Raw genomic sequence first — 72,089 nt, 5'->3', positions numbered from 1 at the left:
AAATGCCCCCATCCTTAATTAGAAAAATTTCAGTTGGCCCTCTTGTTGGCCCCCAAAGACCATGCTCACTTGAACTTTGGCTAAATTTTTACCTTCCCAATTGGTCGGCTTAATTCGTCCAGGAACTGATTCCATATCTAAAAAATCTCGTGTGTCCAGCTTGAGGTCCTAAATGGCCAAGAAGTTGTCTTAATTTGGTCCGACACTCGAAAAAATTATGAAAAACATGCAATCACTACAAAGGTTGAAATTGCATTTCTGTCTTCCATGGTCACTTAAAATCACCAAATCCGTGTCTTTTGCTTTCGTCAGGCTTTAAATTCCACTTTAAATTTGCATCATTCCACTCTTTTCCATAATGTCTTAGAGATTTAAGTCCTTCTTTAGATAGAATCATAAAGCTCTTTGATGCGATCACAAGGGTTCAAACAAATCCAAACTTTGAGCTCTATATCAAAATTTATGGCCATTTTAAGTTCTACCCAATGTGTAGAAATTTTTATGCATGAGCTACATGTGAATACAAAAGGATTGCATTTTCACCTTTTTTTAAAACTTCTAAATTTGTAAAAACATGGATACTTTCAATTTTAGGTAAAATTTTGAAAAACACTCAAATTAGGTAACTTTTGCATTGGTCATTGATTATGTAAGCCACAAATGCTAAAAGCAACCCCCCTCCCTCTTCCCTCCCCCTTTCCCAAACTAGTATATAAAGGGTTGAAGGGTACTACATAGAGACACAACTCTCTTGGAGGAGACATCATCTTGTGGGTGCAAGTAAAGTTAAAGGGAAGATCTCTCTCTTAACTTCTCCCTCTCTCTCTCCTACAATTATGTGGGAGCTTCCTAGAAATCTACCAAGCTTCTCCCCTCTTCTCCATGTGTGCACGGAAGCTCTACTGATATCCATCGAGATTTTTTTTCATTTTCCACAATTTTGTGGAAGCTCTATTGAATTTACTTTAAACAATGGCCCCTAAGAGACATCATGAAGAAATGCAATAATTTGAGAAGGCACTTCTCGAGAACTTGAGAAAGATATCCTAGCGAAAAAGATCATAGATGGATTCAATCATATAGACCATACCACATAAGTCATGATAATCGGGTTTAAGTTATTTACTTTATATTTTTTTACTTTTACTTGGATTAAAATATTTTCTTTAATTGAGCTTATTTATTAATGGGAAAATATTGTATTCCTTACTTTGGTATGTTTGTTTTATGATTTTTCTTATGAAGTAATAAAAAGATTTAAGATAATATGTGGCTATTAGATTAGTGGGACCAACAAAGCCATCGATAGTAGTTGGATTATCCCCAAGTTCTAACAAGAATATTAGAGTAATTGAGATAAACCCAAAAGGGCCCTGCTTGGTATCAAAGGCCAAGAGCTAAGTGGTGAAAATGGCCAAGCGCATTGTTACTACATCTCCTTAGGTGGAGGAGCTCAAAGGGTCTCTGAGACAATAAATCCCTTAGTAGCCTATAATAGACATGTAGAGCCTCATTTTCTCAGTCTTGGTTTCAGGGGTGGATGACCTCGAATATGATTCAAGAATTGGAATGGCCTTGACAGGTCAAGAGTCCTCGTAGGGGCTGAGATGGCTTCATGAAGGTCAGGATCCTCATAGGGGATCGTATTAAAGGAATTGAACCCTAAATAAAAGGAACTACTTTTCTTATTGATTGTTTATGTCTTATTCCTAAATTATGTGCAATAAATATTGGTTCATTATTTATGTCTTATGCCTAAATTATATGTAATGAGATAACAAAAAGGAAGTTTCTTTTATATATTCTCATAGTGTGGCAACATGCTTTACTAAATAGATAACTAAAACAAACCCATCAAGGAAAGTGGGAGGCCTTAGTCTTGACAACTCATAGTCTATGGTTGGGTGGAACAATCAGTTGTGTAACTTTCCTAAACACTAGATAGAGCTATTAGAATGTGGCCCTCCAATTTGGTAGGATAGTTAATCAACTTAATACCATTTTAGGGGATCAGAATGAGGTTGAATATAGGTCCTAAGGGCTATGGAAGTACAAAAGATAGGTCCACTCTCTTTGAACCAAGTGTGGTATTAGCCCACTCTCACCTTTGATTAGTTAAAAAGTGACCCTTCTGAGGTGGACATCAGACTATTATTTAGGAGATCTTTGTAGTTTAGAAACCCTCAAGTCGATCCTTCAGGTTGAGGCCTTAATATTTTGTTGCAGCACAGACTTGAAGATTACCTAACCATCTAAGTCTGTAGTGTTTCCAAAACGGGTCTAGATGGTGCTATTCATGGAGAGGTATCTAAGTAACTACTAAGCAATGCTTCCCCTCCCCTAGGGCCGATATGTCGCACACGGTATTAGAGTAAAAGTTTATTGAAGTATAGGGTTTTATGAAAATAATATTTTGAGAATATTAGAGATAATTGTCTTGTTCTTAACTTATTAAAGTCATGAAATATATTTTCAAATTACTTGGAGAAACTTAGTCCAAGTCATTTCCAAGAGGGTTTGATTGAGAAAGTGATATTGATACTATGAGGAAGGGATTTCCCAGATTAAGAGAAGAAAAGTGATAGATTGTTTGAAAATGAGTTGATATAGTAAATCCAAGTGTTTGGATTGAGAGGGTTGTGGATAACTAAATTACTTACTAATTTTGATGGCATAGTATCTTGAGGATCTAAGAGAAAATATTTTAATGACCTCACAAACATTCAAATATAACTATAGCTGAATTGCAAGAGAAGAAATTCCTTCTCAATTAAATAAAAGCTCTAAACTTCAATGATGAGGGTGCCAAAGTTGAGGTAGATGCAGAAGTTTGGATTGATCGTATGGATGATTATTCTTGGCTTTTAGAACCAATGAAACAAACATATCTATGGTGGCATGTTTACACCTTATTGGTGAAGCCACCCTTTTACCATATTTTAAAACCTTGAAGATGAATGCGTTTTTTGCCTTCAACAACTTGACCTAACCCTGAAAGCAATATTACTCAAATTTTTGTTACCTATTGAAATTATGCTCCACAAATGTCTATTACCCAACAGATTGTAAGGTTTTGCCAAGGCTTAAACTTTTTATCTCAATTATCATCTTGAATTGATGAGGCCAACCACTTTAGAAGATACCCTAATGTGAAACTAAGCCCTTCATTAAAGAGATTAGTAAAGATCGTGGAAAAACTTACATTCCAAGAGGAAAGGAAAATAATTACGATGCAATGTCTACCTCAGAATATAGCCATATTTGTCAAGATTGTGGGAGAGAAGGAAGGAGTCTCGCTTGAAGCTTTCTTGCTTGCACAATGGGGGAAGACACACAAGGGTGGAGGCTGAAAACAGTTTTCCTCTTCTTAGTTGTGTAAGCCAAAAGAACTCAAGTACAAAGAAATAGAAGAACCCTCTTTATGGGTCTCAAACCAAACTCAACTAACTAAGGTGGCATACTAACTGAGGCACGAACTAGAGTAGATAAGGATAGCTATCATGTAGCTATTATTCATGGGCGGTATACCAACCGCATCTGCAACTGACACGTCGGTGACATAAATGCACAACGGTCACCCTGGCGTATCACGAGTGGAGCTCGATATCTCAACACTCCCCCTCGAGCTCAATCCCAATTCCTGCACACCAAGCAGGTCTCTGAACTTGCGCAGCTTCTCTGCGCCCAATGCCTTCGTGAATATGTCAGCTACCTGATCCTCTGTGCTGACATAAACTAGATCAATAAGACCTAGTAAAACCCTCTCTCGCACATAGTGATAATGCACCTCAATGTGCTTTGTTCTAGCATGATAGACTGGGTTATTTGCCAAGTGTATACTACTCATGTTGTCACAATAAATGACAACTGGTCCATCTGTAGACTGATGCATATCATAAAGTAGCTTATGCAACCAAGCTACCTCACATGCAGCCATTGCTGCACCCCTGTACTCAGCCTCTGTGCTCGACAAGGCAACTGTAGGCTGTTTCTTGCTGCTCCAAGTGACTGCAGCACTCCCAAAAGAGAACACATATCCACTGGTAGATCGTCTATCAGAAATACTACCAGCCCAATCAGCATCAGTGTATCCATGCAGCTGTATCTGAACCCCAGTCTCATAAAATAGTCCATACTGCAATGTGGACTTCACATACCTGAGTATGCGTCTAGCCGCATCCAAATGTGGTTTCCTTGGAGCCTGCATAAACTGACTTACCAATCCAACAGCATAGCTCAAATCTGGCCTGGTAATAGTCATATAAATCAAACTTCCTACTATGCGTCTGTACATAGTAGGGTCTTCCAGAAGCTCACCTGCATCTGCGCTCAGCTTCACATTCTGCTCCAAAGGAACTGAAATAGGCTTGCAGCTTGTCATCCCATATTTGGACAGCATGTCCAATCCATACTGCCTCTGCAAGAGCTGTATCCCACTTGGTGATCTAATCACCTCAATGCCCAAGAAATAACGCAGCTCTCCCAAATCCTTCATCTCAAACTTCTGCTTCAATAGCATTTTCACATGAAGGATATCTTCATCACTGTCACCTGTCATAATCAAATCATCAACATAAATGACAAGTAGCATAATACCTTTCTCTGTTTTTCTCACATAAAGTGAGAAATCTGCCTTGGAAATCTGAAAGCCAATAGTGACAAGATACTGTCCTATCTTGTCAGACCATGCTCTAGGTGCTTGCTTCAAGCCATACAAGGCTTTCTTCAACCTGCAAACAAACTCAGGATGAACAGCATGCACATAACCTGGTGGCTGCTCCATATAGACCTCTTCTTGCAAATCACCATGCAAGAAGGCATTCTTTACATCCATCTGATGTAAAGACCATCCCTTTGATGCAGCCATAGCAATGACTGCTCTTACGGTTGCCATCCTTGCAACCGGACTGAATGTTTCTTCATAGTCAATGCCATATGTTTGTGCATACCCCTTGACTACTAATCTTGCCTTGTATCTGTTCACAGAACCATCAGCATTGTGCTTCACCTTATAAACCCACTTACAGCCAATTGCATTCTTACCTTTAGGCAAAGGTACCAATTCCCATGTAGCATTTGCTTCCAAGGCATCCATTTCTTCATCCATGGCTTTCTCCCATTTTTCTTTTCCCATGGCTTGCTCAAAAGAAGTGGGTTCTGGTTCCTGTATCACCTTGACCATATATGCATAGTGAATGGCTGTAAATCCATCATATTTCAGCCTATCCACAGGATACCTAGCTCTCGTAGACCTGCGCAAAGTAGGTTCACTCCCAGGTGCTCTCAAAACATCCCTCGTCTTCCTTACTCCAGGTGTAACAATAGAAGGAATACCCAACTCATCATCAATGCTCTGTTCTGAGCCACTGGATTCACCATCCACATAAGAGTGACCTGCATTCACATCAAACATGGGCTGATCAACCTTCTCTTTTCCTTTTCGTGATACCTGCATACCACTATCTGCATTGCTTTGAGAAGATTCTCCTGATCTCAATCTGCCTGTCCATGGCGAAGAATGTGAACCACTGCTAGAGGGGTCTCCAGGTCCACTAATATTTTGTGACTGCTGCTGTGAATTCTGTGCAGCATTACCATTTTGTGCATCTACATCATCAATCACATTTACTGGTTTATACCAGCTACTCATCTCATCAAAAACAACATCTCTGCTCACTGTAAACTTACGAGTAGAAGGGTTATAGCATCTATACCCTTTTTGCTGCAGAGAGTAACCAATAAAGATGCACTTCTCAGCTTTTGGATCCAACTTGGATCTCAACTCATCTGGCACATGTACATAGGCAATGCAACCAAAAATTTTCAAATGAGAAATATCTGGTTTCCTACCAGTATACCTCTCCTCTGGAGTCATTCCATGTATTGCTGCAGTGGGAGTCCTGTTCATTATGTAGACTGCTGTAGCAACTGCTTCAGCCCAATAAAAATCTGGCAGGTCTTTTTCATTGAGCATGGCACGAGACACCTCTCCAATATGTCTGTTTTTTCTTTCTGCAATTCCATTTTGTTGTGGGGTATGACTGCATGAATATTGCTGCTTTATGCCATGCTCCTGCAAGAACCTTGCAAACTCATTTGAGAGGTACTCTCCCCCTCCATCTGACCTTAGGCATTTTATCTGCAAGCCTGTTTCTTTTTCAACCATAGCTTTAAGAGTTTTGAAATGCCCAAAAACTTCACTTTTCTTTTTCATAAAATACACCCAAACTTTTCTGCTATAGTCATCAATAAAACTGACAAAATAATGACAGCCTCCAAGAGATGCAGCTTTAGTAGTCCACACATCAGAGTGGATTAATTCCAATGGCTTCTTACTCTCTTGAACATGTCTAGGAAATGGTTTCCTTGCCTGTTTTCCAAACTGACAGGCTTCACATACCTTATGCATTTCTGCAACCTTGAATTTCGGCAAACCTGCAACAATATTTTGGGCCTGCATTGATTTAAGTCGCTGTACATTAACATGACCAATGCGTTTATGCCAGATATCAATATCTGCAACTACACCAGTCCCATGTGCAAACATTGCTGCACTCAATTCAGACATGTCTGCATCCAATGTAAACATTCTGCCCTTCTTCTTTCCTTTTGCTATCAAGCGACCTTTATTTTTCATATCCTCAACAAAGCATCCATGAGGATTAAATCTGACCTGCAAGCCCTGCTCAACCATTTGACCAACTGAAACCAGATTCTTGGTGATATTCGGGACATGAAATACATCGGACAGGTATTTCTTTTTCCCATCCTGCATAGACAAGGGAATTTTTCCAATCTGCACAATAGGATGTGCAGTATCATCACCAGTCTCCACAAATCCTTGTTTTTCCATTTTCCTTGCATCCTCCATCCATTCTGCATGACCTGTCATGTGGTTTGATGCACCTGAGTCAACATACCATACATCATTGCTTTCTTCTGCACTTGTCACAGAATTGTTCATGTGCTGCACCATGAACAAATGCTCATTTCTGTCATCACCCTGTCTGCTAGAAGATGCATAATTCCCTTGTTGCAGTTTTCCATTCATGATGTCATTCTGCTTTTTATAGCAGTCTTTAGCCATATGACCCATTTTACCACAGTAGTAGCATTCAACATTACTGTTTGCATTTTGACCTCTTTGCCATCCACCACGACCTCTTTGGCTCCCCCTGCCTCTAGAGTTACCACGTCCTCCTCCATAGGACTGGTTTTCTTGAGTTTGCTGCATATTCTGATTTCTACCACGGCCTCCAAATCGGCCTCCTCTACCTCTGCCTCTACCTCTTCCAGCATTTGAGTAGAAGACAGCTTCTTTTGAAGTTCCTCCTGAAGAAGATGCACCACCATTTCTCTGTTCCTCAGAAATTAGAAGAGCAATCAACTCCTCAAAATCAGGAAATCTTTCACGGACAGAAATGGATGTCCGAAACTGTGCATAATCCTTTCCTAGACCATTCAAGGTCACAGAAACTAAATCATCATCTTCCACTGGCGACCCAATGGAAGCAAGTGCATCTGCAATCTTCTTCACCTTCATGTGGTAGTCATTGATGCTCATACTTTCTCTTTGCACATTATGCAACTCTTGCTTGAGCTGCATTTTCCTGGCTTGAGTATTTGTGCTATACATTTTTGACAAAGTATCCCATGCCTCCTTTGGCGTACTTGCATCCTGAATATGCACAATCATAGAGTCTGAAATACTGATAGACAGCCAATACATAACTTTCCTGGCTCTCTCATGCCATGCTTTAAATGCCTGCATTTGCTGTTGATTGGGAACATCAGGAAGAACTGGTTCTTCTTCATTTCCTGCAACAAATTCCCAATATCCTTTTCCCATAAGGAAATTCGTCATTCTAAACTTCCATGCTTGGAAGTTGTTCTTGTCAAGCTTTTCAGTGACAATCTGTGAGAGAGAATCAGACGCCATTACAGAACACTGCAAAAAGTTCTGTCACTGCAAAGAACACAGCTTCAGCCTCACAAGGGCTAATCTGCAAAACTGACGAAAGTGGTATTTGACCACACAGTCACTTCCTAGTGACGATTTTGCATCAACAGGCAACAGGGATGATTCTGTAACTCCCAATGTCTCTACGCACAAGCATACAATGCAATTTTTACAGTAACTATTCACCGACCTGTAGAACAGTGGCTGCACAGCATAAAACTGGGCCTTTTCCTGAGTGCGTGCAGAAATTTTCCGCCTCCAAAACAGGCCCCGAAATGGCCTCAAATCAAAAAAATAAGGTCGCCGAGAGCTAAAGCTCTCGCCCGCAGCATATACTGCCCTCTTGCTTCACCGCGAAGGGCGTCTCAACCTGAGACAATGCACTCCTGCACTTCCGGCTGTGCTACCTGCAGAGATCTGCTCCCAAAACAGAAAATGAAAGCAACACTGCTCCTCTTACCAGAACACCGCGATCTTGGCTTGCTTTCTTGAGCTCCTTACCACGAACAAGGCTCTGATACCATGTCAAGATTGTGGGAGAGAAGGAAGGAGTCTCGCTTGAAGCTTTCTTGCTTGCACAATGGGGGAAGACACACAAGGGTGGAGGCTGAAAACAGTTTTCCTCTTCTTAGTTGTGTAAGCCAAAAGAACTCAAGTACAAAGAAATAGAAGAACCCTCTTTATGGGTCTCAAACCAAACTCAACTAACTAAGGTGGCATACTAACTGAGGCACGAACTAGAGTAGATAAGGATAGCTATCATGTAGCTATTATTCATGGGCGGTATACCAACCGCATCTGCAACTGACACGTCGGTGACATAAATGCACAACGGTCACCCTGGCGTATCACGAGTGGAGCTCGATATCTCAACAATATTTGTATGGTAACAAAAACTCAAGGAAATTGCCAATGCTTCACTTGTGACCAAGTGGGTCATTTCAAGGCAGCATGCCCAAAAAGAAAGTGTTATAAACTGCAATAAGCTCTATCACTTATTGTTTGAATGTCTGAATCCCATCATTGGAAAGCCACAGACTTTGGCTAAACCTTGAAAATAAAGTAATGGAAAAATTTTGAATTCTAACTATATCCTTAATAATGGATCCATTATATTACCCTATTGGTATGTATCAAATATTATCTTTTAAATATCCTAGTGATAGAGTTACAAGTATAGTAGACTACTTTTGAGAATGTACCACTAGTTTTGCCAAGATAAGGACATCTCGATTTTTTCAAGGGGGGCTTGATATAATGTACCCACCTTCATACCTTACATATTATGTAATATTTAGTGATAAAAGCAATCAAAGATGTTGCATATTTTGTTGGACATTAGTAACTTCAAGAGTAGTAACATTTGAAAGTATTAAAGGCCTTACCTTTATTGATTTTTTTCAAGATATTAGTAGGGATTGTTGATAGAAAATCATGAAGATTGAATTTGACATTTTTAAATTTCTCAAAAATATGAAATGAAATGATAGAATCATAGAGATCATCACCTAATTTTACATCTAAACATATTTGAATTCCAAGTCTTAGATCAAATGTTATGGCCATTTTAAGTTCCATCTAGTGTGCATGAATTTTTATGCATGAGTTGTGTACGAGTATAAGTGTTTTTTCTTTTTTTGGACTCCTAAATTTGTAAATATATAAATACTTTCAAATCTAAGTAAAATTCTTAAAAATACTCAAATTAGGTAGATTTTACATCGGTCATCGATGATCTAAGCTGCAAACACAAAAAGTAAAATCCCCTGTCCCCCCACACAACTCTTTTGGAGGAGACACATGATATTTCCTAAAATCCTCAAGATTCTAGTCGAAAGAAACTAGGCTACCACCAATATAATACCATCTATTGTAATAAAAGATAAGGATGAAACTTTGAGTACCAAGCATGTGTTTGCAAGCAATAGAGGCTTGATCTATCTTATGAATTAGATTGCCTTCTATCTCGGTATCCCAATCCTATTTGATAAATTGTAAGACATGATCATATGTCAACATCTTAACTGATAGCATGGCCTTTGATCTTCTTAGCTTAGCATTGAAAAAGAAATCAAAAAACATATTAATAGATATAAACAATGTAATTTTTCTTGGCCTACTTGAGATATTAGGTTTTAATGCTCTCTATATCTCAAAAATATTTTGTATCTATAGCTCTCACTAGTGGTTGGACTTGGGGTGGCAAAGACTACTCAAGGCTTGTAAAATTAGGCGAAGGAAGAAGGGATATTACTTTCCGTTGGCCATGTTGCATAGGGATAATATAAGAATGGTCATTAAAAATAATTCCATTCTCTCTACGAGTTGTGTTTTTCTTCTACCTTTGTACATTTCTTCTCCAATCAAACCATGTACAATATCAATAAAATCAATTATAGACTCGATTGACTGTCATTCCTCAATATTAGAAAGATAGATATCTACAAATCAAAATAATATTTACTATAATAAAACCTAATATCAAGTTTAATATAAAAAATAATTGAGAATGAAATACTTATAATTTGATCTATACAATAGAAGATTTAAAGTTCCAAGTTCCAAATGCAACTCTCAATGCATAAATATATGTTTTATTAACATCTCTTTTATGCTATTCTTGTTTGCTCCAAGTCTAAAATATTTGACCTTCCACTTCCAAGCAAAGAGAAAGAACTCTTACATCTCTTATCTTCTCCTACATTTTTCTTATTGCATGGTAATCCAACTACCTTTGCTAATAATAGTAAGAATCCATTTTTCATTTATTTAGAATGAATAAAATACAAATATAGATGTGATTTTAGAGCTTGGACACCTTGTTAAAAGGTCAAAAATTTTATGTCTCCATGGCAAACAAAGAGGAGAGAAAGAAACAGACTACCACCAAGGAAGAAAAAAGACAAGAAGAACAAAACAAGGAAGGGAAAAAGGAAGAACATTAAGCTTTTTGGTAATTTGAATTTAGATTCAATTGTAATTACTATACAATCCCAAATAAGTCATTAATATAAAGTGGTTGAGACCCTATATTATTAATGTAAAAGATGTCATAATCACAATTACAATATGTTGAAAATAGATATTTATGATTTAAAAAAATTGTAATATTGTATCCATATCTTTTTATTTCTTTATTTTAAATAAAACTTATTTTATGGAGTCTTTGCTCCCTTTGGTCTCTAGAGCACACTCTCTCTACACATAAAAAGCATTTTGAGATCTCAAAACTCCCCGAATGTGTCGATGTCATCCAAATTTTGACATCTAACTAGGTGAGATCCATTTTGATAGTCTTTCCAATCTCTGAGCAACATAAAGGAAGAGAGCATGCATCAAGGGAATATTGAAAGGGAGTCAACCTGTCCAGGATACCGAGGGCGTGTACCTCGAACTAGGTGGATATTTATGCATAGCAAGATGAGGTATCTCCCTCTCCAATAAGTTGTCAAGAGGACTCAAGGGCCAACCATGCATATTTGTGTCTCAATAGATCCCATGAATTGTGTATAAATGATATTGGTAGCCCCTAACTCAGCTCAAATGATCTCATGTGAAATCAATGCCTTACACCTAATAAGCTAAGAAATTGTGGATACAAGAGGCTTCTCCATTGATCTCCACGTGTCATAAGTGCAAACATATCTACTATGGTGATCAATACTAGGGCCCCATATTTGCACTTTGTATAGCAATGTGGATGTGAACAATGTATCAAAAATCCATAGCTTAATGCAAGGTTCTACGAACTACACATGTGCACACATTGTCTCCAAGGCTCCGAGTGATATATACCCCATGCTAGTCTAGTATATGTTTTCCCTCTCATAAAGAAAATGGAACATGCTAATAGGACACCAAAAAGGGACTTATTAATGGGACACCTAGATATATATAGGGGTCCACATACTCAATCTCATCCTATCCACAAGTGAAGTATGATGTTAAATACCATAACCTTAGTTTTACTAAGGTTCAGTATAGTGAGAATCCACTATCTAATGTATACTGATGCAATGCCTCCAAATGTCTTTGTAGCCCATGGAGAATTAGCTTTATCAGTACTACAAAATCATTTGCATGTATAGGAGATGTATCCTAGTGCTAGCAAAAGTGGAGCTCCTATTTCTCCTCCTTTTAAGAGATGTAATCAACAATACTATCAATGTGCAAGCCAAATAATGTGGGAGAGAGAGGACATCCCTATTTCACACCAATAGTGTAATGAACAAGCATGCTAAAAGGCCTATGGGTATCCATATTTTTCCAACCACTCTCATAAAGTACCAAAATCACCTATATGAGACCCTTAAGGACTCCCATATCATTAAGTTTGTGTAGTAGCTTGTCTTGTGGTATTGTATCAAAATACTTGCGAAAGTCCACAAAGCAATAGTAGATTTGTTAGTCATGGGATTTTTCCTCCTAAATGATCACTCTAAGTGGTAAATGTGGTCTAGGAAGAGAAGCCCCTCCTAAACTCGGTCGTCCTTATGCTCTACAAACCCACCTCTGTACCCAACCACTCAACTCCTACTCAAGAATGGAAGCATATAACTTGGGCCAATGTATGGTTGATTCATGATAGTCAAGGGTAGGGTAGGGTCCCCTAACTTGAGGATAGGCACAATAGTGTTTGTGCTTTGGCTCTCTATGAAGTCTTCACATGTGGCTCTATTAGACATCTCTACTAGTAGTCCTACCACCAACTCTCTAGCATGTATAAGGTGCTCTACTACCAAATCATCATAATCCTATGCCTTACCTAAATTGTGTCTATCAATGGTATCTTTACCAAGTCACTATCTTAGATGGGCATTAAGTTACTTCTAGGATGACCATCTCATGTTTAAATAAGTCTATTGGATTGGTACATGGTGCAAAAGATAAGGTAATCATGCCATGGTTCACCTTGGATGTATATATAACAAGGTAAGTTAATTTAATCACATTTCTTTGCAAAATAAGATTGCTTTAAAAAAGAAAGAAAACCCAACTATATTAATTCATTATTCATATACAAAGGCATTACTCAAAAGCCAGGGGTGAGAATGGAGAAACACTTTACCTATCAATGGGTCATCTGAGGAGTCTATCCCTAGATAAAACTAGAGATCTATCGTAAAACGATAAGCATGCATGGTCAACTGCAACTCCGATGTGGCGTGATGAGACTACATTGTAAGATATAAGCAGGGAAGGGGCAAATATATAATCCACTGTATTGGCATCATGTTAATAGGGATAGCATGTGAAGACCCCTAATTAAGGATAATGGGATAGTCCATTAAGTATGACTAGTCCATGTGATGTATCTATCTCCACTAGGTCTCTTCCATACTCTAACTTTTCCCCTATCCTAGGAGCTCCTCTCCATCTCCTCCACCTTCTACTTTTGGAGCATCTCATTAGACATATCAATGAATTATATCTAAGAGTCAACTATCCTAGCATTAAAATCACTTGGTAGGATAGTATCACCTTCCCAGGAGAAAGTCTGCCATATATCCTCATCTATATTCATGTAGGGTAATTGCACCTTCGACAGGGCATATCTAGAAAGCACATGAGGGAAGTAGCATACAGCAATGTATAGAGTATGTCCATCTCATATTGTCAACCACATATGCCTAGCATGCTCATCCCTACAAACTACCTAGATCATGTGATGTAGCTCCTCCTGAAATAGCATTGTCGTTGTGTAATGTGCCTGCCTATCACTGTCCAGGCACGTTTTTAGTAGTCCATCGAGAGATGAATCTAAGCGATGCTACTTGGCACTCCCATGGAATGTTACGGGGTTTGTCGCCTAGGGTTTCTCTAGTCCGCCTCACAACGAAACGTTTACGGTCGGAACCCACTGGGATCGACCTGAAATTCAGGTCCCTAGTGGTCAAGGTCTCCTGACAGCATTCTAGCGTTGGGTCTTGGATATCCTAACTTATGCAGAGATACCCAAGCCGAAGCAGATCCATGCTACACTTGGTTCAAAGAGAATGGGAAACGAGAGGGATGTGTCGCTCAACCTCTCTACCCGCAGGGCATAGTCCCATTCTGTTCCCCTAAAATGGCATGAATTTGGGTTCTAACCTAACAATTTCTAAGGATCGAACATCGGTTAAACCTTGTGAGAAGCCTCCCAGTTCTCTGGGACCACCTTGGCGTAAGGCAGACCCATCGGGGGCTCTGCCCACCTGCTTACCTCAATAGACATTCTTTAGTTATTTAATTAGGTCCTACCAAGATTATGTGTGACATTTAAAATCAGATTCCTTAATTAAGTCTTTTAGGGAACAAGGTTCATTCGCATAATTTATAGCACAGACACGAATACAGAGCAAGCAGTCCTTTTGACAAACAAGTTCCTTAAATTATCTTCAAGTTGTTAAAATACTGAGAATGCATGCTATGGAGGATCGTTGATGAGCAAATAGACAATCATAATGAGGCAGACGCATTGATAAAGAAGAACAACTAATATTATCCAAGCATAATGCAATCACAACTGACTAATAACAACTGACGGAATGAGTGTGGGGATGAGTGTCTTTTATAGGCTTACAGTAGATGGTATTGTGGAGATAGGTGGAAAGGGACCATGGTATTCAACAATCGTGGTTTTAATAAACCGTGCATACATGACCTAGTCTAAGGCTTTGTTTGTTGTATGTTTCTTTGCCTTATTTGTCCCATACAAAGAGGCTATGGTGGATGTGATTGCACATTTCTCAACACCCCTCCTCAATCACAACCGTGAAAGCTGCTGAGTATACAAAGGCTGCCGTGAGTAGAACCTTGCTAAGGGTAGACATGGAAGAAACAAAAAAAAAACTATACAAAGCTAGATGTTGTTACAAGGCCTCACTAAGTGTGTAGAGGTTGTAGTGTGCAGAGTCTACATGAGGAGTTTTAGGAGCTTATGATGAGAACATAAGGCAAGTCCAAATGTTAAACTAAAAAAGTCTATCATCAAAAAATGAGCTACAAAAGAGGGACTAGTGAGCCTTATCCTTTTGTTCTTGGGGTTCTTCTTCTCCTTCTTCTTCTATGTTGTCCACATCATCTTTGACTGTAGCAAGATATGCTTTTTGAGATTTTTTCTTAGCATAGCAAAATTTCTCAATATGCTCAGATTTCTTACAAAAGTCACAGACTATGCTCTTCTTTTCTTTCACATAGAGAAGTTGTTGAGATGCTTGTTTCTCCTTTGTTCTTGATCTTCTTTTCCTCTTCCAGGAGAGAGGCTTTGATGTCCACAAGTTTCGGCTTTGGCATGTTGATTAATGTGGTAGACACGTTATCAAATTCAAGTGGAAGACTTTTGAGAAGCACTCCAATGCAAATGTCTTCATCCATCTTCAAGTTGATTCCTACAAGTTGTGTCAACAAGATTTCCATATAATTCAAATGAGTTGCAAGTGAGGTATTACTTTGCATGTCGAGCCTAAAAAATTCAATTAGTAAACCATATTTTGAGGATTTGGAATGAGCTCCAAATAAGGTTTCTAATCGATCCCATGTTGCGTAAGAGGTTTCACAATCATCAACATGATGAATGTAGCTGTCATCAAGTTTGAGCTTGATAATAGCTTGAGCCTTATCATCATTTTTATCCCATACAACTGAAAGTGTAGCTTCCCTTGGTTTCTTCTCTTGACCACTTGTGATTGACCACAAGCCTTTCTTCATTAGGATTAGTTTGATCCTAGTTTGCCATGTATGGAATCCAATTCCATTGAATCAAGATGTCGGTGAGTCCTTTGTCAAGGTTGTGGGAGAGAAGAAATGAGTCTCACTTGAAGCTTTCTTACTTGCACAATGGGGAAATACACACAAGGGTGGAGGCTGAAAACAGTTTTCCTCTTCTTAGTTGTGTAAGCCAAAAGAACTTCAGTACAAAGAAATAGAAGAACCCTATATATGGGTCTCAAACCAAACTCAACTAACTAAGGTGGCATACTAACTGAGCCACGAACTAGAGTAGATAAGGATAGCTATCATGTAGCTATCATTCATGGGCGGTGTACCAACCGCGTCTGCAACTGACAAGTCGGTGACATAAATACACAACGGTCACCCTGGCATATCACAAGTGGAGCTCGATATCTCAACACTCCCCCTCGAGCTCAATCCCAATTCCTGCACACCAAGCAGGTCTCTGAACTTGCGCAGCTTCTCTGCGCCCAATGCCTTCGTGAATATGTCAGCTACCTGATCCTCTGTGCTGACATAAACTAGATCAATAAGACCTAGTAAAACCCTCTCTCGCACATAGTGATAATGCACCTCAATGTGCTTTGTTCTAGCATGATAGTCTGGGTTATTTGCCAAGTGTATACTACTCATGTTGTCACAATAAATGACAACTGGCCCATCTGTAGACTGATGCATATCATAAAGTAGCTTATGCAACCAAGCTACCTCACATGCAGCCATTGTTGCACCCTTGTACTCGGCCTCTGTGCTTGACAAGGCAACTGTAGGCTGTTTCTTGCTGCTCCAAGTGACTGCAGCACTCCCAAAAGAGAACACATATCCACTGGTAGATCGTCTATCAGAAATACTACCAGCCCAATCAGCATCAGTGTATCCATGCAACTGTATCTGAACCCCAGTCTCATAAAATAGTCCATACTACAATGTGGACTTCACATACCTGAGTATGCGTCTAGCCGCATCCAAATGTGGTTTCCTTGGAGCCTGCATAAACTGACTTACCAATCCAACAGCATAGCTCAAATCTGGCCTGGTAATAGTCATATAAATCAAACTTCCTACTATGCGTCTGTACATAGTAGGGTCTTCTAGAAGCTCACCTGCATCTGTGCTCAGCTTCACATTCTTCTCCAAAGGAACTGAAATAGGCTTACAGCCTGTCATCCCATATTTGGACAGCATGTCCAATCCATACTGCCTCTGCAAGAGGTGTATCCCACTTGGTGATCTAATCACCTCAATGCCCAAGAAATAATGCAGCTCTCCCAAATCCTTCATCTCAAACTTCTGCTTCAATAGCATTTTCACATGAAGGATATCTTCATCACTGTTACCTGTCACAATCAAATCATCAACATAAATGACAAGTAGCATAATACCTTTCTCTGTTTTTCTCACATACAGTGAGAAATCTGCCTTGGAAATCTGAAAGCCAATAGTGACAAGATATTGTCCTATCTTGTCAGACCATGCTCTAGGTGCTTGCTTCAAGCCATACAAGGCTTTCTTCAACCTGCAAACAAACTCAAGATGAACAGCATGCACATAACCTGGTGGCTGCTCCATATAGACCTCTTCTTGCAAATCACCATGCAAGAAGGCATTCTTTACATCCATCTGATGTAAAGACCATCCCTTTGATGCAACCATAGCAATGACTGCTCTTACGGTTGCCATCCTTGCAACCGGACTGAATGTTTCTTCATAGTCAATGCCATATGTTTGTGCATACCCCTTGACTACTAATCTTGCCTTGTATCTGTTCACAGAACCATCTGCATTGTGCTTCACCTTATAAACCCACTTACAACCAATTGCATTTTTACCTTTAGGCAAAGGTACCAATTCCCATATAGCATTTTCTTCCAAGGCATCCATTTCTTCATCCATGGCTTTCTCCCATTTTTCTTTTCCCATGGCTTACTCAAAAGAAGTGGGTTTTGGTTCATGTATCACTTTGACCATATATGCATAGTGAATGGCTGTAAATCCATCATATTTCAGCCTATCCACAGGATACCTAGCTCTCGTAGACCTGCACAAAGTAGGTTCACTCCTAGGTGCTCTCAAAACATCCCTGGTCTTCCTTACTCCAGGTGTAACAATAGAAGGAATACCCAACTCATCATCAATGCTCTGTTCTGAGCCACTGGATTCACCATCCACATAAGAGTGACCTGCATTCACATCAAACATGGGCTGATCAACCTTCTCTTTTCCTTTTCGTGATACCTGCATACCACTATCTGCATTACTTTGAGAAGATTCTCCTGATCTCAATCTGCCTGTCCATGGCGAAGAATGTGAACCACTGCTAGAGGACGCTCCACGTCCACTAATATTTTGTGACTGCTGCTGTGAATTCTGTGGAGCATTACCATTTTGTGCATCTACATCATCAATCACATTTACTGGTTTATACCAGCTACTCATCTCATCAAAAACAACATCTCTGCTCACTGTAAACTTACGAGTAGAAGGGTTATAGCATCTTTACCCTTTTTGCTGCAGAGAGTAACCAATAAAGATGCACTTCTCAGCTTTTGGATCCAACTTGGATCTCAACTCATCTGGCACATGTACATAGGCAATGCAACCAAAAATTTTCAAATGAGAAATATCTGGTTTTCTACCAGTATACCTCTCCTCTGGAGTCATTCCATGTATTGCTACAGTGGGAGTCCTGTTCATTATGTAGACTGCTGTAGCAACTGCTTCAGCCCAATAAAAATCTGGCAAGTCTTTTTCATTGAGCATGGCACGAGATACCTCTCCAATATGCGTGTTTTTCCTTTCTGCAATTCCATTTTGTTGTGGGGTATGACTGCATGAATATTGCTGCTTTATGCCATGCTCCTGCAGGAACCTTGCAAACTCATTTGAGAGGTACTCTCCCCCTCCATCTGACCTTAGGCATTTTATTTGCAGGCCTGTTTCTTTTTCAACCATAGCTTTAAGGGTTTTGAAATGCCCAAAAACTTCACTTTTCTTTTTCATAAAATACACCCAAACTTTTCTGTTATAGTCATCAATAAAAGTGACAAAATAATGACAGCCTCCAAGAGATGCAGCTTTACTAGTCCACACATCAGAGTGGATTAATTCCAATGGCTTCTCACTCTCTTGAACATGTCTAGGAAATGGTTTCCTTGCCTGTCTTCCAAATTGACAGGCTTCACATACCTTATGCATTTTTGCAACCTTGAATTTAGGCAAACCTGCAACAATATTTTGGGCCTGCATTGATTTAAGTCGTTGTACATTAACATGACCAATGCATTTATGCCAGATATCAATATCTGCAACTACACCGGTCCCATGTGCAAACATTGCTGCACTCAATTCAAACATGTCTGCATCCAATGTAAACATTCTGCCCTTCTTCTTTCCTTTTGCTATCAAGCGACCTTTATTTTTCATATCCTCAACAAAGCATCCATGAGGATTAAATCTGACCTGCAAGCCCTGCTCAACCATTTGACCAACAGAAACCAGATTCTTGGTGATATTCGGGACATGAAATACATCGTACAAGTATTTCTTTTTCCCATCCTGCATAGACAAAGGAATTTTTCCAATCTACACAATAGGATGTGCAGTATCATCACCAGTCTCCACAAATCCTGGTTTTTCCATTTTTCTTGCATCCTCCATCCATTCTGCATGACCTATCATGTGGTTTGATGCACCTGAGTCAACATATCATACATCATTGCTTTCTTCTGCACTTGTCACAGAATTGTTCATGTGCTGCACCATAAACAAGTGCTCATTTCTGTCATCACCCTATCTACTAGAAGATGCATAATTCCCTTGTTGCAGTTTTCCATTCATGATGTCATTCTGCTTTTTATAGCAGTCTTTAGCCATATGACCCATTTTACCACAGTAGTAGCATTCAACATTACTGTTTGCATTTTGGCCTCTTTGCCATCCACCACGACCTCTTTGGCTCCCCTTGCCTCTAGAGTTACCACGTCCTCCTCCATAGGACTGGTTTTCTTGAGTTTGCTGCATATTTTGATTTCTACCACGGCCGCCATATCGGCCTCCTCTACCTCTACCTCTACCTCTTCCAGCATTTGAGTAGAAGACAGCTTCTTTTGAAGTTCCTCCTGAAGAAGATGCACCATCATTTCTCTGCTCCTCAGAAATTAGAAGAGCAATCAACTCCTCAAAATCAGGAAATCTTTCACGGACGGAAATGGATGTTCGGAACTGTGCATAATCCTTTCCTAGACCATTCAAGGTCACAGAAACTAAATCATCATCTTCCACTGGCGACCCAATGGAAGCAAGTGCATTTGCAATCTTCTTCACCTTCATGTGGTAGTCATTGATGCTCATATTTTCTCTTTGCACATTATGCAACACTTGCTTGAGCTGCATTTTCCTGGCTTGCGTATTTGTGCTATACATTTTTGACAAAGTATCCCATGCCTCCTTTGGCGTACTTGCATCTTGAATATGCACAATCATAGAGTCTGAAATACTGATATACAGCCAGTACATAACTTTCCTGGCTCTCTCATGCCATGCTTTAAATGCCTGCATTTGCTGTTGATTGGGAACATCAGAAAGAACTGGTTCTTCTTCATTTCCTACAACAAATTCCCAATATCCTTTTCCTATAAGGAAATTCGTCATTCTAAACTTCCATGCTTGGAAGTTGTTCTTGTCAAGCTTTTCAGTGACAATCTGTGAGAGAGAATCAGACGCCATTACAGAACACTGCAAAAAATTCTTTCACTGCAAAGAACACAGCTTCAGCCTCACAAAGGCAAATCTGCAAAACTCATGAAAGTGGTAGTTGACCACACAGTCACTTTCTAGTGACGATTTTGCATCAACAGGCAACAGGGATGATTCTGTAACTCCCAATGTCTCTGCACACAAGCATACGATGCAATTTCTACAATAACTTTTCACCAACCTGTAGAACAATGGCTGCACAGCATAAAACTGGGCCTTTTCCTGAGTGCGTGCAGAAAACTTCCGCCTCCAAAACAGGCCCCGAAATGGAAAAAGCACAGCATATACTGCCCTCTTGCTTCACCGCGAAGGGTGTCTCAACCTGAGAAAATGCACTCCTGCACTTTTCGGCTGTGCTACCTGTAGAGATCTGCTCCCAAAACAGAAAATGAAAGCAACACTGCTCCTCTTACCAGAACACCGCGAGCTTGGCTTGCTTTCTTGAGCTCCTTACCACGAACAAGGCTCTGATACCATGTCAAGATTGTGGGAGAGAAGGAAGGAGTCTCACTTGAAGCTTTCTTACTTGCACAATGGGAGAATACACACAAGGGTGGAGGCTAAAAATAGTTTTCCTCTTCTTAGTTGTGTAAGCCAAAAGAACTTCAGTACAAAGAAATAGAAGAACCCTATATATGGGTCTCAAACCAAAATCAACTAACTAAGGTGGCATACTAACTGAGCCACGAACTAGAGTAGATAAGGATAGCTATCATGTAGCTATTATTCATGGGCGGTGTACCAACCGCGTCTGCAACTGACAAGTCGGTGACATAAATACACAACGGTCACCCTGGCATATCACGAGTGGAGCTCGATATCTCAACATCCTTGCCCATTTTGAGATTGCAAGATCAACAGCAAACCAGCTCCAAACAATTCAAATTTTAGTTGAGCACAAGTGCTAAGAAGCATTAGGTGGTTAGTACTAATCACCTAGTGTTAAGAAGCACTAGGTGATTAGTACCAAGTGATGTTAGATAATTCGGTGACTATAATGCCCTTGAAGTTGGAATCTTCAAGATCTTGCAAATCTAAGTCTTCACCTCCTTGCTTTGATGCTGGAGTTGCAAAAAAAAAAAAGTTTTGATCAGAGGCAAAGTTGATTAGGTTAAATGACATAAGTGCTAAAAGCACTAGATGGGTGTCAATGGACACTATTGCTTGAAATGCTTGAGAATCTTATCAAGATCTCCCCTCCTTGCTAGTAAATAACTTGAATGCTTGCTGAAGACTGAGTGTTGGAGAAGATTAGAGAGTCAGTGACTTGATTTGAGCCACAGAAGTGAGAGAAGGAAATGAAGCAAGAGCTTGAAGCTTGATAGCTATGGCTGCCCTCTTTAGGGTTTTGACAGGCGACTGGTTTTCTTCTTATTGTAGCACGTAGTCTCAATCATTTTACAAACCCTCTGAGATGGAGATAGAGTGGTTGTGAGGCTTCAATTGCCCTATGGTTGTGGGAAGCATTGATGCACATGCAGATAGAATCGAACGTATGAATAGCAGATGGCTCAGAAATAGTAGGAACTGAGTGATGGCGCAATGCTGGAGTGTGGAGTCAGCAATGTTGAGGTTTGACGCGATGAGCAGGAGCATCCTGAGTCAGGGAGTATTTCCCTAGAAGAAACCACGAGCTGAGATGGCCTGAATTGGAAGCTTCAAGTCCTCCACTGAAGGTGGGTAGCTATGGAGGTAGGTAAGAGATCCAAGAAAAAGTGGAGGGAGCTAGAAATTCAAACTGGAATGACTCAATTAGTGGCCTGATGACTCACTAACTTAAAACCCGCTCCGATACCATGTTAAAATACTGAGAATGCATGCTATGGAGGATCACTAATGAGCAAATAGACAATCATAATCAGGTAGAAGCATTGATAAAGAAGAATAACTAATATTATCCAAGTATAATGTAAATACAACTGGCTGATAATAACTAATGGAATGAGTGTGGGGATGAGTGCCTTTTATAGGCTTACAGTAGGTGGTATTGGTAGGTGGAGATAGGTGAAAAGGGACCATGGTATTCAACAATCGTGGTTTTAATAAATCGTGCATACATGACCTAGTCTAAGGCTTTATTTGCTGTATGTTTCTTTGGCTTATTTGTCCCATACAAAGAGGCTATGGTGGATGTGATTGCAACAGAATTTTGTCTCTTGCCCATACAGGAGGAATTATATGTCCCTTCTTCCCCCTGCAGAAGTTACTGATCCAAATCTCATGGCACCACAATTTCCATTCTTTTTCTAGAATAGGATCTTCCAACGCCACAGACATTGGGGCCACGAAGGTCTTCAACTCCATTTCGGACTTGGCAAGGGGTGTCCAGAGCTCCCCTAACCTACAAGCTACCTAGGAGTGAAACATTATTCCCATGGTTAGCCTTTCATCACCTGACCTTTGGCCCATGAATCGAGCAATGTCCTTTCAGGTTGATTCGGGGTGCGATCATGGAGGTGATCCACCCTTACAAAATATCCTTCCTTAATTAATCCAGTTAAGAATCAAGCACAATCAAGGCATTCAGCCCTAATATCTTCTTTCAAGAAAAGCATCCTTTTATTCCCATGGTAAATTTGTCATCACAGACCCCCCCATCCCCCCTCCCCCCCCAAATGAATTTACCATCAATCATAAGCATTTAGAATAATCATCCGAACAACAATCCAATAATCAGATGAATCTAAAAGCATTTAGAATGTTGTTTGATCAACCAACAAAATTGATTGCATTTTTTTCAAACAATACAAGAATAGGCGCGATAACATTTTATATGCATGTTCACTCTCCCCCCTGGGATCTAAGAGCGAGTTTTGCTTAACACTCCCTTCTTTTGCCTAGGGTGCATGTCACGGCTTTATACAAGCATTACCTTGTAAGATGCAATCAAGCCAGTACTAGAGGATACTTGTCCTTATTTTTCGATTGAGCATCCATACTATTGAGCTTAGGTTCAAATTTCAACATCTACCAAAAGTTTACTGTCTCCCAAATTTAAGTTTTGTACAAAGCTTAGGTAAGACAATCTAAGTTTCTAATTGGTCGTTCATGTCTTGATCCAAATCTACCAAGTTTCTCTAAGTAACTTTCTAGAATTTCTTGTCTCCTGATTTCATGGCGGAATTCATTATGCAATCCTCTTGCCCAACAAGAGTAACTCTATCGGAGATTAGATAAATGCAAAGAATCCTGACTTGCACAATATTGGACATCCATTTCCTATAGGTAATTGCATGTTTTTCTATGAAGCGATTTTGGAGGTCGTGATCTCGACGACCTTTTTAATTTATCATGAAGGTAAAATCCAATGTTCTTATGGAAATTTATCATAGATAATATTTTGATTATCTTGATAGCGATTTTACAACTATTGTCCAAGGTTTATTGTGCCACTTGAGGATGCTTACGATAACCTAGGTGAAATAACCCCTTTAACTTAAATTAACCTATCCATCCTATCGGGTACACATGATTCTAATTAATCACAGCCAATTATAAATTTTGCATCGCTAATTATACTTAGGTGTAGATGCGTTTATCATACATGGATGAGTGCAATTTTCTTTAATAAGCTCGTGGGGTAGAAGTAAATGGAAGGTGTGTGTGGTCTCCCTCTAAGGAGGGGGGAAAAAAAGGAATCTCTCTCTCTCTCTCTCTCTCTCTCTCTCTCTCTCTCTCTCTCTCTCTCTCTCTCTCTCTCTCTCTCTCTCTCTCTCTCTCTCTCTCTCTCTCTCTCTCTCTCTCTCTCTCAGCAACATACTGAGGCATCCTTCTCCCTTACGATGGGGGGAGGGAGGAGATTTTATAAGGGGGGAGGTGGTATGGGGTGGTGGTGGTGGTGTCTCACCCCACCCACCACCCGTCAGTATGTGCATGGCGGCGGGGGAGTCCTTAGCCCCCCAGGTGGCCCACGAACTGGATGAGATAGCAAGGGGGGTGGTAGGTCACGTGGCCTCCCCCCCTCATCATCATTATCTTTATTATCTTCTCTTTTCCCCCCGCCACCTGTTCAGCATCGAGAGGGGGGAGGAGTTTTTTTTTTCATTCTTTAACTTTGAACTTATTAACATAAATTTTTTTATCCCCACCTTAACATAAAATGTTAAATGGCCTATAGAGTGGGTTCATGCATAGGAAGAAAAAAGAGTACTTTCCACTTGATGTTGGGGTGCGTACGCGGGGAAGATGAAGACACAATTGATCATTAGTGCAGATATAATATACCTTCATGATTGCTTGAGTCCAATTGCAAACTAGTAAAGGCGTGTGCAACCGTAGTGGGGTGACAATTAATGTTTAATATTGGAGACATTGCATCCTCTCCCCCTTCGAGAACTCGAGATGTCCTCATCTCGAAAGGAAACTAGGGAAGACAAGCATTAATGGGGCTTAAGGCCTGTGGGTTAGGACCCACCATGCGTCCACTACTCTACTCTTAATGACTCAAGTAGTGCAACTTATATTATTGCAATTAACCATAGGTACAAGGGTAGGATTTATTTCCAATATAAGTTGTATTACATGTCAATAAAATTTTCTAGGATTTCTAATCATCTTGAAGAGGCATAGTGGATTTTAGGTCTTCGTCTTCATCTGATTCCTCTATATATCCAAAGACTGCACCTGTGTAGTTTCATTTTCTTGGAGGTTCAATATCTTCTGGACTTAAGTCAGGGCAGTCTGCTTGGATGTGCCCTAGCTCATTGCAATGGGAGCGTCGATGGTAGGGACAACTCTTATGAATGTGCCCTATCTCTCCACACGTGTGGCAGCTCTTGTCCTGATCTCAGAAATCATCTTTGTCACTATTTTCTGATTTAAGTTCTTGGATGATTGGCTTTGCTCGAAGTAATGCATCTTGCAAGTCTATTGGACGCATTGCTTCAAGACAGTGGTTCAGAGGAGTGTTTAGGCCATGGCAAAACTTGGATACTTGCTTCACAATATCCATCGGTGATGCGCATTTTAGTAGGGATACAAACTTTGAGTAGTAATCTTCCAAGGTTAATTCCAACTACTTTAACTTGAAGAATCCATTCATCTTCAAAGTCGGGTAGGTTGGCGGAAGGTAACCTTCGCATACAACATCTTTCAACTGAACCCAAGTGACAACGGCTTCAAAAACACCTTGATCTTTGCACCATTGCTCCCATCACATCTGAGTCTAGCTAACTAACTTAAGTTTGACTATCATTGCTTGATTGGCAAAAGCAGTTCCCGCAACAGAGAAATAATCATTCATCAACTCAATCTATATTTTCACCTCCATTGTAACGTCTATTCCTTTTCCGCCAAACTCAGGTTCCTTAATCTGCTTGAGGAGGAATTTCTTCTCTTGCATGTCAACAGACGTGGGTGCAAAAGGTGCCTAACAATCAAGTCATGCGACTTAGGTTATTCTGTTTAGGATATATCTATGAACTATACTCTATGAAGCATACATTAATCAATCACATATCATTACAAAGTTTTGCTTTGATACCAATTGTAACGTGTTTTCCTAACGTTCGTGGCCGAACCCACTCGGATTGACCTAAAATTTGGGTCCCTAGTGGTCAAGGTCTCCTAACAGCATTCTAGCGTTGGGTCTTGGATATCCTAATTAACGCAGAGATATCTAAGCCAAAGCAGATCCATGCCGCACTTGGTTTAAAGAGAATGGGAAATGAGAGGGATGCATCGCTCAACCTCTCTACCCATCGGGCATAGTCCCATTCCGATCCCCTAAAACGGCATGAATCGGGGTTCTAACCTAAAAATTTCTAAGTGTCAAACATCGGTAAAACCTTGTGAGAAGCCTCCCAATTCTCTGGGACCACCCTACCGTAAGGCGGACCCATCGGGGGTTCTACCCACCCGCTTCTCTCAATAGGCGTTCTTTAGTTATTTAATTAGGTCCTACTAGGATTATGTCTGACATTTAAAATCAGCTTCCTTAATTAAGCCTTTTAGGGAACAGGGTTCGTTCATGTAATTTATAGCACAGACACGAATACTGTCCTTTTGACAAACAAGTTCAAACAAGTTCCTTAACTTATCTTCAAGTTTATCTCCTGCCCATACAGGAGGAATTATGTTCCTTCTGCCCTCTGCACAAATTACTGGTCCAAATATCATGGCACCACAATTTTCATCCTTTATCTATAATAGGATCTTCCAACACCACAGACGTTGGGGCCATTAAGGTCTTCAACTCCATTGTGTATTGGCAAGGGGTGTCCAGAGCTCTCCTGATCCGCAAGCTACCTAGGAGTGAAACATTATTCCTGTCGTTGGTCTTTTCACCACTCAACCTTCAGCCCATGAATCAAACAATACCATTTTTGGGTTGATCCATGGTGCAATCATGGAGGTGATCCACCTGCGCAAAATATCATTTCTTAGTTAATCTAGTTAAGAATCAAACACAATCAAGGCATTCATCCCTAATATCTTCTTTTAGGAAAAGCATCCTTTTATCCCCATGGAAAATTTGTCATCACAAACCCCCCCTCCCCCAAATGAATTTGCCATCAATCACAAGCACTTGGAATAATCATCCAAACGACAATCCAATAATCAGATGAATGTAAAAGCATTTAGGGTGTTGTTTGATCAACCAACAAAACAAATTGCATTTTTTCCAAACAATGCAAGAATAGACACAATTACATTTTATCCACATGTTCGCTCTTCCCCCTGTGATCTAAGAGCGAGTTTTGCTTAACGCTCCCTTCTTTTGCCTAGGGTGCATGTCACGGCTTTATACAAGCATTACCTTGTAAGATGCAATCAAGACAGTACTAGAGGATACTTATCCTTATTTTTCGATTGAGTATCCACACTATTGAACTTAGGTTCAAATTTCAACATCTACCAAAAGTTTAGTTAGTCTCCCAAATTTAAGTTTTGTGCGAAGCTTAGATAAGACAATCTAAGTTTCTAATTGGTCATTCATGTCTTAATCCAAATCTATCAAGTCTTTAAGTAACTTTCTAGAATTTCTTGTCTCCTGATTTCATGATGGAATTCATTATGCAATCCTCTTGCCCAACAAGAGTAACTCTATCGGAGATTAGATAAATGCAAAGATTCCTGACTTGTGCAATATTGGACATCCATTTCCTATAGGTAATTGCATGTTTTTCTATGAAGCGATTTTGGAGGTCGTGATCTCGGTGACTTTTTTAATTTATCATGAAGGTAAAAACCAATGTTCTCATGGAAATTGAACATAAATAATATTTGATTATCTTGATAGCAATTTTACGACTATCGTCCAGGGTTTATTGTGCCACTTGAGGATGCTTACGATAACCTAGGTGAAATAACCCCTTTAACTTAAATTAACCTATCCATCCCATCGAGTACACATGATTCTAATTAATCACAACCGAGTAAAAATTTTGCATCGCTAATTACACTAGGTGTAAATGCGTTTATCATACATGGATGAGTGCAATTTTCTTTTTCATAGTTTTCACTCTTGCACTTGAATATGCATTCTACAATTATAAAGATGAAATTTATCCATTCCAATGACTTATTCTCATGCGGCATAGTATGGGACCTAATGTATCTCATGTGGGAATCAAAGCAAGCATCTAACAATTTGGAAATGTATTACTTATATCCGGTACCATAGTTGTATTAACAGTGATACCCTCGCCCAAAGCTTCATTGTTGGTTGTGGGATTGCCACCCGCACGTGATATTCTTCTCTTGGAGGCCATTCTCGATCTTCTTCTCGTTTAGGTGCAACCCTCACTGGAACTTCAGCAGCCTTTTGCTCAAATAGAGGGGCAAATGGGGGCAAATAAGCTCGTGGGGTAGAAGCAAATGAAAGGTGTGTGTGGTCTCCCTCTAAGGAGGGGGAAAAAAGGAAACCTTCTAGAACCCTCTCTCTCTCTCTCTCTCTCTCTCTCTCTCTCTCTCTCTCTCTCTCTCTCTCTCTCTCTCTCTTTGTGCAGTGTGTCGAGGCATCCTCCTCCCTTGCGATGGGGGGAGGGAGGAGGTTTTATAATGGGGGGAGGTGGTATGGGGTGGTGGAGGTCATGTCTCACCCCGCCCACCACCCATCAACGTGTGCATGGCGGCGGGGGAGTCCTTAGTCCCCCCAAGTGGCCCACAGATTGCACGAGATGGCCAGTGGGGTGGTAGGTCATGTGGCCTCCCCCCCTCATCATGATCATCTTGATTATCTTCTCTTCCCCCCCCCCCCGGCACCTATTTGACATCAACAAGGGAAGGAGTTTTTTTTTTTCCTTCTTTAAAATTGAACTTATTAACATTAAAAAATTTATCCCCACCTTAACATAAAATGTTAAATGGCCTATAGAGTGGGTTCATGCGTATGAAGAGAAAAGAGTACTTTCCTCTTGATTTTGGGGTGCGTACACGGGGAAGATGAAGACACAATTGATCATAAGTGCAGAGATATACCTTCATGTTTGTTTGAGTCCAATTGCAAACTAGTAAAGACGTGTGGAACCGTAGCAAGGTGACAATTAATGTTTAATATCAGAGACATTACACATTCCTCTTGAGCCCTAACTACTATGATCAATGTATGGCTCCTCTTATATGATGTCTCCCATCTGTAGCTTGCTACTCGTAGGTGTAATGTGTGACCCTTGGTATGTCTATGAGTAAAAGATTATATGATCACAGCTCCCCCACCTCTATAGAAGGCCATCTTTTCTTTCTCTATGGATCTCTTAATCCTAGGCATACATTCTTGCATGTGGGCTAGCTAAGTGGATGCAAGAACATCTCCCAAAAATATACATTGTGCCTTTAAATATTCAATGTTGGGTTAGGAATTCTTTCTTAGTCTCCATGGTGGGAAAGTGGAGTATGAGAGCATACTCTTGTGAGCTTTCACCTTTATTGTCATGGATAATCTTTTTACCTACCCTGTATGATGTTGTATGCATGGTGCCCTTGATGCTCATCATGGTATAAAGCTTCTTAATACCTTCTTCCATGCTCTCATATATTTTCAGCTTGGTTAACCGAACATGAACTACTCTCACTTTCCTTTTTGTTCTTCTTCCATAGTATCATTAATGATAGTTGTGGTATATATATGCGAAAGTTGCTTCCCTTTCTTAACCATTTCAATCCATTGTTTCATGTCTTCAACTTGCTTTTGAGTTTTCTTGAGTATGGCAACCCAATAAGTGGTTTCCCTTGTCATCTCTCTCTCTTTCTTTTGGAGCTATTGGACCCCTTCCTTGATATGAAAAACTTCCTCTGCTACATCAGTTTGGATTTCTCCCCCTCTTAACCTTGAGTTGAACTACATATCCTCCAACTCTTAAGGGATGCAATTTCCTCATTTTGGGCATTGGTTCTTTGTTCAAGTTTCTTGATTCTATCATTTAGCTACCTATTAATTGTATATAGCGCATTGTCTAATTCCTTATTGGCTTTATTTATTGCAACCAACAATGACTAGCTCTTCAATTTCAACCCATCCATTTGTGGTAGAAATAATGCTGATGGAGCTTATTTGAGGATATAGTTTAGCAAAAAAAAGGCAAGGTGTTGAAGGATCAAACATGTTGATGGCAATGACAGTCGTGGAGGGAGATAAAGCAATGGTGAGAGACTATAGTAATGGCAAGCAAAAGGGATTGACGAGAGAGACAAAGAAAGAAAGAAAGAAGAAAGAACGTGATATTAACGTCCTCTAAGATGCCTCAAAGTTGCATAGGACAAAACCACAAACTCAAGATCCATATACAATCCACTTTAGGATTGCCAATAGCACGAAAAAACATGAGCTACTAAGGCTACAAGAGTTACTATATAAGGTAATGACCTCTTAAAGTAGCCTAACGCTTAGGCTTTTTAAACTCTTCTATGATGGCTGTACCACCTCAATAAATTGCTCATTTTCCCTCTTTTCTAGCTACTTTCGTCTTAGAAATCTCACCTTGTCGTGCTTTGAGTTGATTGATTGAGAGAGAGAGAGAGAGAGAGAGAGAAAGAGAGAAGATACACTTGGATGCAACCTAAAATTGACCCAAACTTAACATTTGGAAAATTTCCATATTCACTAAGGTCTCCATATATGGACTTTGAGTTGCATAGCTATCTAGCTTACCCTAATTAATGTAACATCAAGTGTTGTTGAACCTCAAATTTTAAATCCCTAACCCCTATGAACATGAAAGTATTGAAACTTTTCATAAACCTTAGTTTAAGGCATCAAATTATTTAGATCTCTAACCCTTATGACAATCCAAGGGAAAATTTAATGCCCCTAACCAAGATCTAACATTAGGCATCAATTAGCGCTTATCCACAATAACATTTGCCAATGTCCCCCATCGGCAAAGCTAGGATTATTTGTCATTGCGACGTATATTCAACTTAATCTCACGTGTGCACCTCTCACACGTGTACAACTTGAGTATCCAAAGTGCATTAAGTTAAAAAATTCACATCCTCAAGGGATTGGGTTTTGGAAAATCTAGCGGCACAAAGACCAAGAGTCAACCAAGACCTAGCAAATCATAAGGCTTGTCAAAAATTGGCACATATGGTAATCTATAGAAATGCCAAGCTCTTTAAAAAAACCCCTAGGTCTAGTACTCTCAATGACTCCTTTGAGACCTATATGGCAGCTATGATCTATGCCTTTAAAGGTCCCACGAGCGAGGCACAAGTCCAAAAAGTTTTTGGCAAGGCTGGAATTTAGAAGTGCAGGCTGATGTAAATACAAGAAGTCTTGTAAATCTTGGAAAACGAATTCAGATTATCTGTGCCTTTCAAGGTGCCTGAGGCCGCTAGCCAAGGCACCAGTCCAAAAAGGTTCTGGCAAGAACTGCAGAAGGAATTCAGGAGAAGGAATCCTGGAGAAGGAATTCAGGTCCATTGACGGCTTATATAAGGACCTAGTTATATTAACATAAAACCAATCTTTGGCATCATTATTTTGAATTATTTCTGCTGTCCACTACAAGATTTGGCTTTCTGCTCTCTTGCCTCTTGTCAGACAGACCAGAAAGCAGTCGCATATTCACTCATTCACTTGATTAGAGCATACAGAACATATTCTCTGTTAACCCACATTTCACCGGACGCACCATCTGATTCAGAAGGTACATGCATGAATGGAGGTACTTGCAGCATCGACTGTTGTTATTTGATTGCAGTGCAGCTCATTCTGAAACACTTTCCGGCATGAAAATTTTACGCTTCCAACTGGTCCAACTTGCTTCAGGCTTGAAATGGACAAAACGTAACCATTGCCCATTTCATCATGCTTCGACAATATAACCCAAAGAGATGAACTAGCCTCAGTAAAGCAATTTCCTTCCCCTAAGGATACTGGATGTACTCTGCAAAAAAACCACAAAAGCAAGAAGCTTCCTGTGATATCTGGATTAGACAAGGGCCTCCACGTCTTTTGTGAGCTTTCGTCGTGAGTGCAGATCCAAAATTAACCCAAAGAGATGAACTAGCTTCAATAAAGCAATTTCCTTCCCATAAAGATACAGAATATACTCTACAAATCACAAAAGCAAGAAGCTTCCTGTGATATCTGGACTAGACAAGGACCTCAACGACTTTTATGAGCTTTCATCTTGAATGCAGAAGATAGCACCCCAAGATAACATTGGGGACTCCTATATTACAAATTACATCGTGTGGGACTGAACAAAGAGGTAAATACAGAGATCTTTCTGCTTTCTCGATTAACAGGCATGGATCCACATGGACTCTGCTTTGGCAACAAGATCAAAGCTCTCAAATCCCACTTATTTTGAAATCTTGTGGTCAAACTGCATGACATCCTTGCTCACGATGTAACTTGTACCTTTTTCATTGGAGCTGAGGTTCTGCTAATCAAGTTGAATGGATAGAAATGTGCAAGATCCAAGAGTAGAACTTCACAATGCACGGTTCTGTCATCAGGATGAGGTCTAACTCTTGGTTTCTGCACAAGCTCTCTCTCTACCTGCCACACTCAAACTTTTAGATAGGAGATGAGTGCCGTTACAAGTACTAGTTAAACATAGTGTCCTTTACAATAAGTAGTGTAGGCACACCATCAAGTTGTGCATAGGGTGTGTTTCAAGAAAGGCACACACCCTCACCAACTCTTTGTTTCGGTCATTGGGTCATAATCGTAAGCTTCTCCAGCCTTGACAAATCGACCCTTGACACGCTTCCTTGTATCTGCACGAGCTTTCCGAGATTCATAGCGGATTTTCTTTTCATATCTGTCAAATCAATCATTGATCATGTAAATTCAAACCAGTGACTTGCTAAGATCATCCGCTCAATATTTACATGCCCATAATATTTAAGAAACTCATATAACTGAGCATTAATGTATATTCAAACCACAATACAGTGAATACTTACTTCCGATTCTTTTTCTTCTCCTTGTACCTAAGCATAGCATGATCCCGCGCTTGAACAAAGCCCGCACTAGTAGGACTTGTCGGCAACCATGGGGGATCCCCTTTAAAAACCATAGATGATGCCCCACAGTCATGATACTCAGCACCACTGCTGTCTCCACTCAATCCTGACAAGGATAGAGAAACGCATGGTCTAGGCAGTAGCACAGTCATGGATTGCGTAAGACTCTGAGCAGTCTTGGAACCAGCTTCTTTTTGGTGGCCAGTTCCAGCATTGGTATTTTCTTCGAGTTGAGATTGGCGACTATTTGTACAAAAAGGGTTTTGAGCTTTTGATGATATAGATCCCATATCTCCTGCCATATAAACCTGCACAGCTATCCTCAGTCTAGTAAGTTTTCACCACCCCTATTCCCCATTCTTTATGAGATGAAAGCTTCTTATATGTAAGCTTTCCTGAATCAGATTCGTTGCACTGAAATCCCAATGCTGATGCAACATTTGAACAAATAATTGAACACTCTTAACAGTTCATGACAATCTAATACCGACTGCCACACTTGAAATAACCATCACCATGATGTTCTAATATAGGAAACTACATGGCTGTAGTGTTGTAGTGGTCTATTTAGCCTGAAGAAAATAGTAAAAATTGCATATTTATAGAACATGTTACTAAAAAAGAGGAATATGATGACGCACATTTTCAGAAACCAGTGGTTCACTCTCAGGAATGCTCTGCATGTGGGACGTGCACTCCACATAAGGCCCATTCTTTTCCATTGATGAACATGCTGAAACCATGTCTTCAAACGTTGATTGGTGCATATTAGGACCTGAAAATATGTCTTCATAGTTGTCAAACGCAAGATCAACATCAGACATATTGAAGGCACCACCACCTACACCATCTTCACAAGTCCCCAATTCTTCGATTTGAGATCCCCATAGCTGTTCAAAAGAATGAAGAGAATGTAAGTATAAATATTTCAAATACGATCTGAAATGTACAAAATGTAGCCTGCATTACAAGCATTTAAACATTTTTCAACAAGAAGCAGCTACAAACTTTTTGAAGCTGCTTCAACCTTTTAAGACGGTGACGAATCACTGAGGACGGTCAGAGATGCAAACAAATACATCAAAATTGTCACGGCCACGTGTGCAAACACCAGCGGCTCCTCTTGAAGATCGAGCAATCCCACATGCAAAATGGAAAAGCGAGAAGAGAAATAGTAAAGGCTACCAGCTGCTTCTCTTGATGCTCAAGCAAGCACACATGGAAAATGGAAAAGAGGAGAAATAGTAAAGGCTGGCAAATCTAGGGTCCCAATTCCAAGTGACATTTTCTGCAGTCGGAACTCAACTAAGAAACTGAAAGGTGGCTGATCATTTATAAGCACAAAAATGCCAAAAATGTCCTAATGCTGTCGACCTTGAATGATGGCCAATTAATTACGATTAATGTCTAAGCTGGCTGACTTCGAGCCCTAGAATGATTGGAACTAGGGAAAATGACCCTACGCTGCTATTCCATTGAAACTCAAATCTGTATATGAAGACTGTTACTGCTTGGAATTGGAATCCATCTTCTGAGACTGACACTAGATGTAGTATTGGTACTTGAATCTTCCAGCGGATATGTAATGGCCATAGGCACCACCCATATCAAAGTATGGATGACCAATGATGTGGCATGTGGAACAGCCAGTGTTGCACTGGAGTGCTGACCAGAATGCGAGCTTGGAATGAGCAGAGATAGAGCTGAGAGCTGAGAGAATCGAGTAAGAGTGTACCAATGTGTTGCACGGTACACAAAGAATAAAAATGTATTTATATGTTAGGGTACAAGTAAAGGGTGTGTTCACACCCGTAAGTTTATACACACGGGATAAATGGCAGTTTACACCCAAAGGGGCTTTACACCCAACAGCCAGGAGGCACCAGCAGCTAACTGCCATGTTGTAGCAAATGATCCCAGCCAGATCAATTGAACCATTTGGACTGGTCCACAGGAGTGATCACACTGTTCCAGGCATCTTTTAAGGCAACCTTTTCTCGGCTTTAGGGAGCATCGGCCCTCATCAACTCCTAAGGCAAATGTTCACACCCACTAGAGCCAAATGGTGTAACCATGAAACATGTTTTACCAGGCATGCGGCAAGAAATGTGAAAAACGTTTCACTAATGAAATGTTTCAGTATGCAATATTTCGCCCACCCATTTCACTCCAAGGGGAAAAAGAAATTTCTATTAAAATGACTGGTATGTTGCAAATGATACCAGCTAGACCAATTGAACCACGTGGACTGGTTGGCAAGAGTAATCATACTGTTCTGGGCATCTTTTAAGGCAGCCTTTTCTTGGCTTTAGGGAGCATCAGCCCTCATCAACTCCTTAGGTGGATGTTCACACCCACTAGTGCCAAATGGTGAAACACATTTCACTAATGAAACATTTCAGTATGCAACATTTCACCTACCCATTTAACTCCAAGGGGAAAAAGCAATTTCTGTGAAAAATCTGCTGAATATCTGTATTGAAGATGTTTTATTTTGCTGTTTCATGTGGCATTTCACTTGGGACCTACCCAAGGCTTAACATTTCATACTAAATTGCAATGTTTCACAAGTGAAACATTTGAGGGGTGAAACGTTTCACACTTACCTTTTCGTGGATTGTGACTAGAGGCTTCACAAGTTTGTCAAAACTGCTGGAGGTTGATGGTGATCTGTCCGGGACTAGACAGCAACATATTGGCAGTCATGTATCATGTACAATCATCTCCTGCCTGTGAGCTGATGAGGACTTCTGGAGCTCTGACATTGTGATTGTCTGTCAGTTTATGTGTCTTAGACATTTCTGGTGGAGATGGCACCAGCGCAATTCTATTTTGGAACAGTGGCCACATCAGCTTTACGGCACTCAGATCAAGTTGGGCATATTTTGGGCCTTTAGAGAAGGTCAGCTAGTTTTTGGTGTTTTGTCTATAAATAGCTGGCCCGCACTCCACTGTCATTCATTCCATCTGATCATCTTCTCAGCCAGCCACTGTCATCATCTTTACCTCCTGCCTTTATCTGGCCCCCACACTGATGCCTAGAGCTGCATGTTGGGGCTGACAGAGATCAGCCATTGTATCATTCAGTTTTAGTCAGATTGTTCCTTCACTCTCTGCTTTACTTCTCTCTCTCTCTCTCTCTCTCTCTCTCTCTCTCTCTCTCTCTCTCTCTCTCTCTCTCTCTCTCTCTCTCTCTCTCTCCGTGTTTACTTTCCTTTCTGCTATGCACTCTCACATGGTATCATTCACCTTGGTGGGAGCCAAAGTCTACAAGAGGAGCAGCTGTCCACCTTTCTACCAACTGAGCATTATCAACCAGTTTTGCAACCCTTGTGTTTTCAGAAAATCTGAGCAGGGCATCCTATTTTCTCCCCTTCAATTCCACTAGTAAGTAACTTCTCATTGAGTTTCTACTCATTTCATTGATTTTACCTTCTAAAAGAGTTTTACTCCCCCAACAGATCCTGTACCCAAAAGCGATGGCTGGCTGCATTTGCTGTGGGACAGACAACTACCTGCTGTGTTTCTGATCAGGTGGCCATCTCCTCTGCTGAGCGACACTATCTTGGTACTGATGTCACCTCCTCCACTGCCGGCACACTGCATTTTAGGCAAGGCAGCATTCTTCCAGATTGTGTGCACAGTTTTCAGCCCGCCTAAGGCTGCATTTTCTGTCCACAACCATGTACACCCTGCATTTTCAGTCCAGTCCCCCGTTTTGGCAATCTTACCTTGGATACTCTCCGATCTTCACAGTTGACATCAACTCTGTTGTACAGCAGACAGACGGACCCCGAACAAGCTGAAGACATCATTTTTCAGGTCACACCAGTTCTTGTGTTTCCTTGCAAGTTTTGTGAAGGACATCTATGGCAAACCATGATGATAGGTGGGATTTTTTGGATTGGGACTGTCAAAGTGATGACCAAGACTGTGAAGAGTAGCAGTCACAAAGCCAAGATCCTGAGGATTGTTGTTCCAACCATTGAGATCGACTTAGTGATTGTGATGCAGATTATAGGACCAGATTCCTTCTCAACCTCCATCATATCTCTCTCTCCCTTCTCAATATTCCAAGGCTACCAATCCTCAATTGGCTATCATGGCACCCCTGTGCAGGCCTGTCCTACCCTCTCTTCTGCATCAAAAAAGCTAGAGATGAGATGAACTATGCTCTATGGTCATGCAAAGTCGAGTGCATCCTCAACACTTTTGACCTTTGGGTTTTTATGGCAATCCCTGTCGCATGACCTATCAAGGATCCCTATGATGGAGCCACCTCGGACTCCGCAACTTTATGGAATTGGCTCAACCCCATAACTCGCTCTTTTCTTTAAAAAGGTGTGCAGATTCTGTACTCGTGTATGTTGAGATGCATCCGTGCCATTGCAAAAGTCTAGAAGAGATTAGCATCTCTTTACCGCGTACAAACATTCAAGCATTACACAACCCCCACGTTGAAGCTATTGACAACTGTCCATCACACATTCCCCTACAATGAAGAATCACATCAACCAGATAGAGGAGATCCGAGATGAGCTTGCACCCCTTGGTACGATCATAACTTCAAAGGTCCTTGTTATGACACTTCTCTCACATCTCCTATCACCGAAGCATGATGTCTTTTACACCAATCTTCTTACCTCTCATACGAGGGATACTATCACTTGGGAGGAGCTAGTCCCAATGGTGCTTCAGCAAGATGTGCATCCTAGTTGTGCCTTTGTGGCACCATCTTCAAGTAAAGGACAAGCCAAGCAAAAGAAATGGAAAAAGAAGTCCAAGAAATCAAAGTCCTCCTCCAACTCTGATATAGATTCGAAGAGGAACTGCAAAGGATATCCCAAGTGCTTATACCGTAAGTAGAAGTGTTGGACCCTCCTTGTTGAGCTCAGAAATGCATTCTATGCTGATTAGCCACTTAAACAGCCCCAAAACAAGCTTAATTTAATGAAAACCCTAAAATGATTCGAGAGAGTCTAATGAAACCCTAATTTGGGACGGTCCATCCTCATCTATAAATAGACAGGCAGTCCCCCAATTCAATCTTTATCTCTTCTATGAAAGTTCCTCACCCTAGAGTGCAGATTTCAGCCCCATCAATCCACACATACATGGTTGTCTAGCCCCAGCGACTGCTGCCACACCTTTCTCTGCATCTAGCGCTCCTCCATCAACATCGGCAACAGTTTTCTGACCCTCCTGTGCTTGCGTTTGGAGCTGCCACAGCTTGGCAACAGCATACACTATGTGCGTCAACCCTCTTCAGCTCGCGTTTGGTGTCCTCCACATCACGCGACAGTTCCTACATCAAGAGACAACTTCCTACATTAGGCGACAGCCTCCTCCACAAAAGGCGACAGCTGCTGCCAATCCTCTTCCACACCTGTCATGCTTGCGTTTAGTGCTCTAGGCTCTCCTGACACTTGCGTTTGCTGCATCCTCTTCATCCGACACTCCGACTTGTGGTCACAAACTTGGGATCTATCTCCAGTGGACATCACTCTCTAGCACATTGCTCTACCCTTGGGCACACCTCTTACATTCATTTACAGCATTCATTCACTTTAGAGTTGTGTTCTTTCTATCCCTTCTTCTATTTGTGTTGGAGTTTTGAGTTTTGTGTTTAGGGCTTGAGTTTTGCTTTGTGTATCTGTGTTTGTCTCGTTGTGCTTCTGTCATGCTCGTACACTTGGTGTGTTTCCTCAGTGCAACAGTTTTCTTAACATGGTATCAGAGCTGATGCTCTTATAAAGAGTATCTTGCGGATGCCTTGTGTCAAGTTCATACAACCCTTTCAAGTTGTTCAAATCAAAACCCTCTCTTGTTTTTCCTTTTGGTGTGCAAGATCTGGATGGTCAAATGTATGTAAATCTAAATAGAGGGAGCTCAAGAAGTAGACATTCATCATCCGGTATACCTACATCTTCTGTTTCATTTGAGCAAGTCAATTACTCTTCTTCTCTCCTTCCCATCCCACCCTCTTCTCATGAAGCCATACCACATTCATTTTAAAACCTCGGCTTATATTCCACATCCACCTCTACCAAACTGGGAGTTGAACCTTCTGTCTCCGCTCTTGGCACATTCTCATTCTCTATTCCATATTCCCACTTCCCATCACAGTGCCTCATTAGGGGGCATTCCACCTCTTAACACTATCACCTACCCTTTCCCACCCACCACTCTGCACTATGGGGCTTCATTATAGGCAATGCCACCCTCTAACACAGTTCCCTCTACCTTTCCTCATGTAGGCACTTCTTTTTTTTTACTGGGACGGCTGTGATGGGCATCCCACTCACTACCCCCAGTTATACACACACCATGACCTCTCAGATGCAAGGATTTCCATCCTATGCTTATGGTGTGTCGTCAAACTTTCCATGGATCACTCCTACGTAGGGGTTTCCATCTTCTACTCCACATGTCTCTATCCCTCCACCATGGGGTCCTCATGCGGCGACAATGCCCATACCTAGTCATCCCATGCACACATTTGGATCCACCATGCACACTTCTTGTTTTGGGATTCATTCCCAGGTACACTCCTTTCCTCCCCACTGCCCACCTTATCCACCTTATCGAAGCACTATTACTCATGTTGTCTCAACCAAGAATACCTTCATAGACAAGACTCATTTCAACAGATCGAATTTCATTACTTGGTCGAACTATATGCAGCAAGTACTAGAGTCTCACGGTCTTTGGGACCTTGTTGTTGGTCTTGAGTCTATGCGTGACACCCACCCTGATTACATCCGTCAATGGTGCACTAGCAACGCCACAGCCAATGTTGAGCTGATGCAAGGTTTGCTTCCTGAGTTTCACTCTAAGTTATAGCACTTCCCTCTTACATCGGGACATTGGAGTCATCTCATTAACCACTATGCAACCAAAGATCGTACTTGGTGTATAAACATTGACTTTGAGCTCCAGGAGTTTTCCATTAAGGAAAATGATGATTTGAAAGTCAAGTTGGTCGAATATCGGCGGTTACTAGTCAAGTTTTCCAATACTGACTCTATGAAGTCAAACAACAATCAAATCACATTCTTTTTGAAGAAGTTGACCAAGAAATACTTCCATTTTATCCACCACATTATCTCATACCTAGATTGCTAACCTTCTATGAGTTTGAGTGTCAGTTCTTGCGTTATGCAAGGCTGCATGATCAAGTCCACAAGAAGTCCTCCACTGACATCTATTTAGAGGGGTGAGGGTTGGTTGCCTCTTCTTCAGGAGTGGAGTAAAAACCACCAGTGGCAAAAACTCGCAAGATGCCAAGGCAAGCCAAGCTAAGGGTGACATCACTTCCTCCGACAGAACCAAAGAAACACGACCCCTTTTGCAGCAAATTCCTAAGAAAAATAGGTTTCGCACACACTGCTAGAGGTTGGGCCATATGAACAAGAAGTGTCGTACCAAGGCCTAAGGTTTTCCTCCTAGAAAACCACACCAGACTATTATGACTACACTGTCTAGTGGGGCTACACCTCCCACTACTAACCCATCTGCTCCTTCAAAACCCCCAGCTACTAGACATGTGGCATACAGACATCCTCAACGACTATCCTTCTCTACTCCTAAGGGGTTGACTGATTGGTCTACTAGCACCAATCTCATTGCACTTTATGCATCCACATCACATTGCCTTCTTCTAGGACTACCTCACCACCTCGTCAAGCGTTTCATTGCCAAGGCATTGTTGCAACCTTGGTGGTTCAAGCTCGTGAGTGGCAATTATTTTGCATCTCCAAGTAAAGTAGGCAATTCCAAAGGGCAGCCAGGCTATGATGTTGTATGTACAAGAGCTTGAAAACGAGTCTTCTTCACACCAAGGATATGTCAATAAGACAAGCTTGCCATTGTTGCCGGATTTTGATTCTCTTTTCTTGGATTCGTTACCTCGAGCCATCTAGACCAAAGGATTTTAGGATTGAGAAAGTTCTAAGAGCAGAACCTCCCTTGAAGGCACTCTATTGAATGAGCAAGAAGAAGCTCTAGGAGCTTTGAGCACAAATCAAGGACGCTTTGGAGTGGGGACTGATTCTAGTCAGCTCTAGCATGTTCGGTGCTTTGGTCTTGTTGGTCGTTCTTTCTTGTGCCTATGCATGGATTACTGGGGGATGTTAGGTTAGGGTTTAGTAGCACACACGCACACACACATACACATACTCATAGTGAAGAAGTGAACAGCAAGAGGAGAGTGTTAGAATGTTACATCCACTATGTGAGAATGATATGAAAGTACAATCCTTAAGGTACTAAGTACCACACCCACTAACGGGTATTCACACAGGAAAAAAACCCTTCTCCAACTAGAAGGTAAAAAGTGCTTGTGGATAAGGGAGCATTCACACCAAAACTTAGAAGAAACACGATAAGTGTAACAAAACCCCCTCGAGTGAATGATGTGAGCGTATACAAGGAATGAGCAAATCAATCCCTAAATGGTATCAAGCCAAGAGCCTTGCGAAAGGCTTCAAACTTCTCTCTAAAGAGAGCTTTTGTAAACATATCTGCCAAGTTGTCCTATGTAAGACATAAACCAAGTCAATCTCCCCTACATGGAGTCTCTCTCTAACATAATGATAATGCACCTCAACATGCTTAGTGTGAGCATGAGAAACTGGATTCCTCGCAACTACCACGGCACTCTAATTGTCAATATAGATGGGAGTAGGTGACTGCTGTCCCACACTAAAGATCGACCCAAAGGCGTTTAAACCATACACGTTCCAATGTAGCTATAAATGCTACTCCCTATATTCAGTTCACAGCTAGATGTGGCCACTATAGACTACTTGTTTAACCAAGAGATACATGAATCACCAAGCACGAAACAATTACCACTAGTGGATACCCTTGTGTCAAAAAACAACCAACCCAATCATTGTCCATGAATGCATGCAAGCAAAGAGAAGTGCCTTTAGGATAAAAAGGCCCAATGTCTTAATGCCTTTGAGATAACAAAATAAATGTTTAACTACTTGCCAATGTGTAGTACTAAGGCTATGCATAAGGTGTGCCAACTGAGAGACCCCAAACTAAATATCCGGCTGTGTATTACACAAATATTAAAAAAAACCAACCACCTACTAATAAAGAGGAGCATCAAATGGATCTCCTGCATCCTCAAGTGTAAAATTGTGGCCTATCTCAAGTGGAGTAAAAATAGGCTTGCAGCCTTGCATCTGAAAACACTCAAGAGGCTGCCCAATGTACTTAGACTTGTGTGAAATAGTCCCCCCCTCAACTACAGTAAACTATTTGCCAAGATAGTAGTACAAGTGGCCAAGGTCTATCACATCAAAAGTATGCTGCAATTCAGCTTTTTTTTAAGGCTGAAATTTGTGTCTCATGATGTCCAATCAACAACATGTCATTCACATAAAGAATGAGAATCAAAGGTTATCCCCATCTCTGCAAACATAAAGTGTGCTTTCAGTATGTGAATTACTAAAGCCAAGAGCAATCAAGTATGCATGTATCTTTTCATACCATGCCCTAGGTGCTTGCTTTGAACTATAGAGAGCCTTATGCAACTGGCACACTTTGTTTTCTTAGCCTACAGCTGATCAGTATCTTAAAACAACCCCAAAACACGCTTAATTAATGAAAAATGCAAAACTAGGGCATGCTTCGAGAGAGTTTTAGTGGTCCCCCAAAACCCTTTTTTTTTTTTTTTGCACCATTCAACATCTATAAATAGACAGGCTGCCCACCGTTTAGCCTCATCCTTTTTGTGCAAATCTCAACCACCCATCAGCCTTCACCCACGTGGTGATCTACCTTCGCAATTGCTGCCACTCCTTCCACAGCTTCTCTACTGACTAGCGTCTTCATCCATTGCTACCGCCCACTGTCTGGTGCCCCACGCTTGGCTGCATTTAGCATCCCCGTCATCCCTAGCCACTCCTAATACTTTGATTTGGACTCTACAATCTCAGACGTTAGTTGGCAGCCCTCCACTCCTCCAAGCGGCCTTTTGGAGCTTGCGTTTGGCTCTCCCCCTTGCAGGCAACATCTGGTTGTGGTCTTCCTCCTCCAAGAGACAGCTCTATTACTTCATTTACAGCTTCTTGCTACTGCCCTCTGCTCTAGGCATCATTCCTATTGTCGTCTACTCCATTTATAGCTTGCTACTGCCCTCTGCTCTAGGCATCATCCCTATTGTCGTCTTTGTCTTTTGACTCCCTGGTAATCAGCCTTTGGTGTTTTCCTCATCTTCCGCACTTCGATTGGTGGTCACAGCACTTGGAATCTATCTCCGATGGACGTCACTCTCCAATACTCCATTGCTCTGCTCTTGGGCATTCTATATACTCTTACATTCATTTACAACATTCATTCCCTTCAGAGTTTCTTCTCTCTATGTTTGAGTTTTGAGTTTTGCGTTTTGAGTTTTGCATTTGCATTTTGCGTTTTGTGTTTAGAGTTTGAGTTTTGCTTGTCACTGTCTGAGTCTTTGTGTTCCAGCCTTGGTCGTACATGCTGTGCTTTCTCGGTACAAACCCTAGCATATCTTCACATTCTAAACAAAGCTAGGAGGTTGTGTGACATAAACCTCCTCATGAAGATCACCATTCAAAAAAGTAGTCTTCACATCCAACTGATGCACATGCCAATCAAAATGAGCAACCAAAGCAATGACATTGCAAATGGTGATCAAACGGGAAGTGGATGCAAATGTCTCATCATAATTAATCCCATGTTGTTGGGCATATCCTTTGGCAACAAGATGTGCTTTGTAGCAATCAATGCTACGATCAGATATACATTTTAATTTGTAAACCCACTTTGTGTCTATAGCACGCTTACCAACAGACAAGTCACATAACTCTCATGTGCCATTATTATGAGTAGAGTCTATTTTTAATTGCATAGCTACCATCCTTTTTGCAGTCCACAAAGGATTGACCAATATGTTCAATGAATACCACATCTCCAATAACAAAAATCTTCTTGGTGGAGGATCGGTACAAGCGGTGCCCTTTACTTTCTGCACGGTAATCAATTAAAATGCATGTGACAGCCTTGTCTTGCAATTTATGTCTTCATGGCTATGGCATCAAGGCAATATGCCAAACAACCAAAGACATGAATATATAACACCACTGGTTTCCGGCCGTATATTTCCCCCCTTGATCGGTACGAAGTGTAATCAGCTTGCATGTGTTGTCATCTTCAGCCAAGGCCAAGAAAGTTTTAAAGCATGCCAACACTTCTAATTTGTGCCTCAAAGCATATGTCCAACAATGATGAGTCATGTCATCAATGAAGTCAACAAAGTACAAGTATTCTTCAACCGATTTGACATGCATGGATCCACAAACATCACTATGCACAAGCTATAATTTTTGATCAGCACACATAGATCCACCTACACAACTCACATACACTGTGAATAGGCGCTTTCAACGGAGGGAGATCAAGCACTATATTTTTGCTTTTTACATGAAGCAAACTACCATAATTAAGATGAGCAAACCAAGCATGCCATAACTTAGTGTCACCCACAATGATAGCATCAACGTGTAATGCATCCTCTGATGTTCTTCTCTCATATAAATCAAGTTGACAAAAGCCATGTGAAATTCAACCACAAAACCAACACATGCAATGGCTAAAATTGAAAGCAAGTTTTTCTTCATGCCTCGCACATAAAAGACATTTTCAAGCGTGATAGATTTTCCATCTACTATAATAATGGGATTCTGTCCAATGCGTTAATTTACATACGAAGCATTATTAGCACATACTGTAGTGATGGGTCAGCATGAAGATCAAGACAGTAGGTATTTCTTAGGCGCAGAGTGACAGAGAAAGTGGGAGAGAGCAAAGCAGAGAGTGTGCGCTCTTTTTGGTACAATGACGAGTGTATATCTTTAGGTTTTTAGATAGATATATATGTGTAAGTACAAGTGCTAAGGGTGTGTTCGCCACTTGAGCACATTTAAAGGCACGACAGCCTTTATTCCCAACAATCTCCCACCTAAAGGCAATGTGCCTTAAGAGGGGAAAAGAATCAACTATCTATCCAACTCCCATCATCTGTTGGCAATGAGCAAACCGCTCTACTGGAAGACCCTTCGTGAGAAGGTCTGTAGGATTATCATCTGTATGCACTTTGACAAGCTCAATGCTATTGCCATCAAGTACATCTCTAATGAAGAGATACTTCACCTATATGTGCTTTGTCTTTGCATGAAAGACAAGATTCCATGCTAGCATGATAGCACTCTGACTATCACAATGGAGAACACGTAACTCTGTGATGCCAAGCTCTCTCACCAGACGTGAAAGCCATAAAGCCTTCTTGCATGCCTCAATAGCAACCACATACTCTGCCTCTATAGTAGACAATGCAACACACTTTTGTAGCTTGGAGATCCAAGAGACTGCTCCTCCTGTGAAAGTAAACACATACCTAGAAGTAAACTTTCTACAATCCGCATGACCAGCATAGTCTACATCCGTAAAGCCAACAGCAGATGCCTTCTGCTTTCCAAAGCAGATGCACAACTCCTTTGTGCCTTTGAGGTATCTCATAAGACCTTTCATTGCTTCCCAATGCTTTTTACCAGGGTTTGCCATGTATCTGCTTACCACTCCCACTGCAAAGGCAATGTCAGGACGTGTAGCAACTATAGTATACATCAAACTGCCAACAACTGAAGCATATGGTATCTTGACCATTTCAGCCTTCTCATCATCAAATATAGGGTTTTCCTCTGCACTGAGTTTCACGTATGGAGGCAATGGAACCCCAATTATCTCCCCCCCCCTCCATATTGAAACGCTACAAAACCTTAGAGATATACTCCTATTGAGATAGAGAGAGTAATCCTTTCGACCTATCTCTAAGTATTCACATGCCAAGAATGTGATTTGCATCACCAAGGTCCATGTCAAAGCTACCATGAAGACTTTGCTTCAGTGAGTCCCAAGGCATGAGTATCCCTGCCAGCAATCAACATGTCATCAATATACAAAACCAAGATAATCAGGCTGCCATCTACTGCCTTCTTGGTGTACAAGCTGTGATCCACTTGACTTCTATGGAAACCTTGAGACTGCATAAATGTATCAAACTTATGATATCATTCTCTTTATTCTTGTTTCAGCCCATACAAACTCCTTTTGAGTTTACATGCCATCTTCTTTTTCCCTTTTTCCACAAGCCCTTCAGGCTGCTGCATATATATGTCTTCATGCAGATCACCATGTAAGAATGCAATCTTTACATCCATCTATATGAGCTCCATATCTTCAGCTGCAACCAAGCCCAAAATGGTTCTCAATGTAGTCATCTTGACTAGAGAAGATCTCATCGAAGTCAACTCCATGTTCCTGCTTGTACCCCTTCGCAACCAATCTTGCTCTGTACTTTAGCAAGGAACCAGAAGTGATCTTCATCTTGTAAACCCATTTGCAAGGAAGTGCTTTCTGCCCTTTAGGCTACTACACAGTCCCAAGTGCCATTTTTCTCAAGAGATTCCATTTCTGACAACATGGCTTTATACCATTTCTTATTGCCCTGTCTGTCCATTGCTTCCATGAAGCAAGATGGTTCACCACAATTTGCCAACATGATATAATCAGCCACATAATTTGCACCAGGAATGAATCTATCAGGTTGTCTAGTAGCCCTAGACGATCTCCTAACCCAATGATCATTGTTTGTTGGTTGTTGAGCATTTTCAGCTTGCTGTCCTGGCATTTCAGCCTGCAAATCAGCATTAATAGCTTACTGTCCTAGCTGTTCCTGCACATGTAGTGGCGCATTATCATAGGCAATAGCTGACTGATCATTTCCAGCATTGTTTTTTGCATTTACAGGTTCATTTACAGCAGGTATTTGCTGCTGTACAGCGGGCACATTTTGTTGTCCAAAATGTATTTCTTCCCGGAATATAACCCTACAGACCTCCTCAGTCTTTTCAAGCTATTTATGCATGCGATCTTCCCGGAGTATAACATCATTGCTGCGTACTACTTTCCTTTTCTCGAGATCCCACAGTCTATACCCCATTTCACCCTTATCACCATATCCTAGGAAAATGCATTTATAGGACTTTGGCTCAAGTTTGCTGCATTTTTCTTTACAAATGTGCACAAAATCCTCGCAGCCAAACACTTTCAGGTGAGCATATGAAGTGGCTTGCCCGACCTCGCTTCTTGGGGAACTCCCCCCTCAAAGACCTATTTGGTAACCGATTAATTAAGTGTACGGCTATCATAACAACCTCTGTCCAAAAACCATGGGATAATGCAGCATGAGACAATATCGTACGGACCTTATCCTGTATGGTCCAATCCATACGCTCCGCAACTCCATTTTGGGGTGGATTATGAGGAGCAGTGAGCTCCCTCTTTATCCCTTTGCTGTCACAAAATGCCTGAAAGGCCTTGGACACATATTCCCCACCATTATCAGAGCGAAGACACTTGAGTGTCTTATCAGTTTGATTTTCAACCAATGACAAGAATTTTTTGAACTTGTCAAGTACTTCTTTGCTACGAATAGAATAAACTCATACCTTTCATGTAGCATCATCGACAAAAGTGACAAAAAAAAATTTCCCCCTAAGGATAATCCTGGCATCTGACATATATCTGAATTTACTAACTCTAAAGGAGAAGATTTCAAAGAAATAGACTTTTTATGAGACGTCTGTGCATGTTTACCATAAATACAATGATCACAATGCTCAAAATCAGCATAACGAAGACAAGGCAAGTAACCCAAACGAGAAAGCACTTTCATTCCTATTTGACTCATGTGTCCCAACCGGCCATGCCACAAAAAAATGCTTGGCTGCTCGGTTATGGCAACAACATGATTACTCACACTAGATACATGGAGAGGATACAAAGTATCACTTTTACAACCTCTGGCAATCACTCTAGATCCCTTACAGATCTTCCATTTTCCATCACCAAAGGTGGTATGAAAACCATCATCATCTAGCTGCCTTGTGCTAATCAAGCTCTTCTTGAGCTGAGGTACGTGCCGCACATGCTGAAGTGTAAAGATAGAGTCATGCTAAAACTGTAACTGCACATTGCCAATACCTGCAATGTCACATGCATAGTTGTCCCCAAGATGGACAACACCATGTCAACCCCCTGTATAGGCACAGAACCGCTCTCGATGAGGGGTGACGTGAAAGGAAGCACCCGAATTGAGAATCCAAGTATGCATATCCTCATCTGTATCTGCAAGTAAAGCATGTGCATCAAAGTGTGAAGAGACTAAAAGTACGTCATTCCCACTATCCTCACTGTAATGAGTGACTACATTCACCTCTTCGATTTTGACACTACTCTTCTTGGATTGTCCCTCTTTCTTCTTTTCCTTGCTATCATCTGTCTTCTTACCTTTTCCTTTCTCTTTCTTCCATTTGTAGCAATCACATTTAAAGTGACCCTTCTTGCCACAATGGTGGCATTCAACATCTTTGCCACGTGATTTACTGCGTCCCTTGCTATCAGATTTGCCTTTCTGCTGTGATTTGCCCCTAGTATGCAAAGCACTTGAAGACTTACTAGATGCATTGTTCTGCCGATTTATTTCTTCCATGAGTAGAGCACTCTCTACATCAGCATACAAAAGAATTGCATTGGAATTGCTCATAGCAGTCCTGAATGTATCCCAACTCTCTGGAAGAGTACAAAGCAAGAACGTAGCCTTAAATTCTTCATCAATCAAGAACTTCAAGGCAACCAGCTAGTTGAAAATAGAGTTAAACTCACTCAAGTGAGTAGGCATTGTTGTACCCTCTTTCATACGCAAATCCATAAGCTTTTTCAGCCAATACACTTTGCTTGTAACACTCTTCTGTACATACAGTTCTTCCAGTCGAGTCCATAGAGCATATGCAAAATCCAAACCTTCAATGTTAAACAGCAAGGCATCAAAAATTGATAGCTCAATGGTTGAGCGTGCAAGCTCATTTAACTCATCCCAATCTTCCTATTCCATGTCCGCGGGCTTTGCCCCTTTGGTTTTAATCAGCTTTGACTGCTTCTTTTGCAACAGGATATTGTAGCATTGTTTTTGCCAAACTGCAAAGTTATGTGCTCCTTCAGGCTTCTTTATGTGCATGAGATTACTGCTCTCATTGCTGCCAGCCATGATTTTCAGCCCAAATGTGACAAAAAATTCAGCAAATGCAGGCCCAAATTGTCACCCAAGTGACCAAGGTACAAACAAGTACCAACCAGCAATAAATGACCACGTAGAAGCACAGATTTCAGATCTATAATTAAATTTTCGGAAGCACCAAACCATGTGCTACAGCATTCCACAACTGATTACAGCTGTTCCAAGGGCATATACATCACATTACATGAGAAATCCCAAATTTTAGCTGCAATTTCTGTTGTACATGTACTCATGGGCATAAAATTTGACACGCACGGTCAAAAGCCCCAAAATTTTTGTGCTCAAAGCATCAACCACACATCTGCACTTTCTCTGTCATGCAAAAAATAAGCTAATTTTTCCAAAATAGAGCAATTTCAGCATAACCCCCAAATTTTCCAAGTGTTGGATGTCCAAATTACATGGAATTGAACCTGCATGTACATAGAATGACCAAATGGTGCACAAATTTTGCCCAAACTGCAAAAGCCCCAAATTGCACGGGGTCCAATGTGCATCAATGTCAAGAAATTGGGTAAATTTCAGGCCAATTTGTACATATACATGAAAAGCCCCAAACGTCGGAATCAAAATGTCACAAATTCCTGCAATTTCTGAGACAGATATCACTCTTGCATCTTTCTCGTACCAAATCTAGACAGATTTCCAAATTTTCCAAGTCCTGCATGCACTAATTTCAATGAAATTGAAAGAATTTCACTAAAATGTGAAAGAAACCCCAAAATTCCCGGGCAAATGTGCACCGACTTTGCAATTTCTGAGTCAAATTGTCCAGTTTTGTGTTAAGATCTCCAAATTCGGGAAAAGCCCCAAATTTTTGGGCTTGAATTGCACGAAAATTTGTGTTGTGCCTCCACACATGAATTCTCGATAGGGGAACATTAAGAAAAAGGAATTTTGAAGGAAAAAAAAAGTTGAACGATGGCTCAACGGACCCGCCGTGCAGGTCGTCCCCTGGTACCTGCTATCTCGGCACGTGTTGATAGCCTCGCCAATTGGTCCGTCACGTGTGGAGGCCGCCACCAATCCATCACTTGTGCAGCTCGCCAGCTGCTAGGCTCGTCAGTGCGTATGCAAATCGGCACCCTATCACGTCATGCAGCTCGTTCGTCGGCTACTTTATAGGCGTCGTCTGGTCCCATTGAAGAGAAAGTGCCGCCTGATGCCACGGCTACAGCTCCCACCAGTCGCCTGTCTAACTGGCAACACATCAAATGCCTGACGATTGACTGCCTCACACCTGCTTGTCACGTCAGAAAACGACCTCACGACCTGCACGCATGCTTGTTAGCTCCTGCTCGAACTCCGAGAAGTACGAACGCCTCAACCGCAGCTGTGATACCAGTTTGTAGTGACAGGTCAGCACGAAGATCGAGACAATAGGTATCTCTTAGGCGCGGAGTGACAAAGATAGTGGGAGAGAGCAAAGCAGAGAGTGTGCACTCTTTTTGGTACAATGACGAGTGTGTACCTTTAGGTTTTTAGATAGATATATATGTGTAAGTACAAGTGCTAAGGGTGTGTTCGCACCCAAGCACATTTAAAGGCACGACAGCCTTTATTCCCAACACATACAACGGGTCCCCCTTTTGTACATTTGCATATGATACAAACAAGTCACGAAAGGATGTTATGTGCTCCGAAGCTCCACTGTCAAAATACCATGTGCTGCAATTTTCAGCCACTAGTAGACCATGTTCATGTGAAGAAGGATCATATAAACAACGCACAACAGAAGCATAAGACTGTCCAAATCAATGTCCAAGCTTGCTAAACGTGTTGTTGAATCCTTTCCACTTACTGAATTTTCAGCAACAATCATGCCCGATTGTTTCCTCTTTTCACTTGTCATCCTCTTTTTGCATTCTCCAATAAGATGCCCCTTTTTTCTGCAATAATTGTATCGCTTTATCTTAGCACCCTCATCCTTAGTGCTTGAAGAGTCCGAGGAAGAAGTTGTTTTGTCTTTACCCTTTGAGTTTGAGGGCTGCCATGACTTCCCTTTGTTTTGATGGCTGGCTGCAAATGCTTGATTGTCCATACTTAGGTTAGAGCAATTCACCCTTGATTGCTCTTCTTGCAATAACAATGACACCAACGCATTGAATGTGTATGCCTCGGTATCTCCTTTTGCAAGTGAAGTGTAGTGGCAAAACTCCCGTAAGTATCACATAGGCCAACCAAGACTATAGATACAAGAGAGGCATCTGGAATTATTTCAACAATAATTGCAAGCTACTCCATGATGTCTTTGACACATGTTATGTATGCATCCATAGAATCACCCTCTATCATGTGCTCCAATCTCAAACTATTTGTGCAAATATACTACTCGAGTCTCATTATGACTCCTTGGCCATTGTGCACAACCAAATATGCAAGATAGCATGTCTCTTGCATGAGAGTGCAATCAATGCATGAGCTTGGGCATCACGCCCATCCCATCCCTACCAATTTGCAATGGGAGGTGCAACAAGAGCTAGCGGAAGATCCACCGGTGACAATGGATGAATCAGATAAAGTTGCAGCATTCTATGTAGTCGAGCTTGCAAGCCTAACCTCTAAACCACATATATAACCCCAAAGCTGCTTGGCAACTAAGACATGCTTTATCATGTATGCCTACATAGGATAATTAGTGCCATCCAATTTATTAGAGTCCCCAAACATATTAACCAAATCATTTTGTCTACCATTGCTTGCTGTAAGTTTTTGGTTTTTTGTGATCAGCTCTGCTGTCCAAAGTGCAAATGCAAGGGCAGCACAAAAATTAAATAAAGAAAAGGCCAAAAAGCTTACAATTTTTCACGAAATTGATGATGGCAAGGAAGAATTTGCAGCTGAAAGGGCTCCAATGTCCGCGAATGTCGATGTAGAAGTTGTAATTGGCCTTAATCTCCTTGAATTTGAAGAAATCTCACAAAAGCCCCAAATTTGGTTGCTGAAATTTTGTGAAATTTGAGCTTGAATGTGAAAAGGCCTAAATTTTTGGTGCATAATCAGACAATTTCGGGCGCTGAACACAAAATCCCCAAAATTTTGGTGAAGTTTGGGGTTTTTAGGCAAAGGCTCCAAAATTTTTGAAGAAATTTGGGGGAAATTGATACCTGCTGCAAAATCCCCAAATTTTGTGCCTATTAGGAGGACTGTGCATGAACAAGAGTTTTTTTATGTAGCTAATGCTGATTAAGGCTTGGGAGCACTGAATATTTTAATGTTATATGCTGTCATACAAATAACACAACACATGCGCAGCGTGAAATGACCGTCGGTGGCTAGACAGGCAATATGCACACTGGTTGGTGACAAGCTTGCCGAACAACATGACGAGAAACGCGTAGTCTAGAGAGACACGTAGCCTATCGAGATGAGGCAGCACTATCATGGGATTCTTTGCCCATGGTCTAAACATAAAACTTTTATCCTTTACATATATCACTTAGTCACTTGTCATCTAGACATGCTACATAGAGACTTGACTAGTGCAATAAGTCTTAAAACCCCTAAGTCCACCAGCATATGGCATGGTGTAGTAAAGAAGAGACTCTGCCTTAAAATATAATAAATTTATCATGGGTCCTTGACAAGATGACTAATTTTGGTTACTAACTCTCTTATCCATCCTTATATTGCTTACATAAAGATATTACAAGTTCTGTAAGTCATGGAACATTAAACAAGAGAAATATGGTTAAGAGCAGATGACTTGGTAGGTTCCCTTGGATTATATTTTCCAGAAGCCAATGATGTGGTTGTGTACTTATGATATTCAAAAGTTTTAAGTGTATTCACAAGCCAAGTCACAAGGAAGATGGAGTTATCTAAGTTGACTAAGCATAGGACATTGTATATGTCTTGTACCTTGCTTGTGTGACTGATAAAATAGTCAAGGAAGAAAAGAAGAGGGCAGCGTGATCAGCGCCGCATTTTTCAGGCAAATCTCTGGATTGAACAGGGCACCATGGATGGAGGAGTGATTGAGGTGTCCAAGCCACCACACAAAGGGGAAAGCTCAAACCATCCAACTACAAGTAACTACAGAAGACTCCACTTGACATGTAAGTATCTCTCTTCCCATGCATTAACGAAAATGGAAGGCCACTCTTGGCTGAGTAAAACAGGGTAAATATGTATAAAAAGGAGGGCAGCAGCCCATTCAGGGATTATTATTCATGCTCATGAAAGAAGCAAGAAGGAAGCTTTGAACATTGCTTGTGTCTCTATCTATGGAGTAGCAACTCTCTCCTTTCAAGTGAGCCTCTTGTTCCACTTCTTGATCTTTAATATCAAGACTTGTGGGCTGAACTAAAAGGCCCAAGAATGCTCTTTAATGGACTGAATTTCTGTTTACAATGCATCTCTTGCATGGTTCAAGAGGTACTTGCATTTGTGAAGAAAAAGAGAAGGGCACTGTCTTGTGCACCTACCTCTTGATGAAATCTCTCCTCTATCAAGAGGAGATCTTGGGAAACATTAAGCTCAAATTTGGACTATGCAGCCCATTACTCTCTTTGTGGGCTGAATCTTGTTACACTAATGCACCATTTCTGTTCTCTTATGGTTTATGAAGAGAACATGCTCTACTTTCACTTGTAATTGCTATATCAAAACACTCTTGCCTTGAAAGGACATTGTAGATACTCTTCAGGAGAATATTGGTCTTATCTTGGATTATCATTGGCTGCCCAAAACAGGGAATTCATGGGCTGAAGCTTTATTTGTGATCCACTTCTTTAATCTTAGGAGAACATAGGCTGTTCTTGGTTCATATGAGTGACTATAAGCTTTACTCTTTGTAAGTAAACTTCAAGGACATCTTTTGACACTGTTAAGAGATACTTTTGGTCTCTTCTTCTCAGTCTAAAACAGGGTATTCATGGGCTGAATCCTGTAAACAAAGGTTCTACTTCATCTCCAAACAGTGCAAGTACAAACTAAACCTGAAATTCTCTCTAAATAGTATCCTGCTTCCTCTTCATTCAAGGGCAGTTTTAAAGAAGTCTTTTGGTGATTTCTTGCCATACTTTGGAATTATTCTTGGCTGTCCATAACAGTCAATCCATAAGCTGAAGCTTTTATGCAGCTGCTTAATTTAAGTTACATTGATCTAAGTCATGAAACTCGTGAACTTTTCATGAAAACCCAACAACAGTGATGCTAGTTCAATAACCTTGATTTATTCAACGGCTGATATAGGCAGTCTTCTTCTTGATCCTCTATCTTCATTGTACTAATCAGTTGAAAAGAGAAAGTGTCTTGAAGATCTTCTTCATGCCTAGGCTGAAATAGGCAGCTATACTCATAGGCAAGGAAGGGCAAGACTCTTCTTGTATCAATTGAAGTTGTACTCCTGTTTACAATTCATCCATCTTTGTGATCATGAATTTCAAGTTCTTAACCCATTTATTCGACCGTCTTATGTATAAATCTGTTTTCCCAAGTTAAGTCAAAGTAAATGGTGAGCTGAAGGTTGTGAAGTTCCTCTCGAACCCACAAATATTCGCTTGTATCTACCTTTCTCTTGAAGACACATCTCCATCCATCTTGTCCAGTTTTCTTGCCAAACCCCTATGGTGACCTTCAACCCTACGCGCTGCGACAGTGCAAGTTGCTTAACAGGGAGGGACTATTGAGATGAGGCAACGCAAGCTGTATGACATGAAGGGATTGTCGAGAACAATAAAATGCAACAAACTGTCGGCTACAAGCGCAAGGCTATGACAGATCAACACAAGCAAGCAAATGCCATGGGCAACAAGCGAGATTTGATGGGACTAAAGCATGCTACTGGAACGTGGCCGAGCACGAAGCTCAATGGCGGCAGTGGCGGCAATGGCTTACGAGCTAAGTAGTGGCAGCTGAGAAGAGGTATTGCTTTGATACCACTGTTAGGTTAGGGTTCATCAACATGCGCGCACGCACGCACACTCACAGTGAACAAGTGAATAGCAAGAGAAGAGAATGTTGGAATGTCACATCCACTATGTGAGAATGATATGAAAGCGCAATCCCTAAGGTACTAAGTATACACCCACTAACCCATGTTCACGTGAGTAAAAAACCCTTCTCCAACTAGAAGATAAAAAGTACCCATGGATAAAGAAGCATTCACACCAGAACTTAGTAGGCGAGGTAAGTGTAACAAGGGATGCTAGGCATGCTAAACCTTGAAATTGGAAACTAAAAAGTGGCATGGGAGGTATAGTCATTACCAATTCCAAATTTGCCTTAGGATGATATTTCAAAGGATTCTGTTACAATTCTTTTGAAGAGCATGTGGTTTCAAAATGATAGCATCTATACAATGGTGGACAGGTTCAGCAAGTACTACTAGATCCACATCAATGCGGTGGAGGTTGCATAGCTCTTCATCAAAGAGATCTTTCAAGAGTATGCATTGTTGAGCTAAAAATCAATTACCCACAGATTAGCTCTTTAAAACAACCCCAAAATAGTAAATTGCCAAAAGTTTCATAAAACGGGGAGTGGTTCTAGAGAGTCTCTGTGTCCCACATGCAAAACCCTAATTTGGGAGGATCCTTCCACATCTATAAATAGATAGGTTGTCCACCATTCAGCCCATCCTTTTGTGCAAGTTTCTCGCATTCACGTGCAGATTTTAGCCACCATTAGCCTTCTTCCCATGGCTGTCCAGCCCCTCCAGACTGTTGCCATGTCATCATCCTCCCCTAGTAACCTATCCACTGCTGCCGCCCATCACTCCAGTTGCCGGTGACATCATTCAGCCCCTCGAAATTGTTGTGTTTGCTGATAAGGGAGGCTCCAAGCATCTGCTTGGCATCAAACATGCTGTGTTTTGCACTGCAAGCCCCAAAATGTCATCCAACGCTCCACCAGTTGCTGCGTTTTGCTGCTCCCCTCGTCATTCAACACCTCCTCCGTTGTCACCTAGCTGCCTACAGCCTTGGTGATCAGCATTTTGCACCTTCCCACTCTCCAACATCTCCAACTCGTGGTTACAACACTCAAGATCTATCTCCCTGGCATCACACTCCGACACTCATTGCTCTCTCCTTGAGCATTCTGTACACTCTTGCATTCATTACATTGATTCATTCACTTCAGAGTCCTCTTCTTTGTCTGTTTGTGTTTGTGTTTTTGCGTTTTGAGTTTTGCACATTGCTGTCTAAGTCTTTGTGTTTTAGTCATGGTCGTACTTTTTGTGTTTCCTCATTGCAAACCCTAGCATATCTTCACATGGGTTGCCAATAAGGATCACATTTGATTGTGATTCTAATTCCACTAGTGGGCTTTGGAGACCTTTGTTCTATGGCTTTAGAATGAAGTTAGCGTTCTCTATTGCTTTTCACCCACAATTTGATGGGTAGGTGGAGAATTCCAATTATACCACCACTACCATGCTTTTTTGCTACTATTAGGATCATCAAGTTGCATGAAAGAAGCATCTACCATTGATCGAGCATGTGAACAATGATACAACCCATGCCTCTACCAAGCAAACACCATTTGGAATAGTTTAGGCATGACCAATTAGCAATACCTTTAACTCTGCTTTGGAGACTTCTACCACAAGTTGTGTTAGATTAGTTGATTGTGAACATAGATTAGTTGTTGAAGTAGATTCAAGAGAATATCCAATGGAACTAACAAGCAACAAAAGAAGGGGACAAACAAGCATCAACACGAGTTGATCTTCCAGGAGATGAATGGTGCTATGCCAAGATCCAAAAGCATTGATACGCTTTGGAGAGTGTTCACCTAAGCTAGCACCTTAGAAGAACAGGCATCTCCGCATTGTTATGAAGCTAGAATAAGTGACTTATCAATTGGAGCTATCCTCTAATTGGAACATGAATCCAATGTTTCATGAAAGTGATCTTGCGGAGTATCATGCACCTATTCCTATAGCAACCCCAGATTAGGAGAAAACTAGAGCTACTAGATGATTCAGGAGTTTGGGGTGAGAGAACAAGTGTTGCTTCATAGGTACAAGAAGGGTACGCAAAGGAAGGATCTTCAATATCTACTCAAGTTTAAGGGTTACCCTAGGTAATGAGGGATGTGGTTTTACGAATCTCAATTTGTGACAACTCCTTACCATTACTTGGGATCTACTAGGAAGCTATGCCACTAAGGAGAGCCATAGTTCTAGTGGGGGAGAATGTAATAGACCTAGGCACCACCTACATACACATGGGCGGGGGTAAATGACCAATGAGGCGACTCCACAATTCAAAGTGAAGTGTGATGGTTTATGCTTGGGCTCTCAAAGCCATACTTGTACAAATCTCTATAACTGCTATAATAAAGATTTGAGGATCTCTTCCACTATCTTGGGTTCTCTCATCTTCTATTGAGTTGCGCAAATTGGAACCTAGTGTCTACAATGATCCTATTTGAAGTCAAAGTAGTCAAAAGTAGCCATTTTTGCACCACATGTCAAAGTAGTCAAGTAGCCTTTGTTGCACCACGCCTAGCAACACAAGCTCCATAGTTAGCTCACCATAACAAGTGGAGTCCTCCATTGGAGCATAATCATGCCTACCTAGTCCCTCATGTAGCCTTTGCTGCACCACGCCTAGCAACACAAGCTCCATAGTTAGCTTGCCATAACAAGCAGAGTCCTCCATCGGAGCATAATCATGCCTACCTAGTCCCTCATGTGAGACAGCACGGACATATCATGTCATATATCCCACCATGAACTTGGTGTTGGATAACTAGTCCAAGATATTTACTTGATGTGACCATAATGCCCCAAGATTTTCTATCCACATGGATGGAGTAAGACTGATCATAGACTGGAAGGTCAGCAGGCGATGTAGTAGCAGGATGCAGTAGCACAGGCCGATGAACACAAGGTATGGAGGTCGACCAGCTGCTGCCAGATGCAAAAGCCAACCTGCTGCAGGGTCAAACCAGCTGCATGCCCTAATCAAAGAACACTTTTCTGCTGAATTGGTACACACAAGCTGACTTCCCCCAATTTCTCTTCATCAAAACCTCAACTACAACAAGTAGCAACAATAAGTGACAAGCTAACCAGATGTGTAACTGCCCCTTAATCCACCAAAACAGCAACAAGCAAGACTTTCTTTAACTCTCCCTATCAAAACCTTGTATTCAACTTTCAAAACCTTGCAAACCCACAAGTGACCACCAAGGAAGTAAAACGCAAAATAGAGGGAGCAATAACCTGACTCGCTTGACTCTCCAGACTGCAATCCCAGAAGGTATCATCACAGTCTTTAAGAGTCCCTGGCTTGTTGAGTTGCACTTCTCCAGACTCTCCCAACGGGATATTTTCAGTGGATGTTGGCTGATTCTGATAGTTACCAGCTTCCTTTTTCTGGTCTTCCTCTAGCCCATAATGCTCCTTAAGTAAATTCTCCGATTCCTTGTTCTGCTTCACTGAAGGTGGCCTCATTCTTTGACTCTCCGACTCGATGGAAGATGGTGTGTGCTGACCAGACCATTGTTGCTGAGGAGTTGAAAATGGAGATCCTAGCTTTTGCAACTGGAGAAGTTGATGCACAATTTCATGTGTAGGCTTTAAACTGCTACATGCCACATTCAATGTTTCCATGCCCATCACAGCCGCTGGAACTGATAGGTTGGCCTGCAAACAGAATCAACAAACTATAGTATTTCAGAATGCAGAATGAGAGGGTTAGTATGTGCAAAACAATGAGAGGCTCAGTATGTGCAAAACAAGGACCTCCACCAGTCAGCACTGGCTTCACAGCTCTGCTGATCTAGATAGCTGCAGAAACAGTTAGCACAATACAAAAAGTTTTCTTATTAACATTCAACTGTCTTGAGAAGAATTCCTGATCCTAATGTATATGCCAGTTACAAATGCAAACTTGGTGTCTCTTCAGTTGACATGAATTAGGAGTTTACCTTAGGAAGATTGTTTTGTCTGAGGGAGGAAGAGGCAGGATATAACAATGAATTCTTGGTGTTCCTGTTCAATGACTCTGTCAGAAAGTCACCTGACCCACTTGTAGGGCCCCAACAGCTGCTGCTAGCTTCAACACTCTGTGTGCTGGCCAGGCCAACTGCACCCTGGGAACTTGCCGACAGGATACTGCTTATATCACAGCCCCAAAGACATGCGAGCTCTGCTGCAGATGGGCACCCTGTGAAGCAGTCAATAGATTGGTGCTGATGCTGCAAGGAGGCCCCAGCAGGACTTCTGTGATTTGACCGCTCACACTGTTGGCATAACCAAACATTCTCTGTTGCACAACGAAGTACTGCAGGTCCTGTGTTGCAACTGTCACAGAGAAGAGTCCTCGAATGCCGTCTTGAAAGAGCATTTGCAGAGTGAACATGCTGATCACAACACAGGCAAAGTCGGGCAGTGTCTGCTCTGCAATATACAGTAGAACGTGCTTCCCCGCAGAAATCACAGTTTGTCTCCATGAACCAAAATTTGACTTCCTAAATGAGACTTCAATTCTGGCAAGTAACCTGCTAAACTAGTATGAACTTACTATCTTACGCACAACATGGAATGATTTGCTTCCTTGCTAATCTGCTATCTCCTCCTCCTTGGGGTAGGCACAGTGATACTACAAAGCTGACATCCAAGAAAAATCTCTGCTCTTCGTTCAAAAACTGCTATTCCACGGGCTGTCACAGAACTTAGTCAGAAACCCTAACCTGATTGCTTCGACAATCCCACGTATTTACACTTAGCTGCAAATGCGACCTTCCGAACCGCTGCGTTCTGCAGTATGATGATGCCTCACTGACAGCTGATGATGTGTTACAGATCAAATACGCACCTGATGGACAAAACGGCAGCTTCACTGGCCAGAGTTCCGAGCCATAATCAAACTCAATGCTGTTAAAGGTGAATCTTGAACCACAAACTATCTAACGCACGCTTATTTCACCACCAAGGAACCGATAGTCGGAGCATGCAGAGAGGTAGGTGCGTTTTGAGCCTGCTCTCAAACCCTAAATCCGTCCGCACTGGTCCCGGAACTCCAATCAATTCAGGCAAGCACAGCTGTCGGGCAGTGTATGACGAGTGCGTGGTGATACGGCCATGGCATGTCAGCTGGTGCGCTTGCAGGGAAGGCATCCATGGATGAACAGCAATGGGGGGAGGGAAAAGGCTGCAAACGGATAGCCAAGACAGGCCAATCTGCCTGAAAAAGGCACGGGCCGCTCGTAATCAAAGAGGACAAAGCGAGCCTGATTAATCCCGCGCCCTAATCAAAAAGGGTAAGCCCTTAATCACCCCCTTAATCTGCCGCCCCCCATCATCCACCCAAAAGTGCAAAAAGTGCACCAATCCTGGATAGGTGTCGTGCTGACATGGCCTCGCTTTCCAGAACCCTCGCCTCCCCCAAGGCGCGCTCCGCATCGCGATCCTCTGCCACGTGGACGGCCGGGATGGAGCCACATCGTACCTCGTGTGAAAGCACGTATCATGCGCCGTCGCAAGTCACTGGTCGTGACTCGTCCAGCAAACAAAACAACAAAAAAGGAGGCACATTAGAAACGACAAAACCCATTGCGTGTACCAACCCTCGTGGTCCCATTATGAACGCAATCAAAGGTTCAAGACTTTAAACTTTGAACACATACATGCTTTAGACCCTTTAAACTTTGAACACATACATGCTTTAGACCCTAGCGTAAAGGCGCCATGCTCCAGCCGCGTGTGGCAAGGACTAGTAGGATAAGCACAAGCCAAGCACTCGTAGTATTAACTTTTCGAGATGCAATATGATTTTGTATCGGTTGAATATCAGGGCTTGCGTCAATGCTTGTAATCACACGGCACCCAAACCCTTGACCACTAACTCGATAATAAGTGGTCCCGTTGTAACATCAATCTTGGTGACCATCCAAGTGGAGCCTTACTTACTCTTTACATCACACAAGATGCCTTCACCACCGCTACCAGTGAGAGCTGGAACCCGTGACCTTGGTTTTCACTCAATCTCACTAGCTCTTGAGCTACCGGCCCTTGGCAAGATTAACTTGCTTAGATATTCCTTGGCAGGATTAACTTTTCAAGCTATTATATGGACTAGTGATGTTACATGGACAGTTCCCTCAATGCTTCTAGCTTGTAAAGGTTAGCATGGCTTCAAAAGTAGCCATGCAACTGATGCTTTGGGGTTGCTTCACCACCACACTAGAGTCTCCTTTTCTATTCCACTTTTTAGCTTTGCCTTCAATAAACAAGCTCTTGCAAAGAAGCATCACATTTTTCTTTTTTGAGATGATGGAGGTGCACCAATGCCAAATTTGAACCCACATTTTGTAAAGAGCTTCATGCATTGAAGACATGATAGCCTATTCTTCTCATACAAAGCCCCTATAGAAGTAGAAACAAAGATTGAAGAGGATGAGTCTGAAAGTGACGAAGAGGAAGTTATGGTGTATCACATGACTAGTTTCTATACCCTACATCATTGGGGACAACTCAATGCCAATACAAAAACACTCACCCTCAATGGCGTGCAAGATTAATCCTTGATCTTGTAATTTTTTTCATCACAAATGCCCTACATTCAAATAAGAACACATATTCTTCCAAAGTCTCATAGGTTTGTCATTAAGTTCAACAACTTCTTTACTCTAGTTTTTGTCATTATAGGACCGATATATTATTTTTTTAACTTTCCATGCATCCACATCAAAGCTCAAGGACCACATAAAAGTAACTTTGAGCAAGTCATTGTCCTACTCGTGTGACTTGTCCTACTTAATGCAAGTTATTGAATGTAAGTCCATAAAGTTTTGTTTTAACTTATAAGCTACTTGTATAACCAATAAGGTCGCAAATAAATGTATAAGCATCCTTTAACTATATATCTAATGCCCAATAGTTTGCTTCTCCAAGCAACTATAGAAAGAAGAGTCTCGATTATTAATACATCTTGATTCAACTTATTGCCTTGAAATTGTGGAACAGTATGATGCATCTTTCCACCTTCCAAGCAAGGCTTCTATGGTTCGAATGAATGAAATGTCATTTCAATAGAATTTTTTTTAACACATAAACTATGAGAAATCTCTTTTCCATATATGTATTGCATAGTCGTTTTTGCAAATGCTTTGTAAATAAATGAGAATCTTCATTTATCACAATGAAAAGTAATTTTCCTATCTAAATACCAATTTTAATAACAGCTAGCTTTAGTTCATTTAAATGATTCATGATAGCAATTAAAGGTTGTTGGCATGCATCTTTTGGCATGTGCATGTCTAAAAGCCAAGATATAAGTATTGTCCTAAGCACCATATGTATGAAGCAACATCAAGTCAATAGGTGCTTTGTAACCAAAACGTACACCTTTGTAGATAGGATGAGAGAGAGAGAGAGAGAGAGAGAGAGAGAGAGAGAGAGAGAGAGAGAGAGAGAGAGAGAGAGAGTGTGTGTGTGTGTGTGTGTGTGTGTGTGTGAAAGAGGGAAAATGAAAAATACAAAGAGGATAAAAAAGGGAAAGTGAAAACTTAGATAGAGAAAGAGAAATAGGAAAAAGAACAAATATAGAGAGATTGTGTGTGTAAAAGAGGGACAAACAAGAATATAGAGGACAAAAACGGAAAGAATAAAAATGAGAGAGAGAGAGAGAGAGAGAGTAAAATAGGGAAAAATAACAAAGAGACAGGGAGAGAGACAAAATAATATAGGCAAATGAAAGGGGGGAGAGAGAGAGAGAGAGAGAGAGAGAGAGAGAGAGAGAGAGAGAGAGAGAGGATAAAGGGGGGTACAAAGTCTAGGATATCAAGGAGAGAGAGAGAGAGAGAGAGAGAGAGAGAGAGAGAGAGAGAGAGAGAGAGTGTGTGTGTGTGTGTGTGTGTGTGTGTGTGTGTGTGGAGAGAGAACAGAGGAGAGAGATTTATGGCATGATGTAGCTCTAATATGTAGGGAAAGAAATGATAAAGGTAGACTTCATTTCTTTAGCAATGCAACTCCACAAGAGAAGTAGTCACATGAAGAGACCAAGCATTCCTTTCATGCTTAATGTTAGTACGCCTTAAATCAACTTATTGCCTTGAAATTGTGGAATGGTATGCATATTTCCAACTTCCAAGTAGTTCACCTTGAGGCTTCTATGGTTAGAGTGAATTAAATGTCATTTCAATAGATTTTTTTCAACAAACACTACATTAAATCTCTTTTCCTTATATGTGCTACATAGTATTTTGTAGTGCTTTGTAAATAACTAAAAATCTTTATTTATTAAAGCAAATTTGATTTTCCTATCTAAAGATAGTTGTAATAACAACTAGCTTTAGTCCATTTAGACGATTCTTCATGATAGCGATTAAAGGCTTTTGGTATGCATCTTTTGACACATGCATGTCTAAAAGCCAAGATATTTGGTCCTAAGCACCATGTCTATGAAGCAACATCAAAACTACCTTCCCCTTCTCGATCACCTATCTGATTGGATTATCATCAAGTCAATAGATGCTATGCAACCAAAACATATGCTTTTATGGAATCATTAATTCTTCAAATAAACAAAAATCATTCTAGTAATTATATCATTCATTTAATCAAGAATTCTTTAGCTCATCAATCCAAATCAACATTTCTCAAATATTATCATGTGTTCATTTCCTCCATTTATATCTCTTTGTCCTCATTTACCCCCAAGTTATTTTTCATGTATGTGTCAACAAAATGAAGAAGTTATACATATCACAAGCATTTGTCCCTTCATACATGGGTTTTTCAGTAGAATTGTCTATTAGGCTCTTCATATTTTAGTATTTGTATTGAGTTGAAATAGATGCACCATTGTTTTATTGTCTTCAACTCTTGCATGCCTTGCTTCGTATGTTAAAGGGATCAAACATAAATAGTCTTTTCCCTTTCCAAACCACTAAGAAGCTAAGTGAAATAATCATTTTGTGGTTCTTACTACATTGCAAGGTCTATATACAAAATGTAGTTTTAATAATCCTACAAGAGAAAGGTAACCAAAATACGTTATTAACATTTTCTTTAAATCATCCCCACCCCTTATTGTATAGTTGATTTCCATTGTAGCAATTGCTTATTATAAAAACTAATTAAAGTGTCAATGTAAGGTGTGTGCACCTAGTGTCTTAGAAACTTAAATTAGTGACACTAGGCTCTAGAGTAAAATAAACCTAACTCTAATTAGTTGGTGGAAGGCTGGTTAACATAAGTTGTACTTTCACTCTATCTTTCATTCTTGCAAATATGCTCTTTTCTTTTTGCTTCAGCTCACTTTCTTGATGTCAGTGTCTCTCCTCTCTCTCTCCCTCTCTCCATAGCTGGATGCCATTTTCCAACATTTGGTATTAGAGCAGCACGTATGCATGGATTCCATTCAGCCACCGTCAACCCCGGTGCCATCCTGCCCAAGGTTCTACTGATGCCAGCTTGGTTCTCAGCTTGAGGAAGAGTTTTCAATTGCTATGAGGTGCTGCTGAAGTGGACGAGGAGCTGTGGTTGAGCCGTCTCTTATTTACTCTAGATCTGTCCATCTACTCCAAATCTGTCCATCTGCTCCATATCTATTTAGTTCAGCCATCAGCTCCAAATCTGTCCAGCTTAGTCATCTGCTCTAGATCTGCTATTTTCAGCTTGCGCGCAGCCTTGCACATAGTCCAACGTGCAGTCCCATACGGAGCCCTACACGTAGCCCAAGGAGCTATTGTTTTGGAAGAGCTACTACTGTTTTCAGCCCTACCCACCCTTTTCTCAACTCTACCCGCCATTTTCTCAGTCCTGCCTGCCAATTTCTGAAAACCCTAGAAAGTGCAAAAACCTTAATTTTCAAATTTGGGGTTTTCTCAAAATTTCTAGAATTTTCAGTCTATTTCAACCATCTCTTCGTGATCTCAGCTTGTACTGCCCAAAAATTTGGGTCTTTTGCTAATTTTTGCTACTAGAGTTCAAATTGACAACCAATTTGAAGAAACTTCTCAATTTCTTGGGCATTCCCACAAAAAATTTGGGGCTTTTGCACGATTGGAGGCCCTTTGCACAAATTGTTACCAAACTCATAGACGTTGAGCAATTTCTTCCACATTGATTGAAGAAAATTTGGGGCTTTTCAATTTTCTAGATCTTACACGCATCACGAGGCAGATTTTAGCTATTGTTCACACTGACACGCATCTCGAGGTGACATTTCCATAGAAATTCTAGCTATAAGGTACAAATTTCTTTGAAATTTTAGAAAGAAATTTTGGGTTTTTGCCTAACACGCACTCCAAGGCAAGCAACAAGCAGTACAACATCATTTAATTGATATTACATTTAGATTGGGCATAGAATTTTGGAAAAGTTCAGTAAATTTTGGTAATAATCAGCATTAAATTGTTATATTATATACTTTTGTGGGCACACATTTTGAGGCAAGTGTGGTACAGTAGTATAGTGGTGTAATTTACTTGATGAGTGCTGATTTGGGTGGCATTGTGCACACTTTGGCATTTGAGTGATAGTTTGGTACGTGTTTCTTAATCTCATGGGGGATTTTGGTACTCTGAGGAGTATACTCTAGACTTCAGCATTGAAGTATCTTGCTGCATATTTTTTTCTATCATTGATAACATGGCACATCAAGGAAATAATGATCAGAGCAACATCCTTGGTGTCGTCACTTAGGAGGATAAACTTGATGGCTCAAACTACCCATTGTGGAGTTTTATGGTATGTAACCCTCTTGTGGCAAAGGACTTGTGGAACTATGTTAAATGTGATTTGCAGTGACCAAGAGGTCTTGCACCTCAAACACCTCAATGTAACGCTCGAGGATAGATTGCTAGTGTTGTTGGTGGTGGTATTAGTGCTGCTACTACTGCTACCCCTCCTCTCCCTCCTACGGAGGATCATAGGAAATGGGACTAAAAAGATGCACAAGCACTTTCTTTGATTGCCTTGTTAGTGAAAATGGCAATTATTCAGCACATTCAGTTTTGTAAGATCTCAGAATTAGCATGGGATGTACTTGAGCATATGTTTGCAACACACAATGAGGCCAGGATATCCTATCTCCGTAGAGAGTTAGCCAACGTGACCATGGATGAAGGTGATAGCATGACAGAGCACCTTACTCACATACAGGATTTGCGTGAGCAGCTACTCAATGTTTGTTGAGACATTGAGCTCCACTCATGATATGCCAGGGTGACCGTTGTGCATTTATGTCACCGACTTGTTAGCTGTAGATGCGATTGGTACACCGCCCATGAATAATAGCTAGATGATAGCTATCCTTATCTACTCTAGTTCGTGGCTCAGTTAGTATGCCACCTTAGTTAGTTGAGTTTGGTTTGAGACCCATATATAGGATTCTTCTATTTCTATGTATTAGAGTTCTTTTTGGCTTACACAACTAAGAAGAGGAAAACTGTTTTCAACCTCCACCTGTGTGTGTATTCCCCCATTGTGCAAGCAAGAAAGCTACAAGTGAGACTCCTTCATTCTCTCCCCAATTTTGACATGGTATCAGAGCCTTGTTCGTGGTAAGGAGCTCAAGAAAGCAAACCAAGTTTGTGGTGTTCTGGTAAGAGGACCAGTGTTGCTTTCATTTTTCTGGTTGGGAGCAAGTCTCTACAGGTAGCACAGTTGGAAAGTGCAAGAGTGCATTGTCTCAGATTGAGACGCCCTTCGCTATGTAGCAAGAGGGCAGCATATGCTGCGGGAAAGGGCTTTATCCCTTGGTTGCTTTGTTTTTTTGATTTGAGGCCATTTCGGGGCCTGTTTTGGAGGCGAAAGTTTTTTGCACGCACTCTGGAAAAGGCCTTGTTTTTTAGTATGCGACCACTGTTCTACAGGTCAGTGAAAAGTTACTATAGAAATTGCATTGTATGCCTGTGTGGAGAGACATTGGGAGTTACAGAATCATCCTTGTTGCTTGTTGATGCAAAATCGTCACTAGGAAGTGACTGTGTGGTCAAATACCACTTTCGTCAGTTTTGCAGATTTGCCCTTGTGAGGCTGAAGCTGTGTTTTTACAGTGACAGAATTTTTTGTAGTGTTTTGTAATGGCGTCTGATTCTCTTTCACAGATTGTCACTGAAAAGCTTGACAAGAATAACTTCCAAGCATGGAAGTTTAGAATGACAAATTTCCTTATGGGAAAAGGATATTAGGAATTTGTTGCAGGAAATGAAGAAGAACCAGTTCTTCCTGATGTTCCCAATCAACAGCAAATGTAGGCATTTAAAGGATGGCATGAGAGACCCAGAAAAGTTATGTGTTGGCTGTCTATCAATATTTCAGACTCTATGATTGTGCATATTCAGGATGCAAGTACGCCAAAGGAAACATGGGATACTTTGTTAGAAATGTATAGCACAAATATGCAAGCCAGGAAAATGCAGCTCAAGCAAGAGTTGCACAATGTGCAAAGAGAAATTATGAGCATCAATGACTACCACATGAAGGTGAAGAAGATTGCAGATGCACTTGCTTCCATTGGGTCGCCAGTGGAAGATGATGATTTGGTTTCCGTAACCTTGAATGGTCTAGGAAAGGATTATGCATAGTTCTGAACATCCATTTCCATCCGTGAAAGATTTCCTGATTTTGAGGAGTTGATTGCTCTTCTAATTTCTGAGGAGTAGAGAAATGGTGGTGCATCTTCTTTAGGAGGAACTTCAAAAGAAATTGTCTTCTACTCAAATGCTCGAAGAGGTAGAGGCAGAGGTAGAGGAGGCTGATCTGGAGGCCGTGGTAGAAATCAGAATATGCAACAAACTCAAGAAAACCAGTCCTATGGAGGAGGACGTGGTAACTCTAGAGGTAGGGGGAGCCAAAGAGGTCGTGGTGGATGGCAAAGAGGCCAAAATGCAAACAACAATGTGGAATACTACTACTGTGGTAAAATGGGTCACATGGCTAAAGACTGCTATAAAAAGCAGAATGACATCATGAATGGAAAACTGCAACAAGGGAATTATGCATCTTCTAGTAGACAGGGTGATGACAAAAATGAGCATTTGTTTATGGTGCAGCACATGAATAATTTTGTGACAAGTGCAGAAGAAAGCAACGAAGTGTGGTATGTTGACTCAGGTGCATCAAACCACATGACATGTCATGCAAAATGGATGCAGGATGCAAGGAAAATGGAAAAACCAGGATTTGTGGAGACTGGTGATGATACTGCACATCCTATTGTGTAGATTGAAAAAATTCCTTTGTCTATGCAGGATGGGAAAAAGAAATACCTATCGGATTTATTTCATGTCCTGAATATTACCAAGAACCTAGTTTCTGTTGGTTAAATGGTTGAGCACGGCTTGCAAGTCAGACTTAATCCTCATGGATGCTTTGTTAAGGATATGAAAAATAAATGTCGCTTGATAGCAAAAGGAAAGAAGAAGGGCTGGATGTTTACATTGGATGCAGACATGCCTGAATTGAGTGTAGCAATGTTTGCACATGGGACCGATGTAGTTGCAGATATTGATATCTGGCATAAACGCATTGGTCATGTTAATGTACAACAACTTAAATCAATACAAGCCCAAAATATTGTTGCAGAATTGCCTAAATTCAAGGTTGCAGAAATGCATAAGATATGTGAAGCCTGTCACTTTGAAAAACAGGCAAGGAAACCATTTCCTAGACATGTTCAAGAGAGTAAGAGGCCATTGGAATTAATCCACTCTGATGTGTGGACTACTAAAGCTACATCTCTTGGAGGCTGTCATTATTTTGATACTTTTATTGATGACTATAGCAGAAAAGTTTGGGTGTATTTTATGAAAAAGAAAAGTGAAGTTTTTGGGCATTTCAAAACTCTTAAAACTATGGTTGAAAAAGAAACAGGCCTGCAAATAAAATGCCTAAGGTTAGATGGAGGGGGAGAGTACCTCTCAAATGAGTTTGCAAGGTTCTTGCAAGAGCATGGCATAAAGCAACAATATTCATGTAGTCATACCCCACAACAAAATGGAATTGCAGAAAGAAAAAACAGGCATATTGGGGAGGTATCTCGTGCCATGCTCAATGAAAAAGACCTACCAGATTTTTATTGGGCTGAGGCAGTTGCTACAGCAGTCTACATAATGAACATGACTCCCACTGCAACAATACATGGCATGACTCCAGAAGAGAGGTATACTGGTAGGAAACCAGATATTTCTCATTTGAAAAATTTTTGTTGCATTGCCTATGTTCATGTGCCAGATGAGTTGAGATCCAAATTGGATCCAAAAGCTGAGAAGTGCATCTTTATTGGTTACTCTCTGTAGAGCAGAAAGGGTATAGATGCTATAACCCTTCTACTCGTAAGTTTATAGCGAGCAGAGATGTTGTTTTTGATGAGATGAGTAGTTGGTATAAACCAGTAAATGTGATTGATAATGTAGATGCACAAAATGGTAATGCTCCATAGAATTCACAGCAGCAGTCACAAGATATTAGTGGACCTAGAGTGTCCTCTAGCAGTGGTTCACATTCTTCACCATGGACAGGCAGATTGAGATCAAGAGAATCTTCTCAAAGCAATGCAGATAGTGGTATGCAGGTATCACGAAAAGAAAAAGTGAAGGTAGATCAGCCCATGTTTGATGTGAATGCATGTCACTCTTATGTGGATGGTGAATCCAGTGGCTTAGAACAGAGCATTGATGATGAGTTGGGTATTCCATCTGTTGTTACACCAGGAGTAAGGAAGACCATGGAGGTTTTGAGAGCATCTGGAAGTGAGCCTACTTTGCGCAGGTCTACCAGAGCTAGGTATCCTTTGGATAGGCTGAAATATGATGGATTTACAACCATTCACTATGCCTATATAGTCAAAGTGATACAGGAACCAGAACCCACTTCTTTTGAGCAAGCCATGGGAAAAGAAAAATGGGAGAAAGCCATGGATGAAGAAATGGATGCTTTGGAAGCAAATGCTATATTGGAATTGGTACCTTTGCCTAAAGATAAGAATGCAATTGGTTGTAAGTGGGTTTATAAGGTGAAGCACAATGCAGATGGTTCTGTGAACAGATACAAGACAATATTAGTAGTCAAGGGATATGCACAAACATATGGCATTGATTATGATGAAACATTCAGTCCGGTTGCAAGGATGGCAACCGTAAGAGTAGTCATTGCTATGGCTCCATCAAAGGGATAGTCTTTACATCAGATGGATGTAAAGAATGCCTTCTTGCATGGTGATTTGCAAGAAGAGGTCTATATGGAGCAGCCACCAGGTTATGTGCATGATGTTCATCCTGAGTTTGTTTGCAGGTTGAAGAAAGCCTTGTATGGCTTGAAGCAAGCACCTAGAGCATGGTCTGACAAGATAGGACAGAATCTTGTCACTATTGTCTTTCAAATTTCCAAGGCAGATTTCTCACTTTATGTGAGAAAAACAGAGAAAGGTATTATGCTGCTTGTCATTTATATTGATGATTTGATTATCACAGGTGATAGTGATGAAGATATCCTTCATGTGAAAATGCTATTGAAGCAGAAGTTTGAGATGAAGGATTTGGGAGAGCTGCGTTATTTATTGGGCATTGAAGTGATTAGATCACCAAGTGGGATATGGCTCTTGCAGAGGCAGTATGGATTGGACATGCTGTCCAAATATGGAATGATAGGCTGTAAGCCTATTTCAGTTCCTTTGGGGCAGAATGTGAAGTTGAGCGCAGATGTAGGTGAGCTTCTCGAAGACCCTACTATGTACAGACGCATAGTAGGAAGTTTGATTTATATGACTATTACCAGGCCAGGTTTGAGCTATGATGTTGGATTGGTAAGTCAGTTTATGCAGGCTCCAAGGAAAGCACATTTGGATGCGGCTAGACGCATACTTAGGTATGTGAAGTCCACATTGCAGTATGGACTATTTTATGAGATTGGGGTTCAGATACAATTGCATGGATACACTGATGCTGATTGGGCTGGTAGTATTTCTGATAGATGATCTACCAGTGGATATATGTTCTCTTTTGGGAGTGCTACAGTCACTTGGAGCAGTAAGAAACAACCTACAGTTGCCTTGTCGAGCACAGAGGCTGAGTACAGGGGTGCAGTAATGGCTGCATGTGAGGTAGCTTGGTTACATAAGCTACTTTATGATATGCATCAGCCTACAGATGGGCCAGTTGTCATTTATTGTGACAGCATGAGCAGTATACACTTGGCAAATAACCCAGTCTATCATGCTAGAACAAAGCACATTGAGGTGCATTATCACTATGTGCGGGAGAGGGTTTTACTAGGTCTTATTGATCTAGTTTATGTCAGCACAGAGGATCAGGTAGCTGACATATTCACGAAGGCATTGGGCGCAGAGAAGCTGCGCAAGTTCAGATACCTGCTTGGTGTGCAGGAATTGGGATTGAGCTTGAGGGGGAGTGTTGAGACATCGAGCTCCACTCGTGATATGCCAGGGTGACCGTTGTGCAGTTATGTCACCAACTTGTTAGCTGTAGATGCGGTTGATACACCGCCCATGAATAATAGCTAGATGATAGCTATCCTTATCTACTCTAGTTCATGGCTCAGTTAGTATGCCACCTTAGTTAGTTGAGTTTGGTTTGAGACCCATATATAGGGTTCTTCTATTTCTATGTACTAGAGTTCTTTTTGGCTTACACAACTAAGAAGAGGAAAATTGTTTTCAACCTCCACCTATGTGTGTATTCCCCCATTGTGCAAGCAAGAAAGCTACAAGTGAGACTCCTTCCTTCTCTCCCACAATTTTGACAATGTTGATGAGGTCATTCAAGATGCTGAATAGGTAAACATCACACTGAACTCTCTTCCAAAGTCATATCTTGGTTTCCACACCTCTTTGATGCTGTCTTTGAGGGGGGCAGCAACCCCTTACATTTGTGGAGTTGGAAGGCCTCTTGCTGCAAGAGGAACAGACTCGGAAGAATGTGGCATTGCATTCAGGTGATGTAGCTATGCTTTTCAAGTTCAAAGGCAAAGGAAAAGTCAAGAAAAATGTAAAAAATCAGCAAAAGGGTGATGCTGGACAGCCATAAAATAAGGTTGTCCAAGACATAAAAAAGACTAAAAAGAAGGTAAAATGCCAATATTGCAAGAAGTCTGGTCACTATATCGATGAGTGTAGAAAGAGATTGGCCAAAGAGAAGAAA

General features: G+C 41.0%; 1 protein-coding gene across 7 annotated transcripts; it reads right to left on the bottom strand.

Moving 5' to 3' along the window:
* Positions 1 to 30,958: 30,958 nt before the first annotated feature.
* On the bottom strand, positions 30,959 to 60,189 carry LOC148019453 (zinc finger protein CONSTANS-LIKE 9-like). Of its 7 annotated transcripts, none has more exons than XR_015687597.1 (6): positions 58,908 to 60,187; positions 58,201 to 58,623; positions 33,490 to 33,738; positions 32,789 to 33,156; positions 32,238 to 32,643; positions 30,959 to 31,758 (listed from the first exon to the last, which is right to left on the bottom strand). XR_015687597.1 is itself a non-coding variant. In XM_087661093.1 (6 exons), exons 1-5 carry the CDS (start codon positions 59,430 to 59,432, stop codon positions 32,514 to 32,516), a joined length of 1,695 nt encoding a protein of 564 aa, XP_087517219.1. In that variant the 5' UTR covers positions 59,433 to 60,189; the 3' UTR covers positions 30,959 to 31,758; positions 32,512 to 32,513. The 7 variants fall into 7 exon arrangements, 6 of the variants coding, with proteins under 6 accessions (XP_087517219.1, XP_087517218.1, XP_087517217.1 ...); XM_087661093.1 differs by having other exon boundaries at positions 32,512 to 32,643; positions 58,908 to 60,189; XM_087661092.1 differs by lacking the exon at positions 30,959 to 31,758 and having other exon boundaries at positions 31,885 to 32,378; positions 32,518 to 32,643; positions 58,908 to 60,189.
* Positions 60,190 to 72,089: the final 11,900 nt, after the last annotated feature.

The sequence above is a fragment of the Lygodium microphyllum genome, chromosome 20, assembly GCF_053477565.2.
Source record: "Lygodium microphyllum isolate KBCC chromosome 20, Lygodium_microphyllum_v1.1.10, whole genome shotgun sequence".
Classification (NCBI taxonomy): Eukaryota; Viridiplantae; Streptophyta; class Polypodiopsida; order Schizaeales; family Lygodiaceae; genus Lygodium; species Lygodium microphyllum.
This window is presented reverse-complemented; position numbering and strand designations above follow the sequence as displayed.

Coding starts and splice junctions, on each gene's coding strand:
- LOC148019453 (XM_087661093.1), bottom strand. CDS start 59,432: ATGGAGACAAACTGTGATTTCTGCGGGGAAGCACGTTCTACTGTATAT. Junction 58,624..58,907: donor GACAAAACAATCTTCCTAAG/GTAAACTCCTAA, acceptor TTCTGTTTGCAG/GCCAACCTATCAGTTCCAGC. Junction 33,157..33,489: donor AACCACTGGTTTCTGAAAAT/GTGCGTCATCAT, acceptor ATAGCTGTGCAG/GTTTATATGGCAGGAGATAT.